Consider the following 70848-nt stretch of genomic DNA (forward strand, 5'->3'; position numbering starts at 1 on the left):
AGCACATACACAATGAAGCCGCCAACCTTGCCAAGTCGTGGATGTGAATCGTGGGAACGATGTTCTCGCCATCTCCAAAGACGGGCCCATCTTCTCCCAGCCATGATTTCTATAAAGTCACATCACTGCAGTTACTCACATTTGTTGAGTCGTTTCCATCTAATTAGAGCTGAATATTCTTTTTCCTATTTTTCCACGAGTTACAGAGACAAACCGGTCAGTCAACTTCGTGTCATGTGATACAACATGTCTCCCCTTTATTGCACGAGAGCGTAGCCATCGATAACAAAGCCAGCCGTTTCATTCCAGTCCGACACAGCCTGCTGCAGCATCTGTTCAGTCCTCTGATCACCACATTGTGTTCATGTTCTAAGAGAAATCATTTCCACGGTTTCACAGAGTCATCTACACCAGCGGTGCCCAACCCCCGGGCCTCGGACCGGTACCGGTCCGTGAGTCGTTTGGTACCGGGCCGTGAGAGTTGAGGCTCAGGTGTGAAATGTCTGGTTTTCAGGGTTTTTATCGGTTTTCAGCGTTATTTTGTTATCGTTTGTATCGTTTACTCGGTTTTCCTGGGTCTTTTCACGTGTGTTATGAATAAATCTTCTTTTTTTCGGTACCAGTACTAGTTTTATTTTGTTGTATTTATCCGCGACGCCTTAAAAGCCGGTCCATGAAAATATTGTCGGGCATAAACCGGCCTGTAGTGCAAAAAAGGTTGGAGACCGCTGCTCTACACAAAGCATTTTGGAGACAGTAGCATTCACGGGAGTTTCATGGGGTGTTCATGAAACAGACTTTAATTCTCAAGCTGCGTTTTTTTGTGTTGCCCTGATATTCTGTCGTACTGTAGAGTGAGAAGATAAAAACATTTTACCACGTCATTTAGTCACTTTTGATCAAACCAAAAGTTTCCTACCAAAGCATGCTCAGGACTTCTACCATGCACCTCTGCAGGAAACACCCTGCCAGCGTACAGGCCTCACACTGTGCACCTGGCACACACAGCCAGTGCTCATTTAGAAAGCACTCCACAAGCGTTACCATTAACAGGTGGACACACACACAAACGTGCTGTTTAGTTTGCGTGTTTTCCACTGAGCCATTGGTTGGCACTAGTTAGCCAGCATAATCTCATCCATCGTATTCTCTGCTCGGACAACATGCTGATGCACGAACTGTACGAACTTAAAACATTTATTTTTAAACGTAGCTTCACAGACAGGCTTCAGTCCGTGACAGCTCTGAGCTCTAATGTATAATTCAGACCAGTGTTTTCCAACCACTGTGCTGCAGCACATAGGTGTGCTGTGAGAAATGATCAGCTGTGCCGCAACAGGCAGAACAATTACATCCTCTTCCACTAGAGGGCAGTACAACTGCCTGCTCTAATGAAAAAGGGTTTCCAAGTGCCAGTAAAACAGAAGAAGACGAATCACATTCATAAGACTTGACCTCTGACCTCTGAGGTCACTGATAATCAAACCTGTCTGAGAGTCTTAGTAGATAAACCTATGGTATTAATTTGCAGCCCCTGCATTGCAGTTTTCCAGTTGTGGCATTTACAGATTAAGGTGTCAACATCAGCAGCAAATTAATCTGCAGTGTTAACCTACGTTTGTAACCTGCCTTTGACTTTCCACGGCTGTCTATCCCTCATCCTAATTGTAGGTGTAGCCTTCAATTCTTACCTTGAAAAAGTAGTGGAAGATCTGTTCTCCCATCCCATACTGAAGTCCTGCTGCCACCACGTACGTGGAGAAGAGCTGTCTGTCCTGAAAGTAACACGTAACACTCAGACACGTCTCCATCGAGCGTCTGTTATTAAAAAACTGTTACAAACTTACAGTTTTGCCCATTTTCACTACTCTCTTCTCCAAATCAATGTGCCGTTCAAAATTGGGATGTGCTCTCCTGCTCCAGAAAATGGCATCAGTGAAAGGAAGCTCCAGATCATCCTGTCACGAGCATCATGGCAGGAGATTACCAGCAACTTCATGACAGATTTACGTGGACATGCTTGGTACTCCACGTCACAGGGTACAGAAATATAAAGAATGAATAATAAAACCCTGAGATGGTTTTTTGCTTTTGACACAACATTATGAGAACATCTATAATGTTTTACTACGTGTTTTTATCCCAGAGAGCACTGTAGTCAGGCATAAAGGCTTCACTTTAACGAGTTTCTTACAAGTTTAGGTAGATATTACAGATGCACAATGACCGGCATGTCAGATTTCTGTTACACTCACAGGATCAGCTGGCTTGCTGCAGGCCCAGGTCATGATCGTGGAGATGAGGATGAACATCTTTGGCCCAGAAAAATGCTCGACTTCACTGTGAAGCGCTACGAGTGAACAAAAAATCTTTTGTGATGGCTTAAAGAGCCTTTCAATGTCAATCAGGTTCATTGATATAGTTCTGGTTCACAACAACAGTCCCCTCACAGAGCTTTACATAATCAAGTAAAGACCCTGCAATATTAGAGAGAGAGCCCCAGCAGTCTGATGATGCCCTGGGACCGCCAGCTGGTGACAACGGGAAGGAAGAACTCCCTTTCAACAGGAAGAGAACTTGGCAGAAGCTCAGGTAGAGGTGACATATACCTCAACTGGCTGGAGGGTGAAGAAAAGAGCATGAAGAGACCTGGAGAAAACTATCAAAGACACTACATTCAATGACATGATCCAGTGGCATGTAAATGCATCAGGACTGTGAAGATGCTACTGGTGAACTGGGTAAGTGTATCGGTAGGGATGGCATTCCAACAACTTCACACGGACTTAACAATATTTAAATTCTAGTTAAATCTAAAACTGAAGTTGCACATGGAAGCCTGACCTTCTGACCAGATGGTCAGACTGTGACGTGTGAAGGCAGCAAACACAACAGCTGTGATTTACCTGACCATCACCTGGCTATCCTCGCTCCTCAACTCTACTGCCTCACAGCAAAGACCAGGTAACACTCAGTGCCAATGTCTGAACCTGGCTTCAGCTTGATTTGTATGAATGATGGCTGTTGTTACATTCTGGACTGAGTGCACTGAGTGCATTACCAACGTGAACAAGAGCACCACAATGAAAAACAACCATCGTTACCTCCGTAACGTTTGGCCAGCACAACCACTAAATATGGAGTCAGTAAGTCCTACGTGCCATAGTATTCACTAACATGGCCGGTGTCATCAACGCTAGCACAGATGCAGTTCTGCACATCAGCTGAAGGACTGAGGAAGTCACCTGGATGAGGGACGAAACGTCTCTCCCACAGAAAACGTCCAGATCAACAGAATCAACCTTTCTGGCTTCATCATACGGGTTTGCAAAAATATCAATTTGTAAAGCAGCTAAAGCTAAAGTCAGGAAAAACAAAGCACAAATAAATAAATAATAAACATAAACACAAACAACAATGTGTACTTATAAGCAAATATTGAGCACAGAGCCTCAGGGATAGCTAACAGACTTACCCGAGGCAGCCCAGAGAGCCTCTTCCACCTGATCAGCATGCTGGGTGACGTTGTAGATAACAACATCACAGCCCATCAGTTTGGACAGGAGCTCATCTCGGTCCAGACGCTTGAAAAAAAGCAACAAATAATTGGTCTTGAATGTAAAGTTTGAATAAAAGGCTAAGGCTTTCACAGCGTAAACAACTTTAAAGTCCTTACAGTGTACTGTTCGACCACATGAGGCCTTTCCACAGCAGATGGATGTGAAACAGTTCCCACCACCTGGAAGGTCCTCTTATGGTTTGACACCAGCTCTGCCTCCACATCAGAGCTGGTATTAACAGCAGCTCCAGCCACACTTCCACTCAGGACCTAATCCAAAAACAACATTCAAACCAACTTGAAAAGCCTTTCTTGTTCCACACGCCTGAACTCTCTTAAGTTTTCCTGTAATTTCTTTAAGTCGTCTTCATGTGTGGCTCTCTGGGCTTCTTACTGTGTGTGTGTTTCTGTGTTTGTAGGTCTGCTCTGATGGCCCTGTGGTGGCGTTTCTCCTTGCTTTTGTAGATCACGTGACCCTACTGTGGCGCTGAGGACACCTAGCCAACTCCCTGTTTCAGTTGCTCTCACAGGCTCAGTGCTCACTCATCCAAGAACACACCACAGAACTGATTCACAAACTTTCCTTTTGTAAATAACCCAGATCATGCTTGAGAAACTTGTGTGAGCTCTCCTTTGTTGTAAGCTAGAGTCACTTGTAACACATTTCTTCTTTTGCCCCCACTTGTCCAGTTTCCTCAGGTTTGTAGGACACACTGCACACCTGATGGCTCTTCAGCATCATCTCGTGAGTGTAAAAATACTATTTTATGACTGTGGAACTGTTTACCTGGCTATTTATTACAGATTCAAATAAAGACCAGGGAACAGCTCGTGTGGGGTTTTTTGCTACAGGCTGCTAGGAACAAGGTGCCTAGCACATAATTCAAATTGGTCCCCTGCAAAGTCCTCATGTCACTGGTTAATAAGCTTGAATAGGTCACACACACAGATTCCTCTGAACATCTCTCTGTGTGGGCTTTTATTTTGAAAATAAATAAATGGTTTTCTTTGTAAAGCTACAGTAAGTCCAGCTCACATCAGCTTAAAGTCATCGCCGTTTCATGACTTTCTGAAAATGTAAGCATCACCATCAGTCTGTGAAAACACCTCAAACGTAATCCACCCATCAGAATGATGTCATCTAAATGCGTGGAAGCTCGCCAACCGACCGTTGTACCTGAAACAGGTGGTTAAGGAGTGGGCGGAGATAGGGCAGCGGGGCCAACAATAATAGAGAAAGTATCCTTGTTTTAGTAACCGATGATGTGAAAGTGATTAATGCTGAAAACACGAATCAGCGAATCGAAGATGACATTGATTTAACATCATTTCCGGTGTTGTTTGCTCGCTCTGCTCCAAACCAAAGCTAATGAGTCACGTTAGGTGTTGCTGTGAGGCGGCATCAGAGCAGCTGCTTTCACTGAGTCCGTGCAGGCTTCAAATGTTACCTGCGCGATGTGTCTGGATGCGTACGAGTCCACGTTGTTAAGAAACACCCGTGTCGTCTCTGGCTGTGCCATGCTAGCTCCCGACCGCTCTGTTAGCGTGTTACTGTTAGCGTCGCGTAGTCAAGGAGACGGCCACTCCCACAGCTGTGACGTTAAAGCGAGGCTGACCAACTGTAAAGCCTATATGACATTTTTTATTTCACTATTCATTAACCACAGAGAGAAGGCATCGTTTAAATATGTCAAAGTTTTCTTTAAGCAAACAGTTTTATTAAAGTTCTTCCTGACTGGGCCAAGTGTCTTATTTTTGGAAATCAAAATATAAAGCTCCAGTGTGGACTTTCATAACATGTAGAAACATTAAAGCATTAAACCAACCAGGCCCTGTGCATGCACACTGATGCACAGCGACCATAAGATAAGATAAGATAAGATAAGATAAGATAAGATAAGATAAGATAAGATAAGATAAGATAACTCTTTATTGCCATTACACAGTCATACCTAGTACAATAGTACAACAAAATTGTAAACTGACCCCCACACTGCACTACACAACCAGGGGCGGTCCTGGCCTGTTTGGTGCCCTAAGCGAATACTCACTCTATCCAATCATATTGAAGGCAGTCAGCAAAGAGCAGCTTGGCGTAACGCCCTGTTGTTCCAGGTGAGAGATGGTGGTGTGGAGCGTTGTAACAATGGCGTCGTCAGCTGATCTGTTAGCTCTGTATGCGAACTGGAGCGGGTCGAGTGTTGGTGTCAGGCAGGACATGATGTGACGTCGAACCAGTTTCTCGAAACGCTTCATTATAACGGGTGCTAGAGCAGCTGGTCATTGAGGCTGCTAATGTTTGTCCGCTTTGGCAGTGGGACGATTGTGGCCGGCTTTAGGCACGGCGGGATGCAGGACTGGGACAGTGAAGCATCTTAGTGAAGACCCCAGCTGGCACATTCTTTTAAGGCCCTCCCAGTCACTGTAACATGGTAGACTAACGTGCCTGTGTTAATTCAGCTCCATATTATTGTGTGAAGTTGCACTGGGTTGGGAGTGGTTTTGTGTGTGTCACATTTTTGGTGAGCCAATGGCTGGAATGGGGTTGGACTAATTAGAGGCAGGTGTACTTTATTGCACTGATACACTGGTCTACTTATAGCCCACACTACAAACACTGCTGTGTCGTTTTGTCTCTCTGTGCAGGTATGTAATGTGATGAAATTAGATATGTTTGGGATGGATGGCTTTTGCGCTATGAATTTTATACTGAAGGTGTCGTTTTGTCTCTCTGTGCAGGCCAGGGCCTATTATATGCCACAGCCTAAAGGCAGCAGAGTTGCAGAGGCTGGAGTGACCACTGGCTATTTGCTTGCAGGGTGGTGGGTCTCCAAGGACAACTTCTAACCCTGTTAAAGGCAACACGTGGAGTGCAACTGGCCGTGTGGCATAGCTGGCTCTGGCCTTGGGACTGTTTTTATACGATTCATAAATGGGACACTGGACTGTTTTATCTTTTATCTTTTAATATTTTTTTGTCAATAAATTATCTTTTAGAATTTTATTGACTGTCATCTTTTTGCCCACGACTGAGACGGTTGGTCAGACCTAGAGTCTTTCTTTGGGTGTGTTACATCACCCCATCTGGACCAGTGGCCTTCCTGGGGTTCACTGCCCTCAGTGTGCACCTCACCTCATATTCCTGCACCATGAAGCTTGGGCTGCTGCTGCCGTCAAATGTTTGAGCTGCGGCTGCCTCTCGTCACATCACCTCAAAGCGTGCAAAGAAGTGGTTCAGTTCCTCCGTTGCCCTCAGTCAACATGGGCTGTAGTTGGTTACGTGCTGAACTCCCTGCCATACCTGTCGTGAGTTGTTATTGCTGAAGTGGTTTTCAATCTTCCTCTTGTGCACTGGCTTGGCCTCTCTGATACCTCTCTTCAGCGCAGATCTGTCTGCACTGTACTGCATACCATCACCGGATCTGAAAGCGGCGTCGCGTTGCTTCAGCAGGACCTGCAACTCTTTAGTCATCCACGGTTTCATACATGTTTGTACGCTCGTATCTGCACCATGTCAGGGCGACCATAGCTCAGGGGGTTGGGAAGCGGATCTGTAACCGGAAGGTCGCCAGTTCGATCCCCGGGCTCTCTGTCCTGGTCGTTGTGTCCTTGGGCAAGACATTTTACCCTACTGGTGTTGGCCAGAGGGGCCGATGGCGCGATATGGCAACCTCGCTTCTGTCAGTCTGCCCCAGGGCAGCTGTGGCTACAACTGTAGCTGCCTCCACCAGTGTGTGAATGTGAGAGTGAATGAATAGTGGCATTGTAAAGCGCTTTGGGTGCCTTGAAAAGCACTATATAAATCCAATCCATTATTATTATGTGCATTGAGACTGACACACAGCGCTCAGACATATGTGCATATGTGTACGCACATCCTGTGCATGTACCCATACGCACAGTGTTTTGGTTACTGGCTTTATCTGGCCATTAAAGAAAAGTGAGTGTGGCGATGTGGATGCTTGCAGCGACTGCTGTATAGAGGCCATCCTGCTACACATGAAACACATCAGAGTCATAATTGTTATTTTAGTCACGTTGTTTATTATCCTTATTGTTTTATCTGGGACTGTTTGCAGACATCTCAGAGAGAGGAGACACCAGCATCTGAACAGAGACTCAAACCAGCAACCTGCAGCTCCCTGCTTGGCTGCTCCAGTTTTCTCCTCACTCATGTTGCCCACCAGTGATTTCTAGCTGCCCACCCACACAGCAGGCTAGAATATGCGCTGAGCCTCAGCACCCAATACTTGGACATGTTTTCTTTATTAAATAATGAACCAGACCCCAAAAAGTACACAGCTGTTATTGCTAGGCAACGGGAGCAGCATTTGGTCATGCAGCACCTGACATTCCTGACCATGTGGGCGGAGCATGCATGAAATGGAATGTTCAGTAGAACTGTGCAACACAAGCACTTAGTTCCAGCATGTTTCATTGTATCCAGACACAGCTAGAGACACATCTACAGCAGCATCTCTGTGCAGGACAAACGACAGTTGACGAAGAAACATCGAAAACTTCACTTCACTCCTCTACAAAACGTTGGCTCCTTTGTTTAAAAGGCCAAAATGAATCGAGGGAGAACGAGAAGAGGATCGGCGAGTGCTTCACCTCACAATTCAGTACAGCTGATTAACCTGCAAGAAGAACTTCAAATGATACAGGCTGAAAATATCAAATTAAAAGAAGAGGCAGAAAAATCAAGAGGAGAAGCTAAAAATTCACAGTTTGAAACTGAAGTAGTATTGCAGGAATTACTGCATGTGGGTCTCAGACTTAAAGGAGAGAAAATGGGAAAACAACAGGCAGAAAACCAGAATGAAAACATGAAGAAAGAACTGTTGGAAGCTCAAAAAGCATTGGAGGAAGAGAAAAGCACAGCACAAGAAGCCAAAAATAAATATCAAACTGCAAAGATACAAACACTCAACAGCGTACACTATGTTACTCTGTTTGTGTCAGGGGACCCGATCCTTGGGGTGGACCGGTGTTTGGTGCAGCGTGTTTTGGGGTTTAAAAGCCACAGAGACCAGGTGTTTAGAAAAAATGCGTCTCAGCTGCTCCGATACTCCTGACACGTACGGGATCACTACAGGTTTTCTCTCATGGGCAGCGGTTGTCTGTCTCTCCTGGATCATCTGCAGCTTTCTTTAGGAGCCTTCCCAGCTTTGACAAAAGTCCAGCTGGGATAACCACATTTACTCAGGGCCTTCTTGATGTTCTTCTGCCTCCCTGGCTGCTGTGTCAGTGGGGATGGTGTTCGCTCTGTGTGGTAGCGTCCTGATGACACCCAGTTTGTGCTCCAGTGGATGATGAGAGTCAAACCTTAAATACTGACCTGTATGTGTAGGTTTACTGTATACGTCAGTTTTAGATGCCCGCCATCATTACACATGGAAAACTCACAGTCTAAGAAGGCTAACCTGCCACTTTTCATATCCTCCCTGGATCAAATTCACCAGGGATAGCACTATACTGCTCAGACAATACTGTGGGTTTCCAGCTTAATGATATACAATGCCTGGGGTACTGCAGAATCATGCCGCCCCATCAAGAAAAGATTTGGTGTGATGGGATCTGGGTCAGCTATGTCAGCTGATGCATAGCCGAGCGGTTTAGACTTCAAAATGCCCTCAACCTCTATGAGGGCTGTGAGTAGGATTTCTTCGGCCACAACTTGGTCTTTAAGGACCACTTCAGAAGCTAACATCACTGCCGACTTCACTGCTCCCAGGCTCCCCCGAAATGAGGAGAGTGTGGGAAGTTGAAGTGGAAGTTGATAGCCTGCTTGGCTAGTTGCTGCTTGAGTTCAGGCTCCATGTTTTCAAATGCAGTTCGGAGTTCTCTGTGACCACCTTTGAAATTAGTCCCTTGATCAGACCACATCTCGTATGGCTTTCCCCAGCGTGCGATAAATCTGCGTAATGACATAAGGAAGGAATCTGTGTCAAGACTAGGGAGGAGATCAAGGTGCACGCATCTGGTTGTAAGACACCTGTAGATAATTCCCCAGCGTTTCTCTCTTCTACGGCCAACTTTATCATGTATGGCCCAAAACAGTCTACGCCCATTGACCAGAACGGGGGCTTATAGAGTCTCAGCTGTGATGAAGGTAAGTCAGCCATTTTGGGTGTAGAAGGTGAGGCGCGCCATCTCCTACAGTCCACTCACTAATGCTGATGCTTCTTAATGTCTTGACATCCTCTGAAAATCCAATTGGTGCGCCGTATTTCCACAAACAGCCTCTCTGCACCTGGGCGAAGGAGCTGGTCATCATAAGTTTTTATGATGAGCTTGGTCAGGGGATGTTCAGCCGCTAGTACGATGGGATGAATACTGTCTGGATCCAAGTCTGCAGCTCGACGGAGGCAACGTCCGACTCTGATGAGACTAGTAAGACTCTCATATTCAGGGGACAGCACGCTAAGACAGCTGTCTGAGCACACTGAGGTTAATTATGGAGTTCCACAGGGTTCAGTGCTAGGACCAATTCTGTTTACATTATACATGCTTCCCTTAGGCAGCATCATTAGAAGACATAGCATACATTTACACTGCTATGCAGATGACACCCAGCTCTATCTGTCCATGAAGCCAGATAACACACACCAATGAGTTAAACTGCAGGAATGTCTTAAAGACATAAAGACCTGGATGGCCGCTAACTTTCTGCTTCTTCATTCAGATCAAACTGAGGTTATTGTACTCGGCCCTGAAAAGCTTAGAAATATGGTATCTAACCAGATTCTTACTCTGGATGGCATTACCTTGGCCTCCAGTAACGCTGTGAGAAACCTTGGAGTCATTTTTGACCAGGACATGTCCTTCAATGCACATATTAAACAAATATGTAAGACTGCGTTCTTCCATTTGCGCAACATCTCTAAAATTAGAAATATCCTGTCTCAGAGTGACGCTGAAAAACTAGTTCATGCATTTATTACTTCCAGGCTGGGCGACTGTAATTCATTATTATCAGGAAGTCCTAAAAACTCACTGAAAAGCCTTCAGCTGATCCAAAATGCTGCAGCAAGAGTCCTGACAGGGACTAGAAAGAGAGAGCAGATTTCTCCTGTTTTGGCTTCCTGTTAAATCCAGAATTCAAAATCCTGCTCCTCACATACAAGGTCTTAAATAATCAGGCCCCATCTTATCTTAATGACCTTGTAGTACCATATCACCCTATTAGAGCACTTCGTTCTCGCTCTGCAGGCCTACTTGTTGTTCCTAGAGTATTTAAAAGTAGAATGGGAGGCAGAGCCTTCAGTTTTCAGGCCCCTCTTCTGTGGAACCAGCTTCCAGTTTGGATTCAGGAGACAGACACTATCTCTACTTTCAAGATTAGGCTTCAAACTTTCCTTTTTGCTAAAGCATATAGTTAGGGCTGGACCAGGTGACCCTGAATCCTCCCTTAGTTATGCTGCAATAGACGTAGGCTGCCGGGGGATTCCCATGATGCATTGAGTTTTTCCTTTCCAGTCACCTTTCTCACTCACTATGTGTTAACAGACCTCTCTGCATTGAATCATATCTGTTATTAGCCTCTGTCTCTCTTCCACAGCATGTCTTTATCCTGTCTTCCTTCTCTCACCCCAACCAATCACAGCAGATGGCCCCGCCCCTCCCTGAGCCTGGTTCTGCCAGAAGTTTCTTCCTGTTAAAAGGGAGTTTTTCCTTCCCACTGTCGCCAAAGTGCTTGCTCATAGGGGTCATATGATTGTTGGGTTTTTCTCTGTGCGCTATATAAATAAAATTGAATTGAATTGAACTGGGTGACCAATCCAGAAGGCTCTGGCCTCCTCTGTCAGTCTGAGCCGAGCGAAGCAGCATGGTCTTGGTTTCTAGGTGCTCCGCTGCTGTAATAGGAGTGTCGGCCACCCCGTGTAAGGTCTGGTATGTAGCAGCGATCAGCTCATCTAGCGTGGCATACTGTGATGCATCCGGTAAGGTCGGAGAAGCATGCCCACAGAATGCAGTCTTCCTGAGCTCCTCCATGCTGCATGCTGGGGACTCTGTTGGCAAGTTATGCCTATTGTCAGCTGTTTGTGACAGGAAGGGTGGACCATGTGACCAACGATTGGGGACAGTTAGGTCGGCGAGATGTTTCCCTCTGGTGATGTCATCAGCGGGATTAAGGTCAGAGCCCTCATACTGCCACTCTTCAGGTGATGCTCCTGTATTTCACAGATTCTAGTCCCCACAAATACCTTATAGCGACAGGAACTAGACTGGATCCACTGCAGCACCGTTGTAGAGTCTTTCCACAGGTAGATCGAGCGCAGGAGTATGGTGAGCTCTGTCTGGAGTAGTTTGGCCAAGTAGCCTGGCCTGTACAATCAGCTTTGCCCTTGTAGTGTACGGACAAATATAACCTAGTTGGTTATCCTGGGTAGCTAGTACCTTGTACACATTGTGCAGTGTGACTGTGGAATAGGTTATAGGGCAGTGCTTATATCCCAGAACGTCTGTCGGGCAGTGCCAGCTGAGTCCCAAAGGATGGGACGGACAGGGGTGATGAGATGAGCGTTATCTGAGCAAATCAGCACTAAAGGATGGACCTGGTTAAATCCCTCAACCTGGACTTTCTGTAGGTGAATATACTTCTTCTTTAACTGTTCAGCTGCACATGACTGAGTAGCTAGGCTCAACTGTTGGGCTGTGAAGGCATGTGCTACTTTGTACCTCGCTTTGGGCTTAGCCCTCGGTGACACCTGGAATGAGACAAAGCCTCCCTTCATCTGGATTACATCTCGACGGATAGTTCTCAGTGAGAGTGTTGCTTCCTCCTGTTCCAAACTTAGAGAGTTAACTGCTGCAGTCTTCTCTGAGCCGTCATCGAGTACGGCAAATGTGTCCAGAGATTTGCCGCCATGATGTAGTTGGATGAGTACTACCTTAAGCATAACACATCCTGAATGACTTGAATAGTCTAGTTCAGGTGTCGGCAACCTTTCTGATGATGAGTGCATCTAAACTTTCCTCAGAAGTCAGTGTGCCATATGATTGCATTAGCAATAAATTTAATAACGCTCTATATTAACAGTTACACACTATATAGAACCACTTTATAGGATTATATTTGTTCACAGATGTTGGCAGCTATCAGCGAATAGTTATCAGCTATTTGGAAACAAAAAATACTTTTTATCCATAACAGCAAATGAACTGAACAAGAGATAATGCAAATGCTATTTATGGTCTCCTCACAACAATCAAAATCAAAATTCAAAATCAAAATTTATTTATATAGCACATATTAAAACAACAGTGTTGACCATAGTGCTTCACAGTCAGTAAAAGCATGAGACAGTTAAAACAAACAATAAAAGAGGACAACAAACAATAGGTAACAACACAACAAGCTAGAACAGCCAACTAGTTAGAATCAAAAGCCAAAGTAAAAAAATAAGTTTTAAGACGTGATTTAAAAGACTGGATCGACTCGGCAGTACGAATATGAACAGGGAGGTTATTCCAGAGTCTGGGTGCCACGGATGCAAAGGCCCGGTCACCTCTCAACTTCATTTGAGTCCTAGGTTGTGCTAGGAGCCTGTGATTGGACGATCTAAGTGCTCTGTTGGGATTGTATGAATGGAGTAGTTCAGAAAGATAGCTGGGCGCTCAATTATTCAGAATATTAAAAGTGAACAACAGAATATTAAAATCTATACGATATTTAACAGGGAGCCAATGTAGTTTGGCTAAAATTGGAGTTATGCGTTCATGGATTCTCGTACCTGTTAAAAGACGCGCAGCTGCATTTTGAATTAACTGAAGCCGGTAAAGAGAGATGAACAATGAAAAATACTGTCAATAAGGCCTCTGCAATGTTCTGAAGACAGTTAAACTGTCAGGTAGTGACGTCCAGCAGGTGAACATGCAGCTCCATGAACACGCACAGCTGTGGATTCCAGCTGACCCTCTGGTTTTTGATGAGAACATTGCCGAGAATTGGCGTGTTTTTGAAAGGGAGTATGATATTTTCATCGCCGCTGCTCACTCTGACAAGCCGGTGAAGACAAGGGCTTACATTCTCCTGAATATTGCTGGACCAGACGCCATTGAACGAGAACGCTCGTTCGTTTATGCTCCTGCCATTCGCGCAGCTGGTGCAGATGGAGAGATACTCACTGCTGCTGAGTCCAGAGAGGATCCAGAGTGTTTGAAGGCAACATTTCGAGAAATCTGCAATCCTCAACACAACAGGACGATGGAAAGATATAGATTCCACACCAGAAATCAGAAGCCAGGTGAGACACTTGAATCATTCATCAGTGATTTAAAGATCAAGGCTAAATGCTGTCACTTTGGGGACCTCACTGACGAGATGCTCAGTGATCGTATCGTCTGTGGTGTCATTAGCGACACGTTGAGAAAGGCTCTGCTAAGAGACAGCGAGCTAACACTTGCTAAAGCTATCTCGGTGTGTCGAATACACGAAATGACTGAAAAAAACAGCAAGACACTAGCAACACAAGCTACCAGTGTCGACGCAGTAAAGCCCATTCTGAACAGCAAGCACAAGCCTAAGCCCCTTTCATTCCCACAGACTGTCACCAATTGCTCCAATTGTGGAGGCAGCCACGCGGCCAAGCGAGACAAGTGTCCAGCATTTGGACAACAGTGTCACAACTGTAAAAAACTGAATCACTACAAAAGTTGCTGCAAGTCTAAACCACGCAGCCATCACAGAGCCCCTAACAGACAGACTGCAAGGCGGCTTGTGAACGAATTAACAGTGAGTGAGCCACCACTTCAAGATGAAACGTTTTACGTGGATGGTGTAGAGCTTGACAGACAGATTGACTGCATCCACGCTAAAGCTAATAAAAAAGATGAGGGATTTGTCACAATACACATAAATGGCGTGCCCACAGAGATGAAAGTAGATACGGGAGCGAAATGCAACGTCATGTCACTCAAGACTTTCGAAACAGTGAATGGCGGAAGACAGACTGTTAAACAAGAGAATCCTGTGAGCCTTGTTGCCTATGGAGGCACGAGAATTCAGACCACTGGAACTGTTACACTCCCTTGTTGCTTAAAGAAGCAGTGTCACACGTTGCCTTTCTTTTTGGTGGATAGAGAAGTGCAACCGCTGCTAGGATTTCGAGCATGCATGGAAATGGGCATTGTGAAAATGAGCCCTGAGGTCCACCAGATCAGCACAGAAAGCTGCACAGATTTCAGCTCCCACATATTCACACAATACCATGACCTGTTCAGTGATGAACTGGGGGAACTTCCAGTCACATACTCAATGATACTAGACCCTGATGTACAGCCTGTGGTCCATCCAGCCCACCGCATCCCCGTCGCGATGCAAGAAAGAGTCAAAGCTGAACTTGAACGCATGCAACGCATCGGCGTTGTAACACCAGTCACCGAGCCTACTGACTGGGTGTCCTCAATGGTGGCAGCACACAAGAAAGACAAGCATGAGATCAAACTGTGCATAAATCCAAAAGACCTCAACACAGCACTGAAAAGACCCCATCACCCAATGCGCAGCGTTGAGGAAGTGGCAGCACAGATGTCAGGAGCGACAGTGTTCTCAGTGCTAGATGCAAAAAACTCCTTCTGGCAAATACGGCTCGACGAGAAATCCTCAATGCTGACCACATTCAGCACCCCATTTGGGCGATACAGGTTTCTGCGGATGCCCTTTGGTATCAACTCAGCCAGTGAGGTGTTCCAGCGCTCCATGGAACAGCTGTTTGCCGGTTACCCGTGCTCGGTCATTGTGGATGACATCATCATCGGAGGACACGGAGTGGCCGAGCATGATGCCAACCTGAAAAAAGTGCTGACACGTGCTCGAGAGATCAAACTCAGGCTAAACCCTGACAAGTGCAAATTTCGCCTAGATCAAGTGTCATATGTGGGCCACATCTTCACAAGGGACGGTCTAAAAGCAGACCCCTCCAAAACCACAGCAGTAGGAGCAATGCCAGTGCCCACGGATGTCACGTCGCTACAGCGCTTCCTCGGTATGGTTAATTACCTTGGGAAATACATACCGAACCTTAGTGAGATTGCCGCACCCCTAAGGAAACTAACCCACAAGGAGACTGCGTGGTGCTGGTTCCCACAGCACCAAGAGGCTTTCGACCACCTCAAATCATGCCTCTCCAGCCCGCCAGTATTGGCGTATTACAACGTCAAGGAGCCAGTCACACTGACATGTGATGCATCATGCTATGGGCTGGGTGCCGCGTGTTTGCAAAATGGCAGACCGGTGGCCTTCGCCTCGCGTGCTCTCACTGACACAGAGACGCGATATGCTCAAATAGAGAAGGAGCTCCTCGCCGTGGTGTTTGCCTGCACGAAGTTCAAAGATTATGTCTATGGCAAAGCAACAATCATTGAAACCGACCACCAGCCCCTGGTGACCATAATGAAAAAGCCAATCCATGCCGCCCCTGCCCGGCTCCAGAGGATGTTACTGCGACTACAGAGTTACGACATCAGTCTGGTCTACAAAAAGGGGAAATACATGTATATAGCCGACACCCTTTCAAGAGCCCCGCTCGCCCCGCTGTCACGCTGCCCGGTCGAACACACTGATTATGAAGTGATGACAGTGAGCTACATCTCCACTGCTCGCCTGGAGGAGCTAAGACAGCACACAGCACAAGATGATGTGCTACAAGCGCTCAGCACAGTCATTCAGCGAGGGTGGCCCAGCAGAGAGAGCCAAGTACAGCCCGCTCTGGCTCTGTTTTTTCCATATAGAGATGAGCTCAGCATGGAGGATGGGATCATCATGAAAAGCCACAAAACTGTCATTCCCCAGTCCCTGCACAAAGAGTACATCAACATCGTACACAAAGGCCATCCAGGTACCGAAGCAACCAAGCGCAGAGCTAGGAGTGTCATTTTTTGGCCAGCAATGTCAAAAGACATCGCAGAAGAGCTGCTCTCTTGCACTGTGTGTAACAGCACTAAGACACATCAGCAGAGAGAACCGCTACAACTGCACCCTGTTCCAGACCTCCCATGGTCAACGGTGGCTGCTGACATTTTTACCTGGCATGGAAAACAATACCAGGTCCTTGTAGATTCCTATTCAGGATGGATTGAGATTGACCTTCTCCGTGACTTGACCACAGCAGCGGTCATCTCCAAGCTAAAGAGACACTTTTCAGTTCATGGCACACCGCACACGCTCCTCACTGACAATGGCAGACAATACACTAGTCAACAGTTTGTTGATTTCACAAAACAGTGGGACTTCACCCATTCAACCAGCAGCCCAGAGTTTCCACAGTCAAACGGTCTTGCTGAGAGAGCGGTGCGCAGTGCAAAACAGCTCATGGAAAAATCTCACCGAGATGGAACCGATGTGTTTCTTGACCTCCTAAACCTTAGAAACATTCCCCGTGACACACAACTAGGCTCCCCTGCTGAACGCCTCATGTCTCGTCAGACACGCGCGGGCATTCCTGTGTGCAGCAAGCTGTTGGCACCCATTGCAAAAGACACAGGACAGATCCGTGACCGACTTCGCGACAAAAGACTCGGACTGAAGCGTCACTATGATAAGTCCAGTCGCACGCTACAGCCGTTGCAAGAAGGACAAGTGGTCCGCGTGCAGACAGAGAAAGGCTACGACAAGCTGGGAATTGTGGAAAGGAAGAGCAAGGAGCCACGATCCTACATCATTCAGGTCGATGGAAGAACCTACAGGAGGAATCGCCGCCACATCCTCCCAGTGGCAGAACCGCCTCCGCCACCACTCCATGACTATGACCCTGAGTGCCAGGACACTAACCATTCTACAATGGACAGTTCCACACTCACACCGCAATCACACACACGCTCAAACGAGGATTCACAAAACACATCCTCTCCTCAGCCCCAACCTGCTGTGCAGGTGTCCGGCCAGAACATTGTGAACCAGACACCATACACTACACGTGCAGGTCGCATCTGCAGACCCAACCCAAGATACACGTAAATGGAAAACACTAGGATGCCTTAGGTGTAATCAGTTTGTTGTCAGTATGTTGAAATATGATGCTTGCTATTTGCATTTTTCATAATTGCTGTTATGTTAAGGTGTGGGGTTACTCCGAGCAAAAAAACATTGTTACCGGTAAGTTAAAGTTGTGTTAAGAAGCACTGTTTAGAGACTTGTGAGTGAATTAGTTTTGTTAGGTGCTACCAGCTAAATGGGGAGGATGTAGATCATTGGTTAAATGATCACCAAGCAATATTTGTTTGTGCGGACCTGCCATAACTGTGGGGGACTAGTCCAACCGGAATAGTATGGTGGGGGGAGTTTTGTTCTTCCGGTGCGGTCTGTGTGTTTTGTCATGTGCTGGAGTACGCATTAAAAGTTTTACAGCGGACTAACATCGAGAGTGATTATTAGCTCGTCGCATCACACGAGAGTGCTACAGTAACTATTCGTTATAGTGATAAAATAGCGTGATATGTGATGCTAACTAGCGGCTTGCTAATTAGCGCAGCTTACCGCGTTATGTGCTGTGATGTCATGCTGTATGTTTAGCTCTGTGATTTTCAGTCAAAGCATGCTAATGCTAAATCGTTATGTGATAGCATTTGGTATTGTAGCTCAAGTGTTTTAATATGTTTAGAAGCCGAGGGACGCTCTGAAAGGAGAGAGAGGTTTCTGCCCGGATGGACCCTGCTATTTTCTCACCCCTGACTGTTTTCTCGCCCCTGACTGTCTTCACTACTGGTGAACTAACTGCTAACTGCCCGTTTCTGATTGCCCCACTAACAAACTCATTGGACTCGTGAGTACTAACTGGAACTAAAGTGCACGTATTTTGTTTATGGCTCAGTTTGAGTGAAGCGGCCATCAGTTTTAGGCCTCACCGCACCCGAACTTCGAATCAGGCCTGCAACAAGCACCGTGCTACAGGTGTAGTGTGGACAGGTTAAAGTGTGTGTGTGTGTGTGTGTGTGTGTGCCCACTGTTACAAATTTAGTTTAATTTGAGTAAGTGTGTAGTTTTAATCAAAGTTATAATCACAGGTTTAAATTCATCCATTTTAAAGGTGTGAGCTGTCGTAACTGAAATAACAGTTGGCACCTAAGAAAGAGGTATTCTGTGTGGATAATCTTTTATTTATAATTCATGTAGTCACATTTACAGCATTTTTGTTTATTTCAATCCAATTCATTTTATAAAAGTAACTGTTTATTCATTTCTTTTTTGTCTAAATAAATACCCAGTGAGGGATAAATTTGTATAAAATACAGTTGTGGTGGTCCTTATTAGTTAAATTAGAGGGTATCAGGTATCATTATTAGTAGCACTACGAACCCAGGCCCAGTCTCATTGTACTATATACTCTAGCTTTACCATAGCTACGTGGGACCTGGGTTACATATAATTTGAGGGTGAGTTGCGACTAAACCTAACCCTTCCCCTAACCATAACCTTAAGAAGTATTCCGGATGGGTGAGAGAAAAAGAAGTTAATTCAGCGTTGGTTTTGTGTGCATGCGCCGCGTCTGCGCAGAAACATTTTGTAGGATGTTTTTCCAGGTAGGATGGATTCCCAGAACAACGGCGGCCGCCTCGGGTCTCTCCTCCTTCTGCCTCCCCTTCCCTCATCCACCCGCTGGCCTCTGTGGAAGCTCCGGCATAGCCTCCACCAAACAACTGAGTTATTTTTACACATCTGCCAGCATCTGGCCAATCCACCACCTTTGACTGTTTATACCGTTACAAAAAAAAGAAAACGTTGGGTGAGTGTTGAGTAAGTGCATATGAGAGCATGAGGGTGGGAATGGATGTCTGTGTCTATATGTCAGGTTGGGTGTCAGGCACCACCTCTTTACCATTTGGTAAAGTAAATCCGTTGGGCATCTTTCTTCACCTTTAGACAATAATTCTGATGCAAAACAGCCAAACGGGACAGAAAAAAAAAAAAAGAGAAAGAAAAAAAAATTCTCGGCCCATAAAAACGAAAAATCACCATCGACCCACCGGGATGGCCAGTCCAGCTATGGCCGTGCCATCAGTAGTGATGTGCGGATCGATCCTGAAATATCGATTCCTCTGATACCAGCCATTTATGTTCTAGAATAGATTCTCACATTAAAATATCGATATGTTAGTAATTTAGGGTAAATTTGTAGTTTATCATTAACAGGAACACAGTGGAAAGAAACTATAACATTCGGATTGTCTACTTCCTCCACCTTTCATAGTCATGTGTGAAACACGGCTGTATAACTGTGTGGCAGCCTCTGGCGTGCGCACTCACAACAATGGCTGAGTGTAAACAGTCATGTGTGGATGCATTTTACATCCACAAACAGCCAACACGTGGTTTGCGATACATGTGGCAAGACAGTGAGGTGTTGTGGCAACACCACTAACCTGGTCAAACACCTCAGAGTAAATCATATCACAGAATATGACGAGCTTATGTTGAGACGAACTGAAGAGGAGGAGAGGGACAGGTGCTGCCAGGGCGAGACAGACGTCTCTCACAGAGTCCTTTAGTGCAGACAGGCAACGTGTTCAAATAGTGCACAACTTATTTTATTTCTATATGATGAACCCTGCATTATTAAGTGATAAGATCAAGTACAGTAATCTGATGTCCTGTAATCATTATGACGCTTTAATTTGAGATACAATAAATAAAATAAGTTTCTGTAAAAAGTATCGGATCAGTATCGTCGACCCTGAATTTTACCTGGTATCAGATCGGAAAGGAAGTCAGTGGTATCGCACATCACTAGCCATCACCCCCAATCTAGAGACTTAAAATAGGGGCATGCGCCACACCTGCTTTATTTAATATCTGAAGGTTTTTTAAATTCGATATCATTTGTATATAAAGAAATGCCAGAGGAACGTGTGTTGCAGCAGGGACACATGAAGAAGTGTCAGGACACTGGAGTTTGACTCCTTGCAGTGCATTTCTACATTCTGACTTCAACCCACCACTTGCACCATCAGTTTTCTGATGGTCGCACTTTCCATACATTGTTGTTTCTGAAAGACTCCAACCTCTGCAGGGATGTTTGGCCTCCTCCTTTGAATGCCACATTTAGAAATGACAAACCTTCTCATTTAAAGATTGGTGTGAACAGGCACATCCAAGAAAACATTACACATGACCAGACCTGACCTTTGTGATCATGTTACTCGTGGTATGTTCACACTGATTATTCTGTATCTCTGACCTGAGCAGGATACACTAACATTACACGATGCCCCACCTTACGACCAGTCAGACAGTTTTTCTGAAGCATCGTGTCGGCCTTGGTGTGTGGAAAGTTGTATTTATTGAGTTTTCTGCTGGGATAGTCAGGTAGTCTCATTGTGACTCAATATGAGGATTTACTAGAGAAAGCCTCATTTTGACACTTTCATCATGTTGCCACGCTCATCTGTCCATGTTTGTGATTGGTTACTTGTTGCCTTTATAGTAAAGGACACGTTTAGTCAACGCTGAATTAACTGACATATAATATTAACATTAATATTAACAGTATTTTGCAAGTGCAACTCAATTAACGAGACAAAGCCTGAGTTTCTTTGATATGCAGACCAGGGAAGGAAGAGTCCAGCTCTAACCAACCCAGATAATTTCAACCCCTCCTAACCAGTTTAAACCAGATCATGGGTTTCATTAACTGGGTTTGGATTTAACGAGCTCACTTCTGACCAGTTCAGAGTATCAATTAGCCAAGACGATTTCAACTGAGATCAGGGACAAACGGGTCCAGTCCAGATCAGATGACCCTGTACAGGTGGATCTGTCTGAGAGCGTCGGGGTCTGTGTCTCTGCCCAGGTAGACGTCGTAGTTGATAGGAAGCTCCTCCACCCAGTCAGGCTGCAACACCTCCTGTTTGACACAGACACAAACACATTGAAGAACAGACCAAGAACGGCTTGGCTCATGATGTTAGCAGTCACTTTATCCATGAGAGGAACAAACTTCATCTGTCACAACATGAGAAACACTTTTTACTGTCCACATGTAAGAACTGCTAACATCCGCCGAGCATCACCTGCAGGGGATTCAGACTCTCGTGCAGGCTGGGAACAGTGACCAGCAGAGATCCCTTCTTCCGGAAATTCTGCACGATGAACTTCCATGCCCTGAAAACAGAAAGTCATCATAGCTGTGTGCATCTGACAGAGCGTACAGAAGGGAAGCCAAAACCAAGGTTTTCTACATCAGGACATAATGAAACACATACGGTCTTTGACAGGTCTCCATGTAGCTGAAGTGTCTTAAGGTCCCACCTGAGTTTTCAGTCACCTTTGACTGGCACATGGATTCTTTTCATGAATTCTCAGTAGATTGAGAACAAGCTGGACTGTCAGACCAGGGAGCTCACATCCGACTCTAGAACAGAGGTCCCAGGTCTGCTCTGGCTGCACGACGAACCCAAATCATCACGTGTTCGTGCCAGTGTGCTGTGTTTAACTAATTGTACTGCTGTGGATTACAGACACACATCTCCACTTTGGTCTCACCTGTCCAGAGCACATTGTTCAAATGAAGTTTGCAAACCTAAGCCATGTCACCATGTTTTCTTAAAGAGAACACGCTTGCCTACCCTGCACATTCAGTCTTTTTCCACCTGCACATGAACTTTTCAGCATGCTTAATGGAGTCCTCTGGTGTCTGAGATAATCCTCAGATACTCCCTGTTAGTCTGGGAAGGGTTAACTATTGTTTCTCTACTGCTGACAGCTTTCATCCTTGGCAGCGAGTTAACACACACCTGAAAGTCACAGTCATGCAAACTGCCCGACCCGCTTGTATAGAGGCGCTCACACCTGCTCATCACCTGATACGGTGCGTTCACTAGCAGCACCGAGCTGCTTTCGCACTCTTGGTTCCTCTGGAAGCAGAAAGTTAGGTTGTATTCTGTTCATTATAAGACCTGCTAATGAGCTGAGGCTTCTTATTATGTGCTGATGAAACTGTACTTTCCTATTACCATCACTGTATCACTGTTTCTGTTGCTGCTTTATCTTGTATATACTTTGAGTGTATTTCTGTGTGCATTGTAGTGTAGTTATGTACATTTCTGTGTGTTTATGTACGCATCCTTGCACATTTTGTACATGTATTTCTATCAGGGTTCATACGCCTTTTTCAGGGTCAAATTCAAGCACTTTTTAAACACTTTCAAGGTCCCTTAAAACAAATCATCCTAGGTGAACTTCAACACCTTTGTTCCCCTTTTATTAAGACCACACAAAAATACTGCAAAAGGAAACGGTCGCATTCTATGCATAAACTCAAAATGCACATTTCACTCAAAAATTAAGATGTGAAAATGTGAACAAATCAACTTCTCCTGTTGAAAAACAAAGTCTTCTCATCAGATACTGATGCTTCTTTCCTGTACGACACAAAAATAGGAGACAGATGTTTGTTTGTGTTTAAGTTAATTCCCAATAAAACTAACTGTGAGATGTTTAACGACACTACATTATTGCTGAAGTCCTACATGATCACCTTTAAAGTGCTAATAACATCATGTCAGACAGGCCTGGAGAACAGCACTGACTGGGAGGCTTTGAACACATCACATATGTAGTTCAATTCAACATAGAAGACTTGAAGAATGCACAAGCATCTATTTAAAATCTATTTATTTATCATCTGTGATATTATTATGTACAAGTCCAATGTATTTTGTTCATCTGTCTTAAATAAATAGGCAGCCTTCCTGGGTTTTAATTGCACCTTAGAACACACATGCATCAACACTACAATGAGCGGGTGGAGGGAGGTTTGGAGTCTTCTCTCACCCCCGTTCTCTGCGGCCTGCTGGAGCGGGAGGGCTAGGAGGAGTTGGCCGTCCGACTGCGGTCTGGAGTGTGGGGCCTCCCTGCTGCTGCGGAGTCGGGGCGGTCTGCCTCTCCCCACCGCAGGGAAAAGGGTAACACCACCTGGGTCTGGGTGCAGTTCCCCCCTCCAGGGGCAAGGGTACCTAGACCCGGTTTGTAGAGTATGCTTGGGGAGTGTGATCGTGTGTACAGCGTCTCTTTATGTCTGTCTCCACGTTGGTTGAGTGTGGAGTAAGTGCATATGAGAGCATGAGGGTGGGAATGGATGTTTGTATCTGTGTGTGCCTGTATGTCTGTGTCTATATGTCAGGTTGGGTGTCAGGCGCCACCTCTCTGGGGACATCTCAGGGCCTCTAAGGTTTGGAGGCCTATCTCCCCCTACCACCACTTCCCCTGCCAGTGGCAGACGCCCTCAGACATCGGTGCGTTGGTGGTTCTTTGTGTCTGGGGGTGGGCGTCCAGGTACACACCGGCTCACTCCTTGGCGGCCGCTTATCGGGGCCTGGAGCCTGGGGCTCGCTCGGGCCACTTCGGAGGTGGGGTGCCCCCGGCCTCTGGGCCTGGGGCTCGGTCACTCAGGCACAGCTGGCTACCGGCGGAGCTCACGGGCGCGTCACTGCAACTCCCCCTGGCTTCTGCTCCGCGGCTGCTGAGTGAGCCCTCATCTGGGACTCTCCTCAGCTCTTTCTGGGACAGTGGCGTGGCTGCCCCTCTGTTGGTCTTCCTTGGTCTCTTGTGTTCTGGGGGCCTCTGGATGTCTGGAGTTTTGATCTCCTCCATACCTGCTTCATGCCCTGGAGGACGGGGCTGTGGCCCCCCCACACTCCCTAGCAGATCGTTACATGGAGAAACCTTTGGAATACAAGCATGCTGATCCACACAGGTATGCACACAGGTGTACACACGGGTGTTCACAGACGCAGACTACAGCTTTCTTGGCTGCTGCCTCAAAGCACATTGTGCGCTGTCTATCTTGCGTGCTGCACAATATCGTTTAATATTTAGTATCTACTGATATCTACTGCTAGCTAGTTTATTGTGACGGTGCTGTTTTTTTATTATGTTGCTCTTTGTTGTTTGCTGTCTCTTCTGTTTTTTTTTCTCCATACAGGTGACCCAGGTGTTTTGTTTGTTTTTCTTTCTTCCCCCCCTTCTCACCGTCTCTTCTCCCCTTTGGTTTTCTTTCTCTCCCTCTCTTTCTTTCATTCTTTCTCCCTGTCCTATCCCCCAGTCATGTCTGTCCCGTTTGTAGCAAAATAAAATAAATACATAATTATAATCAAGGTCAATCAAATGGACCAATATGGCAAGGCCATGATGATCCACTTGGTAAAATAAATCTGCTTGGCATCTTTCTTGGCCTTAAGACAACAATTCTGATGCTAAAGATCCAAACGGGACACAAAAAAAATAAATAAATAAATAAATAGGCAGCCTTAAAGTATGAAATATTCATGTACAAACACACATAAATGTGTGTACTGTCTGAGCGGCTGATTGTGCCCCACAGGCCTCAGTGTGAGCTTGAAGACATTTATAATGTGTAAGTAGTTTGATGTGTCGGTGCTGACCAGAAACACAGTTTGAATGAAACTTTGGTAGCACAGAAACAAGTGACTATTCTCTGTGACCATATGGATCAGTCATATTATCATATTACCATTATTTCACCCAAAGGCACCAAGTCAATACTCAAAGAAGCTGCAGCTGTACACACAAATATAAACAGTACTTGGTGACACCTTTGCTTTTAGCCTCTAACCCTCTGGGGTCCAGGGTGTAACTGGCTGTTTCTGACTACTGGATTTGTTCTCTATATTTCACCTTTGAAACTGTTTAACTTGCCAATCTGTTATTTTCTCATTTTGACAAACTGTATCAGCACCATTGATCTAAATTCAGACAAAATATAAAATACGAGTAGAAAGTGATCATTTTGACTGTAAAAACCATGTTTAACGAATCGTTGTCATAACTTGAAATGCAAATAGAAATTGTACATTGTTAAAAAATATGCACAAGTTTTGCAAACAACAAAGTTATTTGGTTCTATTTACCTAAAAATGCAGCCAAGGCTCAGACGTTTTTTATATAACCATTTAAATCTATTTACAGAACAATCAGCTGTTCTGCATCAAAGAAGAAGACACACAAATTATTTATGCAACTGCAAAAAATAATTTGTGTCACTCTGACACAGATGAGAACAGCACAGGGATAAACCTGCAGGTCTGACAGCAGCTGTGTCAGCGTTTACACTGCAGTCTGCCTTTGGTGGCTTTTTTGCAGCTGTGACGTTCACTGACACACAAAACAAAACAACGACTACACACTGACTGCACAAGACAACACACTAACTTGAGACTCCAAACACAGTAAACGTCACAAATCTCTCACCTATCAAAACTCGCTCTCTCTCGCTGGCGTCACTCCTAAAACTTCCCCCTCTTCCTAAACAACCAGATGCCACATGTTGCCGTATCGTTTTTTGATTCTCACAGTTTTTACGGTTTCTTAAACACCACTGTTTTATTCAGAAAAAATAAACAGCGTATAGAGATGTGGGCACGAGTGGCACCAAAATCTAAACATCAAGCGCCAGCATTTCCAGCACCTGTAATCATTAACTCTGCGGTTTTAATCCCTACTTGCATTTTATTTGCCCCAAAAACAGTCATGTACAAAACGACGGAGAACTCGGCAGGTCTGCACGAAGACAGACGTGACGAAGAGGCAAAAAAAGCACGAGACAGACCCACACGAGCATACAGAGTGGAGTAAGGACGTTAGCGTGCTGCCAAACTGTCATCACGCACATATTTATTATTTTATGGTCCTAAGTGAGAGCGCACACACTCACAACACGTTTAGTAACTTCAGATCCTGCAACAAGCCCAGCTCCAGTTTACTTTGGTGATTTGGACGATTCCATCTCACAGCTGTTGTTACAGGCCGACGCATCTATGTGTCGTTTCAGGTTGTAGTGTTACACAACATTTTCAGATCTAATAGAAATAAAAAGAGTGTTTCGTAATTCATTCAATTCATTGTCTTTATTTATTAATCCAGGCCATCCGTGGCTCTTTGTTACTTCGGAAACATGGCTCGAACAATTTCTCTTCAACGACGTAATCCGATAACAACGATCTCTTTACCCGTCGGCTTCCCGTGGCTGTCATGCGACCGGCTATTGCAGTTAATACAACAGCTTCTTGCCATTTTTTGGGTTTCTTTTTATTGCTGTGTGACTGTTTTCTTGTGAAAGCCTGCGTGCGCTAGTACCACTTGCCACGAGTTCCCAGAATCCTTTGCGGTTTTACCCCAGAAATGATGTCATATTTTCAATCTCTATATAATTTGAAGTCCGCACTTTCGACCCAGGTTGAAACTGAGACTTCTCTGGGTCAGAGGGTTCATCAGAAAGCCTTAAGTTAGCTAGTTATGTAACGGGCTAATGTTTAACGCTTTCACTTGACTAAAGTAACTCATATGACTGCTACTGCTAAGTAATGTTAGCTAAGTTCATATTCCATGCCATAACTACTGCGATATAGCGCTGCCGTACTGCATTTCTCCAGCGAGTTTGACAGCAAAATAATAATCAGGCAGCCCAGGAGGAGAAATCTTGCTTTTAAATTTTGCGACTCATTTTATTTCTCTCTGATAAGAAAACTATTCAATCAGATAGTTATTTGTGGTGAAGGAAACACACTTTCAAGCACTTCCTCTGAAATTCAAGCACTTTTCAAACCGTGAAAAGACAATATTAAAATTCAAGCATTTTCAAGGATTTCAAGCACCCTTACGAACCCTGTCTATAAAAGATAGTTATAGCTCCCGGTCGGCAACCCTGGGCATGTGCGCCACAGCTGGCACGCGAAAGGTTAACTGACTGCATGACCATGGCTGGACTGGCCATCGACCCACCGGGCATCGGTCCTAAGTGTGAGTTTTTCGTTTTTATAGGCCGATGATTTTTTTTTTTGTGTGTGTAACGGTATAAACAGTCAAAGGTGGTGGATTGGCCAGATGTGTAAAAATAACTCAGTTGTTTGGTGGTGGCTACGGCGGAGCTCCCGGAGGAGGAGAGCCCCGAGGTGGCCGCCGGTCCGAGTGTCAGGTGAACTGAACTTCAGGTAAGAAGTTATGACCTGCAGTCCATCTGGGTCAGATATAAAGTTTAGGTGGAGTTTATTTTCATTATGCTGACTTTTTCGTACTGCTACTAGCTAGCATGACAGAGTTTCTATACAGCTGGGTGGTGCTATGTTACTGATGTTGAACTTTATTTTGTTCATAAGGTTAGTTAGTAGAGCTTCCAACCGTCCTGTAAAAACAGAATCATCTCGTATTCAGAGAAAATATTACGCGTTTCTTATTGAGGTGAAAAGGAACAGTTTGTCCCGGACTTCAGCTACAATGAAAAAGACACAAAGCTGGAGTTATTCTGTGTCTTTGCTGCACAGCTGCCTCTTCTCCTCTCATTCTCTCCCCCTCCCTCTCCTGTTTCTACTTCAATCATGAAACTGATCAATGATCAGCTGATCGGCTTTTCTCTCTTGTTTGTTTATCGCTCACTTTGTGCCAGAAAGAGGAAACCAGCAGATGTCGCGCTAAACAACAGCAGCACGTTTAAGCTGATCAGCTGTTGTTAGAATTTATTTAATATTAATTTCTAGTATCAGCTGATGTTTGCTGGAGCCACAGCTGTAAAGCTGCTGGTCATGATGGTTTGGATATGTGGTGAGAGGGAAACATGAAGATGAAACCAGGAGATGTCCTTACTGAACCATCAGAGCTGTGATGGAGAAACAGGTTTACCTTTTAGGTGACATGAATGAGTTGAAGTTATGAACTGTTTCTGAGAGACAAATAACACCAGGATCCTTTTCTAAGTAGCTGACAGCTGGTAACTGTGCAGGGGCGGGTCTAGCAAAGTGTTGCCAGGGGGGCAGGTAGGGCATTAACAGGGAGAGGGGGGCACAAAGAAATACTTTTCTTTCTTATTCTCATTTAAAATGCTTTTAATAAATAATTATCTGACTCTTACAACCAAAGTTTTTATCTGATGTAACATGTATAGAAATCATACATATACCAACAAGCTTTTTAAATTTATTTATTTACAGAATTTCCCAGAGGAATCCACCCAAGGGATTAATAAAGTTTCATCTAATCTAATCTAAGACAGTGTACATCACTGTCACAACAGGGTTGTTTTCATTCAAAGGCTTTATGGCTTTAATACCTGGGGGGCCGGTCTCCAGTCAAAAGGCCGTTCTTTTTGTCCCAGTCCAGCCCTGGGCACGACACGCAGTGAGTTAATCTGAGAAGGTGCATTCAAAAATAAATGACCAGCGGTGCACATCGCAAATCAGCTCGCATAGACACATTAGTTGTGCTGCTTCTTAATGACGGTATCTTAGCTAACAACCCAACTACCAGATTCAGCTTGTAACTGGCTAAAAGTAACTTAGCCTACCAGTGAAAGGGACGTTGTTAGCTTTCCACATTCTGACACTTCAAAAGCTTCAGCAGCTGTCGGCTCAGCGGAAATACACAGATACATACATAGACTGGAGACAGAATTCACAATGCTGTTTCAGGACTTTCAGGTGTTTGGACCAGTGTTTTCTTTTCTGATCAAACCAGAAATCTTTAATGAGCAGCTGGATTTGTCTCACATTAACCTGCTGGACACAGAGGACATCGAAATGCAGCTGATTGAACTGAAAAGCTCGACTCTGTGGGGTCAAAGTTTGCAGAACTACGAAGCAGCTGGAATCCACAGCTGTGTGAGTTCATGGAGCTGCATGTTCACCTGCTGGACGTCACTACCTGACAGTTTAACTGTCTTCAGAACATTGCAGAGGCCTTATTGACAGTATTTATCATTGTTGTGAGGAGACCATAAATAGCATTTGCATTATCTCTTGTACAGTTCATTTGCTGTTATGGATAAAAAGTCTTTTGTTTCCAAATAGCTGAAAACTATTCGCTGACAGCTGCCAACATCTGCGAACAAATATAATCCTATAAAGTGGTTCTATATAGTGGGTAACTTTTAATATAGAGCGTTATTACATTTATTGCTAATGCAGTCATATGGCACACTGACCTCTGAGGAAATGTTAGATGCACTCGTCATCAGAAAGGTTGCCAACCCTGCTCTACACAAACATAAATAACTGAGTACTGATTGCTCCGATCAGACGTTACTATAGAAACAGATGATACAGATGTATAAAGAATAGAAACAGGATGACAGAGCAATGCAGCAAAAATCACTCAACTGAGAGGTGAAAGAAAAACTCCAGCTAATGCACTGATCCTGTTCATTTCTAATGTGCGGGCTGCAGAGGCTCTTTAACCTCCTGGGACCTGTGTCCACATATGTGGACGTCACATTTTGGGTTATTTAGACCAAAATACTCAATTTTGCTCTACAAGGGCCTGATGTCCACTTACGAGGGCATTATAGTGCGCCTGTTCTATCAACATTTTAAATAAATATCCTCATATGTGGCTCTGATTTTTCTTAAAAACAAAAATAAGGTAAAAACAAATCTGGTCATTCTTTGTTTTTACATTCATCAGGTCCCAATCAGCCCAAATATCAAAGAGAAATTCAAAATGCTGCTGTGGAAGAGCTCAGGAGGTTAAAGTGCATCCATTCAAACACTAAAGGTTACTTTAGGACTTGTAGTGTTTCACCTGATCACAATTACATTCATTGCTCTGAGTCAATCAGTATGCTTGGTGACAAACAGCCTGCAAGCACACCTGATGTTTGTTGTAACTTGTGCAATTCACTGTATTACTTTTGTAATACAGTGAATTGCAGTGACAGGTTTGTGCTGCTGTAACTGTAAGAGCTGGGCTGTGGTGTAAAGCTCCTTCATGACACTGAACACTGAGTTGAACAAACCTCTTTAACTAAATTATGGCACTTCTTCGTACAACGTGAAGCCAGGAATGTCTTAAACCTGCATTCTTTCTAATGGCCAGCAGGGGGAGACGACTGGCTGCAGAGACGCTGTGAGAAAAGGATCACTACTTTCATGTTTGAACACAAAATGCTGATCATTCGTTTCATTACAGGAGCAAACCAGTGGGACGAGTCTGAAATAGTCCATATGGAGGCTGTCCAGCCTGCGCCTTCACGTGAACAGTCACAGTAGGAGATATATGCCAGCGCTGTCCTGCTGTGCACATACGTCACAGGACTAAACCCTTATTTTAGGGCAAAGTCAGCACATTTTTTGCTGGATTCGACCGATGATTCTGTGCATACAGCTTTCTGTGCCTTCAGAGACGCCTTCCCTGATTCAACGAGTTCAGTCAGACCTGAGTGCATGTCAGCATGTCCTCTCAACCAAAACCCAGATCAAACTTTCACACAGACAACCAAACACAACAAAACTGCCCTGCAGGGCTTATATCTGTGTAACCTTACCTGACCTGTTGCTCGGGCTCCATGAAGTACTCAAAGACGTTATTCATGACAACAACATCTGCGTTTTGCAGCAGAACATCCTGCGTGCAGACGTCAGCCTGGAGGACCTGTAGAGAGAAGAAACCATCTGTGGCTGAGCGTCTTCTAGGCGACCATCACGACCCGAACACACAAACCTGAACTCTGTCAGTCAGCTTGTATTTGTGCAGCATGGAGTCCTGCAGCCTGACGAAACCCTCGCTGATCTCCAGGCCGAGCAGCTGGGACGCTGAGCTGTACACGTACCCCTGAATACACACACACACACAGGTGAAAAAGAAAGACTTCCAAGCAACAACATTTGTTAAATTAAACTGAATGATTTACTTTTTTAAAAGTTTGTCACAAAAGTGCATTCAGACCAAACGCCTGAGCGTCTGCTCGTGTTCCTGGAAAATCCTCCTGCAAGTCTGTACAGCTCCACTTATTAGGAAGAAGGACAGTCGTTCTAATGTCCTCTACAGTGACAAAAACACGACAGCAAGTGTGTGTGTGTGTGTGTGTGTGTGTGTGTGTGTGTGTGTGTGTGTGTGTGTGTGTGTGTGTGTGTGTGTGTGTGTGTGTGTTGACCTCTGACCCCATACAGCACGGCCCCCAGTCTGGATCCTACATCCACCAATGTCCGGCCACTCAGATCTGGAAGAACGTGCTGGAACAGGAACCGAAGCTCGGTCACGGAGAACGAGTGAGAGATGAAGTCTGCCAAAGGAGACGATGACAGCAAACGGTTTCATTCAGCTGCCTGCACCATCACCTCGTGCATCCACTGACGTGCTGACAGTGGAGCAGCTTACTGGCTTAAGCCCGGGTCATCTTTGCAGAAGCCCGGGGTCTTTTGGAGTGTCATTTGTTTCATAGTTAGATGCCTGACTGACAACTGTATAAAACAAAAACTACACACAATATTTGAAGCACATAGCGCGCAGTCGTAAATTCCCCCTAATTTTGGTACGATCCGAGCTCAGGCACTCGGCGACTGAGCGCAGCATGTGAGCGAGGGGGGAGGAGCTGCTGCCTGCGAGTTTGCTGTAGGAGAAGCGCAGCCAGGCAGACAGAGGAGAGCTTAAGTTTGAGCAGGTACCAAAGCAAATCATTCGTACTGTACAAATAATGTAAATATGACGGTGAATCACGAAAGATTGATGTCAAACTGATCTCTTGACCCATTATTACGTTACTTGCTCTTGGAGTGAATCAACAAATGATGAAATGAGAGTCTCAGCTCACATGTGTGTTTATTTCATATTTTCAGTTGTTTCCCTCCACGGCTAAACAAACTCTCTAAACCGGTTTCAGTTGTGTACTGATGAACACAACAATGCTATAAAGCTGTCCAGAGATAGGGCAACCTTCTCTAATCCCTCTCCGAACCGGCACAGGACAACTCAACCCTCCCACCTTCACAACACAGCAAGCATCGCTATACAACAGCTTCACCCAAGTCAGAAACCCCCGCCCTACACCAAAGGTCTTCAAGGTGGAAAAAAGAAAATCATGGTCCACACGGTCGAAAGCCTTCTCCTGATCAAGAGAAACGATGCCGACTTTAGCATTGTACACTTTACAAATATCAAACACATCTCTCATCAAAAACAAGTTATCAATCACAGACTGATCCGGAATACAGTAAGATTGATCCACACCAATCAGCAGGTCAATGACCATTTTCAGTCTGTTCGATAAAACCTTGGAGAGAATCTTGTAGTCTGCACATAAAAGGGCCACTGGTCTCCAGTTTTTAAGAAGGGTTAAATCTCCCTTCTTTGGTATGAGAGAGATAACTGCACGCCTGCAGGAAGCTGGAAGTATCCCTCCTACAAAACACTCCTTAAACACGTCCAGCAGGTCCCAACCCAGAAGACTCCAGAAGTGCTTAAAAATATCTGATGGTAAACCATCTATTCCTGGAGCTTTGCCTGAAGCCTTCTGAGACACCGCCGCAGACAGCTCATCCAAGGTCATATCCCTGTTCAAAACATCCCGATCCCCTGGGCTCAGCTGAGGAAGCCCCTGCAGAAGGTCCGAAGCAGAGTCCACATCACAGCCATCCGCACTAAACAAGTCCGTGTAAAAGGCCACTGCATGCCGTCTCATCTCAGCCGGATCCGTGGTCACTCTTCCATCCGAAAGCTGAAGACACACCATCTGCTTCCTGTGAACCACAGACTTCCCCAAATTAAAGAAAAACATGGTTGGAGCGTCCATGTCCTGGAGCCTGGTGAAACGTGCTCGAACCAAAGCTCCTTTAGCCCTCATGTAAAAAATGGTTAAGCTCTTGCCTTTTAGAATGAAGACAGGCATTATCCTGCTGACCTAACTGTGAACCAGAGACAGTCTCCACACGTGTTATCTCCTTTTCAAGGTCCTGCACAGTTCTCATGATATTGGCCGTCAAAAGAAAACTATATTGCTGACAGAACACACGAATTTGGGCCTTTCATACACAGAATATCCGATCATGTAATAATTTTATATTAAACCACCAAAAAGATTTGGATTTGCTGGTGGGAGATAGAAACAGCTCCAGTAAAACCAAGTGATGATCAGTAAAAACAACAGGAAAACACTGACAGTTAATAATTCGAGCAGTAAATGAAACAGACACATTAAACCTGTCTACTCTCGCTGCACTAACCCTGCCATCAGTCACTTTCACCCAGGTATACTGCCTGGATGAGGGATGCTTCACCCGCCACGCATCAACCAAGTTAATTGTCCGTAGGACATCTGTTAAAGCAGAAGATGACTGAAGATGCGGCTCCGCCCCTGTCCTATCCAAAGTAAAGTCAAGACAACAGTTCCAGTCCCCACCCAACACAACACAGTCCCCTTGAGCAGCACCACTTAATTTTTCTTCCAATGTTTTAAACAAAATCCCACGCTCCGCCCCTGAGGTTGGTGCATAGACATTAACAAAAGTAAAAATAAAACCTCCAATGTCAGCCGTCACCAAAAGGACTCTGCCCGCCACCATCTCTATGCTGAAAATAACATTCGCATTTAGAGAAGGAGAAAACAAAATAGCAACTCCTGCGCTAAAACTTGTCCCATGGCTAAGAAACCTCCGCCCTCCCCACCACAGATCCCAGTCTATCTCATTCAAACTGTCAGTATGTGTTTCTTGGAGAAAGACTATATCTAATCTCTTCTGTTTGATCACCTCAGCTAATAAGGCTCTTTTATCGGCATCCCTGCACCCATTCACATTCAAGGAGGCCACCCTCAATCCCGGCACATAAGAGGAAGCCATCAAGAAAGCAAACAGAAATTTATCAGTTAACTTAGACCTAAACTTCTGGTCTCAGATTTGCTTAAAAACCTTTCATCTAATTAGAAATCCCAGTCTTCAATTAATTCAATACAAAATATTACATAGAGTGCACTATACAGGTCATCGGATGTTCAAGATGGGCTTTTCGTCTACCAACAACTGCTCACACTATCAAACCAATTCACCGGACAATTATATCCACGCTCTTTGGTTCTGTCCACCAGTTCAGAAGTTTTGGCGCGAGATATGTGAAGACTTATCGAAGTGTCTGAAATGTAACATTCCAACTTCCCCCTTAGTGTGTTTGTTGGGCAGCTTAGATAATGTCACTTCAGAAAAGAATATCGCCCATATGGTTTTCACTGCCCTATGCATAGCCAAGAAAACTGTCCTCATGAACTGGAAAAATAAAAACAATCTTAATTCTAACCAATATAGAAATTATCTATTAGATTACATTAGTCTTGATACAGCCTCTGCCACCACATCAGATCAATTGCTCTGGGCTCCTTTGATCAGCTCCATCACCTAGTGGGGGTGGGGGGTCATAGTTTGGTCCCGCCTTCACTGTTGTGATTGGTGTGGGGGTAGGGACAGGCTTAGGGCGTCGGGGGGTTCCCCGGAGGCATCTTCCTTGGGGGGCTCAACCCGGGGTAGCGGTCATGTCCGGTTAGGGGCTCTGTTGGCTCTCAGGTGACTGTTTCCTCGTGGCTGCGTGCAGCGGGGCTAGGGGAGGGTCTGTGCTGACGGACGTGGGTTACTGACCTGGTAGCCTGGCTGCCCCTGGGTGGGTCCGGGATGGGCGTGAGGTTCTGGGGGCGCTCCGTCTCTGGGCTGGGACCCGGACCGGGCCTCGGGGGCTTGGGTCCTGGTTGGTGTGTTGCCGGGGTTGTGGGCGGGTGGGTGCATGGGGGCCCGGCCCTGGAGCAGGGTGCCGCCGGTGCGTCGAGCCACCTGGGGGGCTCTTCAACTGGTGGGGGAGATTGTCACATCTTGCAGGAGCTTTCCTCTCCTCAGGAGCTCCCTCTGCAGGAGGGGGAGATACAGGAGAGGTGGAGGAAGATCTCAGCCTGGGTGTTTATTGTCTTATGTAGTCTGGAAGATGAGTGGATGGTGGGGTGGGTGCAGTTTTCTCTGTGGTGGGGTTGGGTGGACTGTCCCGGACTCTGTGGGGCCGGGCGGCGCTGCTGCACTGGGCCCGGTCTGGATGGGCCTGGGCCCCCTTTCCCTGGCGGGTCGCGGAGTATGGGGGTGCCTACTGGGGTCAGCGGGGGAGCTGGCCCCAGGGAGGGGTCACTTGCCCCTCCCTTCCTTCCCTCCCCATCTCCAGCTGCCTCCCTCTTCCCGCTCCACCACAACCACCCACACATGCAGGGCCTTGGAGTAGGGGTATGTCACCAGGGTGCAGAGGAGGCTACCCCCCCTCCCCCCCTCTGTCCCCTTCTGGCTGCCTCTGCCTCAATTTTATCCCACAACTTAGACATTCACATTACTCACACTCTCATTACACATACATATAGGATCTTGGGGGTGGGCACAATACACGGAGTCCAAAGTACCATCAGGGTGTACACCCCACCCCTGGCATCGTTGCCCACCTCTCAATTTTAAATACACGTAGACATTGAGGGCTAGCAGGAGGGACCATGCGCTTACCTGCTGCTCTCTGGCAGGTAGCTCCATGCCCTCCTGGGTTTTAAATGCACCTTAGAACACACATGCATCAACATTACAATGAGCGGGTGGAGGGAGGTTTGGAGTCTTCTCTCACCCCCATTCTCTGCGGCCTGCTGGAGCAGGGGGGCTAGGACTAGGAGGAGGAGTTGGCCGTCCGACTGCGGTCTGGAGTGTGGAGCCTTCCTGCTGCTGCGGAGTCGGGGCGGTCTGCCTCCCCCCACCGCAGGGAAAAGGGAAACACCACCTGGGTCTGGGTGCAGTTCCCCCCTCCAGGGGCGGGGGCACCTAGACCCGGTTTGTAGAGTACGCTTGGGGAGTGTGATCATGTGTACAACGTCTCTTTATGTCTGTCTCCACGTTGGTTGAGTGTGGAGTAAGTGCATATGAGAGCATGAGGGTGGGAATGGATGTTTGTGTCTGTGTGTGCCTGTATGTCTGTGTCTATATGTCAGGTTGGGTGTCAGGCGCCACCTCTCTGGGGACATCTCAGGCCCTCCAAGGTTTGGAGGCCTATCTCCCCCTACCACCACTTCCCCTGCCAGTGGCGGACCCCCTCAGACATCGGTGCGTTGGTGGTTCTTTGTGTCCGGGGATGGGCATCCAGGTACACACCGGCTCACTCCTTGGTGGCCGCTTATCGGGGCCTGGAGCCTGGGGCTCGCTCGGGCCACTTCGGAGGTGGGGTGCCCCCGGCCTCTCGGCCTGGGGCTCGGTCACTCAGGCGCAGCTGGCTGCCGGCGGAGCTCACGGGCGCGTCACTGCAACTCCCCCTGGCTTCTGCTCCGCGGCTGCTGAGTGAGCCCTCATCTGGGACTCTCCTCAGCTCTTTCCGGGACAGTGGCGCGGCTGCCCCTCTGTTGGTCTTCCTTGGTCTCTTGTGTTCTGGGGGCCTCTGGATGTCTGGAGTTTTGATCTCCTCCATACCTGCTTCATGCCGTGGAGGACGGGGCTGTGGCCCCCCCACACCCTCTAGCAGATTATTACATGAAGGAACCTTTTAAAAAAACAAAAAACAAGCGCGTCCATGCTCACAGGTGTACACACGGGTGATCACACCCACAAACTACACCCTTTTTGGCTCCTACCTCAAAGCACACTGTGTTCTGTTGATCTTATGTGCTGCACAATAATGTTTAACATTTAGTATTTACTGTCATATTCTCATATATCATTGTGATGTTGTTTATTCTATTACTCTTGTTCTCTTCTGCTTGCTTTCTTTTTTCTTTCTCAGCAGGTGATCCAGGTGATTGATATATGCATTTTTTTTTCTCTGCCCGTTCTGTTGGTTTTTGTCTTTTGCCCTTCTCCCCCGTCCCTCTTCTCAGCTGTTTCTCTTTCCCTCTTTCTTTCTCCCCTTCTTTCCTCCAGTCAAGTCTGTCCCGTATTCAGTAAGTGAAAATAAAATAAACAATAAAAGGTGAATCAAATGGACCATTACGGCAAGGCTGGGATGGTCAGTTTGGTAAAGTAAATCCGTTGGGCATCTTTCTTTGCCTTTAGACAACAATTCTGATGCAAAAGAGCCAAACGGGACAGGCAAAAAAAAAAAAAAAAGCAAACAGAAAAACCCAGCAGAGATGAAATGATCATAACGTTTCAGCGTAAAAAACTCCAGTGTCTCTACCGATTCAGACGCTTCAACTGTTCCCTCAGACCAGTAACATGTTTCTCCAGATGATAACGCTCTTTACCATCCAGTAAGTCCAATCCTCGCCTGGCCCAGCCTCCGTGTCTTCAGCCTCGCCTGGCTCAGCCTCCGCCTGTGCTTCGCCTGGTCCAGCTTCAGCCTGTGCTTCGCCTGGTCCGGATCGCCATCGCCTGAGTCGCCGCTGTTGCCGTCCGCACGGTCGGCCCTCGGAACTGCTCCGTCGTCTCCCTCGTCGCCGCCGCTGCCTTCCGCGCGGCCGGCCTCCGGACCCTCTTCGCCTGAGTGGCCGCCGTTGCCTTCCGCACGGCCGGCCCCCGGATCACCGTCGCCTGAGTGGCCGCCGTTGCCTTCCGCACGGCCGGCCTCCCGAACTGTGTCCACGTCGCCGCTGTTGCCATCCGCACGGTCGGCCCCCTGAACTCTTCTGTTTTGGACTCTGTTTTTTCCTGTGTTCTGGTGTGCTTCGTTTCTTTTGGTTTTGGATTCGTTTTTTGTTTTTGTCTTTTGGCCTTCTGGTGAAATCTAGGCGATCGTGGCTCAAGAGTTGGGAGTTCGCCTTGTAATCGGAAGGTTGCCGGTTCGAGCCCCGGCTTGGACAGTCTCGGTCGTTGTGTCCTTGGGCAAGACACTTCACCCGTTGCCTACTGGTGGTGGTCAGAGGGCCCGGTGGCGCCAGTGTCCGGCAGCTTCGCCTCTGTCAGTGCGCCCCAGGGTGGCTGTGGCTACAATGTAGCTGCCATCACCAATGTGTGCGTGAATGGGTGAATGACTGGTTGTGTAAAGCGCTTTGGGGTCCTTAGGGACTAGAAAAGCGCTATATAAATACAGACCATTTACCTACAACCTTCTGAAGAGTCATAGCTGACCGAACGAATTTCTCAACATCAGGGAAATATTCCCTAACATTCACCTTCCTACCAAAGGTGTCGTCCAGAAAAGCAACGATTACCTCCAAAGAATACAAATCTGCATTTTGAGAGACACTGTCTGCCACAGAAACATTATCAGAGTCAGAATCACACTCCATGTCATTCGTGTCGTAACCATAACCACCAGCAGGCGTCCTGCGCTGCTGCTCCTCCACCTCTCCGTCCCCTGAGGCAACAACACACTCTACACCCAACTCAGAGCTCCCCATTTCATCCCCAGTCTGCGCCGTACTGACCGCAGGTCCAGCCTCCACCCTCTCTGTCGGCTTGGTTGTAGTCATGCAATCACTCACCTCACTCCACACCAATGCCGTAGCGTCCGCGGGAGAAACGCCGACCTCACCTCACACCGAGGGCGCAGCGTCCTCTTTAGATAGGGCAGTTTCACCACGCGCCGGAGGCACAGCCTCAGCCAGGGCAACGACTGCTTCGCCCCGCACCATAGACACAGCCTCAGCCAGGGCAACGACTGCTTCGCCCCGCACCATAGACAAAGCCTCAGCCAGGGCAACGACTGCTTCGCCCCGCACCATAGACACAGCCTCAGCCAGGGCAACGACAGCCTCGCCCCGCACCGGAGGGGCAGCCACGTTTAGCGCCTGCTGCCCGCTAACCCCCTCCCCACTATCATCCACAGCAGGTCCCGCTGCAAGCTGTCTGTGAGGACACATTATTTTCTTATGACCCACATCTCCACACTCAAAACATTTCATGTTCCCAGAACTAGCATACACCGTGTAGAGCCCTTCTTCACGGGGTGGCTGTAGCTCAGGTGGCAGAGCGGATCAGCCACTAACCAGAAGGTCGGTAGTTTGATCCCAGGCTGCTCCAGTCTGCATGCCAAATATCCTTGGGCAAGATACTAACCCATGTTGCTCTCCGATGCATCCATCGGAGTGTGAATGTTAGATACTTAGCACTTAAGCTTAGAAGTGCTTGTGTGAATGGGTGTGATTGGGAATGAATTAGCTATATAAAGCACTTTGAGTGCTCGGACAGAGTAGAAAAGCTCTATATAAGAACCAGTCCATTTACCATTCATGTTTGACACGGAAGGAGACATCCAGTGTCTGTGTCTAAAAACATGAACACTTGCCTCCGAAGGGACTGAACATGCTTTAATCTGTCCCACTTATAATCTCAGTCTCTAGCCTCTTGAGCTCTCGTTCTAAGTCCTCAAAGCAGTCTTTAACAGTGGCCGTTGCATGTGATGTGTACTGGTGACAAAAAAGCTTAATCTGTGTTTCCCCACCTCCCACCATTGAGCCAAATTGCAAAAGTCCATCTTCCTTAGTTTCCAGTGGCACCAGAAGTCAGAAAAAGCTCGACAGAACTCTTTGTCATGAATCAGCAGCACGTTAAAGCGCCAGTGCGAACCGATGTTAGAATGCATCAATAAGGAAATGTCTGCAGTCACTAAGTGATGATCAGAAAAACCAACAGGTGAGATCTCTGCTTTAACCAGTCTATTATCATACATCTGGTTGACATATAATCTATCAAGCCCAGCTGCCTTCACATTGCTCTCAGAAACCTTTACATATGTATACTGTCTGGTTTTAGGATGGAGCTTTCTCCACACATCAGTCAAATCATTCTGAAGAACGATTGTAGACAAAAGTGAGCCCGAAGGTGGGTGAGGCTCTCCTGTGTTGCTGTCAACCGAAGGGTGGGTTGTGCAATTCCAGTTTTTGGCCATATCGCCCTGCTCTACTAGATACAATTTGTTACTTTTCATATTCTATATTTATTAAGTTTTGCAGGATTGTTTGCACAACAAGGCTAAATAATTATATAAACGTTTCTCAATCTAAATAGTCTACTATCATCTAGTTCTGATTCTGGTTCTGTCTTGGTTAAATCCTCAGTAGTCCTGATTTTGAACTGTTGCAATCCTGTTTTAATTCCGGATCAGTTCTGGGTCTGGTTGAATTGGGGTTTAGTCCCTGTGTCTTGATACAGCCCTGACTAGGGATGGGTATCGTTTAGGTTTTATCTGATACCAGTACCAAACCGGTACTTTTGAAACGGTGCCGGTGCTTAAACGGTGCTTAAATAATGGAGAACACAAACTTTGTCCAAAAACCTCTCATATTCAGCTGTTTTTTTGTAAAAAGATAACAATGTTAGCCTTTTCTGCAGCTATGTGGCATATATGGCATCACTCTTGGCTGGAAGCAGTGCTTAAACAATGGAAAAAACACAAACTTTGTCCAAAAACCTCTCATGTTTAGCTATTTCCGTCTTTTTCTTTGGTCATTTTAGCCATCATACCAGTACCCATCCCTAGCCCTGACTTTGTTCTGACTTGCTGCTTAATTAAAAAACTAGTTTAAGGTGTCCTGCATATGTGATATATATTTTTTCCTACATGAAGTCATTCTTTTTTGAACAAAACTTATAACTCAGCCTAATAAATCTTTCAGTCACCCTCCCCCTGCATACTACCCTTTGGGGCTAAGCCCCGGGTGTATAAAATGTCTGGCTCTGCCTCTGGAGTCAACAGTATCCATGACACACAACGTAGCGTTCGATAATGTGTCATTTCAAAAGCGTCAGCTCTAAGAGCCGTGCTTACAGAGCGCTTTGTAGTGAATCAGAAGAGTCGACTCCCACTGAGCGAGAGCCGGCTACATTTCCTTTGGCTGCTCAGCTCTCACACAGGGGCTCAGCTACGCTCCAATCCCTCCATATTGTGGCCAATCACATGCGAGGATATAGGATAATATCATTATGTGAAACACAGAGAGGGGGATGGACGCGACAGTCAAGTGGAGCGTGCGTCGGTCCTCTCAGTGGGTGAGACAGTGGACAGCGGTGAGGAGGGCTGTGCGTCGCAGAAACACATAAATATGCCTGACACCCGTAAACAAAGCAGCATCTGGCTGCAGTTTAAAGACTTCTCGGTCTCGATACACTCTGGTCTCGGTCTGGGTTTAGGTGCTCTTGACTACAAGTCTAGTGCGTTCTAACAAACATCGTCTCTACTGCACGAGGCTGTAACATAACCCTGCATCTGCCTGTCAGGGTTAGCAGCTTTCTGCTGCATGTGTTCACACTCTTACACTGAGCACCGCACTGTGTTTGTGAGCTAAAAGACAAACCGTTTGCTTTCTTGTTATTCAAGCCGATCCTGAAGTAAGACTTGACTATGTCAGAGGGAACAGCGACTGTGCCGGTTTGTCTTTAAACAGCTGTCATCTTTTTCCTTAATGTAACACTTCTTCACACACATGCGAGTCTGCCAGCTAGCTACAGCTGCTAAACATGTAGACCTGAACAAAGGTGAGCAGTGGTGATGTGCTCCCACCCAGAGGTGCAGTCCTGTGGGATCCACAGCTGAGGCAGTAGTTGCGGCTCATCAGCCCCCGTTCACACAGGGAGTCCACCTGCTCGTCGTCGTACAGGAAGCCATCCACGTGAACCGTCGGCCGTGACCGCCGCTGCATCTGGAACACGTACCAAAGCTTCCTCGTCATCCTCATCATCACCACACCTCTCTCCATTAACATCATGAAGCTCAGACCTGTCTCCACTAACACTGCCTCGTTCTACCAACACAGTGTCCTCCTTATGTGAGTGTCCGAGTGCCGTTATGATCAGACGTACGCAGCAGGCGCACAAACACGAAATCAAAAACTGAAATATAATGGCTCAATATTTTTAAACTTCAGAAAGGTTTGAAAATGTTTGTAAGCCCCAAAAAATATGCCGTTATTTCTGTGCCACTATTCTGAGCGCACGTAAAAAAGTCTGCAGGTGCAAGTGTTGTATGAAGAGAAATTTAATTTGAGCGAAGAAAAGCTGAATTTGAGTGAACAAACTTCATTCCTGCGTGCAAAAAATGTATTTCAGTGTTTGCTATTATCCACACACACACACACACACACACACACACACACACACACACACACACACACACACACAACAGCAGCCCCTCTCGCTCAGTTTTTGCGCTCGCTCTCAATGTGTTGCTCGCGCTCTCAACATTTCTGCCCGTGCGCGCTCAACTCTTTCTCTGCACCGTTATATTTGTGCCACAAAACCAGCCAATCACAGACTTGGATGCAAAAAAATATGATTGGCTGTTCTGGTCTCCAATCAGCTTAAAGTGACGAAATGCAATATCCCAGAAACCATTTCGTCCAAAACGAGGCAGTGGTGGAGGAACACAGAGGGGCGGAGTTTGAAATATTACTCTGTCTGAGTCACAAAATAAACTTTAAAGATATTTTCATGCGAGAATGTTTCTGTGTAAACTTCAAACACCTGCTCGATTCATCAGGACATCACATATTTGCATAAGTGCTCTGACGTTTTCGGAGATGCCTGTTACCAGCTGACCATTGGGCATACCGGACATTTGCTCAGTGGGCTGATGGTGATTTTTCATTTTTATGTTTGTTTGTTTGTTTTTGTAACGGTATAAACAATGAAAGGTGGTGGATTAGCCAATCATGATCAACTCTGGGCTGGACCAATTACAAGACATCCGTATTGAAGGGAAAAGGAACAGTTTGTCCTGGACTTCAGCTACAATGAAAAAGACACAAAGCTGGATTTATTCTGTCTTTAGCTGCACAGCTGCCTCTTCTTCTCTCATTCTCCCCCCTCCCTCTCCTGTTGCTACTTCAATCATGAAACTGATCAATGATCAGCTGATCGGCTCTCTTGTTTATCGCCCACTTTGGGCCAGAAAGAGGAAACCAGCGGATGTCGCGCTAAACAACAGCAGCACGTTTAAGCTGATCAGCTGTTGTTAGAATTTATTTAATATTAATTTCTAGTATCAGCTGATGTTTGCTGGAGCCACAGCTGTAAAGCTGCTGGTCATGATGTCTGTTTGGAAACATGAAGGTGATACAAATCATACATATATACCAACAACAGTGTGCATCACTGTCACAACAGCGTTTTAGTTCAAAGGCTTTATGGTTTTTCCTGTAACACCTGGTGGTGGTTTTGTCAGTTCAGCCTTATATATTATGTTTAACCCGAGTGACCCGGTCAGCTGGTAACAGGCATCTCCGAAAACGTCAGAGCACTTATGCAAATATGTGATGTCCTGATGAATCGAGCAGGTATTTGAAGTTTACACAGAAACATTCTCGCATGAAAATATCTTTAAAGTTTATTTTGTGACTCAGACAGAGTAATATTTCAAACTCCGCCCCTCTGTGTTCCTCTGCCACTGCCTCGTTTGAGTTTTGGACGAAATGGTTTCTGGGATATTGCATTTCGTCACTTCGAGCTGATTGGAGACCAGAACAGCCAATCAGGTTTTTTTGCATCCAAGTCTGTTGAGAGCGCGAGAAACACATTGCGAGCGATTGAAAATGCAAAAACTGAGCGAGAGGGGCTGCTGGTGTGTGTGTGTGTGTGTGTGTGTGTGTGTGTGTGTGTGTGTGTGGATAATAGCAAACACTGAAATACTTTTTTTGCACGCAGCAATGAGTTTTGTTCACTCAAATTCAGCTTTTCTTTGCTCAAAATAAATTTCTCCTCGAAATACAACACTTGTACCTGCAAACTTTTTTTACGTGCGCTCAGAATAGTGGCACAAAAATAACGGCATAAAAAAACTGTATAAAAATATAATATGACTAAATATCTAATAGTGTTTTTATTTTAAGTCAAATAAATATTGAGGAAAAGCTTGAAGTAAAATGAAAGCTGCATATTAAACACAATGTGGGCGTGGCTCTGTAGTACAGTCATGTAAACATTGATGGAAGTTGTGTCACATTAAAAACACTTATTTGCCTCCAAAACTGAATTTTAAAAGGCCAAACAGAGCTGTGATTATTAGAAACAACAACAACAATAATAATAATAATAATAATAATAATAATAATAATAATAATAATAATAATGGAGTGCATTTATATAGCGCTTTACAATGCCACTGTTCATTCACTCTCACACACTGGTGGAGGCAGCTACAGGTGTAGCCACAGTCTGTCCCAGGGCAGCTGTGGCTACACCTGTAGCTGCCTCCAATCACTGTAAAGTAAATAAAGTAGTAACACCACTTTAATTATTAACTTATGAAGGTCATAATGAGCTTCTGATCACAAAGTGATGCAGGTGCACTGATCAGCAGTGTGCTCTGTAGTACCTGCTCAGTTCAGACACAGTACCTTACTGTAGGCAGCGGTCTCACAGGGCAGCATAGCATCGGGGGCCACATTTGCCCGCAGGTCCTCTGCAATACTCTGCAGCAGCACCCGCCCGTTATCTCCCAGCAGCTCGTCCTCAAGCTCATCTGCAAGAAGACACACACACACACACACACACACACACACACTCACTCCTGAGTAAAGGGGAAATGACGGCTCGGCGGTGACAGCATGCTGTCAGTCTGTGGGCTGCTCTGTCAGCATCAACGGAAGATGTAACAAACTCGTAAAACCCCGAAGCGTCCCACTCTGTATTACTCCTGAAGTGTGCGTGACCGTGGAAACAGCGCGACATGGTGACGACACAGTGAGGAGTCCCCCGCTGAAGCCGTGACCCACGAAACCCACGCCACACGTGCAGCGTGTTTACCTGAGTTCTTCATCCAGCCCAGCAGCTGCGTGAGTTCAGCCGGCCTCAGCCTGCTCAGCAGCCGCTTCAGCTCTGATTTCGCTTCAGCCACGTTCATGTTCACGCTGGAAAACACGCAGGAAGCTGTCACAGGCGCTGCACGCCTCCGAGAAACGCCAAGCTTCTTCTTCTCTGGGTTTAATGGCGGTCTGCACGCGTTCACGCTGCACTACCGCCGCCTATCACGCTATGCAGTCATTGTCTGAAAGGCGTAAAACTGGCTTAAATAAAACTTAAATAAAGCCGTAAAACCCGTCAGTGCGTATGAACGAGCTTCTAGTCCCGCTGGGCACTGCTGGAGGTCTGTGCTGGAGGTCTGTGCTGGAGGTCCGTGTTTCCCTGACCGGACAGGTCCCGAGCAGCAGCCTGAGGACATGTCAGCCCAGCAGTGCCTGCCAGCACTCCTGCTGCAGCATTTGGCATAAACACAAGGTGATGATGATGAATGACAGTAGTCCAGGAGAAATGAACTGGTTTTTCAGCGACAGCATGTTTCTAATTCTAGAGATATTCTGCAAACACAAGAAATCATCCCAACATATTTGTTTAGTGGACACTTTGGGGGACATATCCAGGCAAACACACTGGCATCCTGTACTTGAGTAGACGTATAGACACCATTGTTTAAAAATACTCTGCTGAAAGCTAAAGTACTGATTCAACTTCTTTACTTAAAGGTGGAGACGGATGTGTTCCTGATGCTTTTTCTCAGCAGCTGATCAGAGTCTCCTCCTCTGGTGTTCGTCCCCCTCCTTTCTTTCTTTCCTGTCCCCTGGTCCTGTCGGGTTCTGATTGCAATACCTCAAAATGAATAAATTCGTACATTTACAATAATAATAATAAAATATGACAGTCAAGTGGAAGCTGTATTAGTCTGCTTGGGAAAATAAATCTGTTCTGGTCTTTTTTCGGCCTTCGGACAATAATTCTGATTGTTACAGTGACAGGGGGAATAAAAGAGTAGCAGTAGTAATCCAAAAAATAAAGACATTTAATAAAACAAAAGAGGAGCGCGAAGTGATGCAGTCAGTCCTTCCAGCTGTCACCATCAGGCCACAGTCTCCCGCTGACAGACAGACGGAGAGATGCTTTCAAGCAACACAGCACTGCAAGCTGCAACTTCACGCAGCTCTCCTATTTATTTATTTATTTATTCATTCATTTATTTATTTATTCAACAATTTCTACAACTGACGTATGTAAAACTGGCCCAATCCTATTTGATGTCACATTCAGGTGCGCTCGGAAATCTCTGTTCAAGCATTGGTAGGAGAAACCAGACTACAGAAATCATTTTCTGGAAACGAAAACAAGAAAATGATCCTAAAAACCAAACCTGATGTTTATATTTTTGTTTGCTTTGTATTTTGAACATATTTTGTTCGTGCTGTAGTTTCAGAGTGGCTGTCATCAGAGCAGGTCGTCTGCTGATTGGCAGGTGGTTTCACCTCCAGTCTGAATGCTAAAGCTTTTGGGCATCACATTATCATTAGACAGAAAGCACCTACGCAGAGAATAAAAGGGCTTCATGGACGAGTCGTGTTACAGCGCTTTGAGTGGCTACAATAGAAATGCGCTACATTATAGCCGCTCCATTCACCATATTCACCTTTCTGTGAGCTGGCCCAGTTGGCTTACAGAGGGTCACTTTAAATAGACCATTTAAAGTGTGTGCTGGCACAGCTGAACGCCAATGAAACACGTATTGGTTCAAATACTCTACTGACTCCTTTAAAAAGCAGCTGAAGACATTTTTATACAAACGGGCTTTTAACTAATTTAATTAATTTTAACTTGTATGTCTGATCTTACTGTAAAGCACTTTGTGATTTTTATCTGTGAAATGTGCTATATAAATAAATTTTACTTACATGTTCGTCTGTCCCACTGTCTGTGAACGTCGCACAGACTGAAGCGTGTCTGCAGCTCTTCCATCAGTAACCGGACTAGGCCGACATGAACACGGAGGAGACCAACGTAGAGATGAAGGATGCTGAGCACAAGGACGAGGCGGGTCCCGCTCAGGTGGATGCTGATGCCACGGAGGCCGATGTGAGCGAGGCAGATCTGGACCAGGAGGAGCAGGAGAAGCAGCCGATGACGGGAGGAGACCAGGCCGCCGACACACCCTCTGCCAGCGGGCAGGAGGCACCGACGACGGCGGAGAAGAATGGCTTGGTAAAGCTGAAGATCCCCGACGAGGAGGAGGAGGTGAAATTCACTGGGCTGAACAAGGAGGAGCTGATGAGGGTGGCGGGCACCCCGGGGTGAGGAGGACACACTGTGCACACCCCTGCAGGGCGAGGCTCTGTCGTTCCTTTTATTTATTTATTTCTGCATGACACCAGCAAAACACAATACTTACAAATAGCTGCACATCTCAAAAATGGACCATTCCCATCTCCAGAAACATCTGGGAACTAAGGAGGCCGACTGCTGGACTGCTTCTTTTTCATATTTTTAATCAGCTGGTGTATGAGATGTTTGAATTAGTCTGGTCTGCAGGCTTTTCTGCTGTAATAGATGCAGTTGAGCAGTGTCTCTTGGAAATAAGCCTGAATAAGATGCCATCTTCAGTAGAGCGTATGTTACTCTCCAAACCTAGTTAGATTATTTTTGCTTTGCACACAGAAACTAAAACGATTAGCTCCCCTGATGCTAACAGTCAGCTGAATATCTTGCTGTCATTTGCACATGTCGCCTGAGCAGTCACAGACCGTTGCCCACCCTTCCTTGGTTAATCTCTCAACTCCTCCATATTTGATGATCTTCTAGCATCGACTTTAGCCAAGGCAAGTTTATTTGTATAGCACAATTCAACAACAAGGTGATTCAAAGTGCTTTACAGAGACATTAGAAACAAAAACAAATAAAAAGCATGATTTAAAATTGATTAAAACAAGCAAACTAACTAATTAACAAACAAACAGATAAAATCAGTAGTTAAAATGTTAGTTTTGAAATCTAAGCTGAAAAGTGTGGATTTGGTGCTTTATTCAAGTGCAGCTGAGAACAGGTGAGTCTTCAACCTGGATTTAAATAAACTGAGTGTTTCAGCTGATCTGAGGCTTAAACACTTTTGTCAGAGCGGTTTCAGTGCTGTGGTTCTGTCTAAAACCTGACTGGAAGGCATCGTAGCAGTTATTCTGTTTTAAGAAGTAACTGAGCTGTTGAGAAACTGCTTTTTCAATGATCTTACTTAAAAACGGGAGATTTGAGATCGGCCTGTAGTTGTTCATTTGTGTCTTGTCAAGATTGTCCTTTTTCAGTATAGGTTTGATTACAGCAGTTTTTAGTGGTTCTGGAAACACACCTGATAATAAAGAAAAGTTGACGATCTGTAACAGGTCTGACTCTAAAGTCTTTGAGACCTTTTTGAAAAAACTTGTTGGCAGGACATCTAAACAGCAGGAGGAGGAGTTCAGTTGACCTAAGATGTCCTCCAGGTCTTTGCTGTTAATAGGTTGAAACTGTTTCATGGTGTTTAAACAGTTTTTCGGTGGACACAGTACATATCCTGGATCTGCTGTTGATGTACCAACTGCTTGTCTAATTTTTTGGATTTTTTCAGTGAAGAATTTGGCAAAGTCATTGCAGGCCATGGTCGAATGAAGTTCAGCTGCCACTGACACAGGAGGGTTTGTTAGCCTGTCAACTGTAGAAAATAAGACCCGAGCATTATGGCTGTTTTTAGTGATGATGTCAGAGAAGTAGGACCTCCTTGCATCCCTCAGTTGTAAATTATAATTGTGAAGTTTCTCTTTATAAATGTCATAATGAACCTGGAGGTTTGTTTTTCTCCATCTGCGCTCAGCTTTCCTACACTCTCTTTTTTCATTTTTCACCAGTGTGGAGTTTCTCCATGGAGACTTCTTCCTTCCAGAGATAACCTTCACCTTAATGGGAGCAATAGTGTCCATTACATTTAACATGTTAGCATTGAAGCTATTGACGAGCTCATTGACTGAACCTTTGGACAGGTCAGGTGTTAATGGGAAGACCTGGTTAAAGATCTCACTACTGTCGTCAGTTATACACCGTTTTGTGATCACTGCTGTTGATATATTTGTGTGGGCTGAGATTTTACTTTCAAAGAAAAGACTTTAGTCATTTTCAGTGGGGTTCAAGTCAGAGCTTTGTACATGCTAGGGTTGGCATGATACTAAACCAGAAACAGAGTAAAAACTGTACCTCCGTGCAGCAGCCCCCTATGAACAAGCACTTTGGCGACAGTGGGAAGGAAAAACTCCCTTTGAACAGGAAGAAACTTCCAGCAGAACCAGGCTCAGGGAGGGGCGGGGCCATCTGCTGTGATTGGTTGGGGTGAGAGAAGGATAAAGACATGCTGTGGAAGAGAGACAGATTAATAACAGGTATGATTCAGAGCAGAGAGGTAGCTGCCGGCATCTGTAGGCCATCACTGCCATTGACCCTGCGACCGCAGCAATATGGTAGCAAACACAGCCAGCTGGAGACTACACATTTTTCCTGAGGGTTAAAATCAGTCCCTGTCTTGTCTTACAGTTTTAATAAGAGGAGGGAGGGACGCAGGTTCAAATCTACCAAGGACAGCAACAAAAGCAAAGATGTTTAATTGTTGCATTCTGTTAAACCACAAAAAAGACTCGGAGATGGACTGAAGGGAGTTAATTGTACTAAAAAGGACGCGAGATTTGTGGAAATATCAGAGAAATGCTTCGTTTTTTCACCTTTCACAGTTCTTTAGTTCTTCTGTGTTAATTAGTATGCTCCGATGCTGTTGTACATGATGATACCTCTATACATTTTTATGCAATATAAAAATGTTGTATCACAATGTCATTGCCATAGCAACACCATTATTATAATCCTGGTTTAATATCTCAGTTCAGTGCACAACATTTTAGTTTTTCTGTAACAACAATGTGCAGGCTCTCAAACCGTGACAAGCAAAGTAAACTGCAGAGATTTTTCTGTCTGACTCGTGCTGTGTCACTCTATGCTCCTCTGTTTTCTGATTCATATAGTGTCAGGGATGACAGCAGTGAGACCAGCTGTCAGATGATATTTGGAGACAGTGGCGTTGACCAAAAGACAGGATGCAGTACCGGAGTGTAAAGAACGTAAAGATTTCTGTCTTCGGCTGACAGCAGAGGGAAAGCTCAGGTTTGGAGAAAAGTTAAGAGAAATCAAGAAGAGGTGTAAGAATGTGAAAATATGAAACATGTAACACAGTAGTTAATACAGTACTTTATTTTAAATGTAGTATTCTTGACATTTGATCAAATCTTAGGAAGAAGTTAAAAGGGTTAAATGTTAAAAGTTCAGAAAAATGAGTTCGAGGCATTTGTTGGGCTAAACTGGTTCTTATATAGCGCTTTCCTACTGTCTGAGCACTCAAAGAGCTCTACACAACTAATTCATTCACACCCGTTTACACAAGCACTTCTTCTAAGTTTAAGTATCTAACATTCACACACATTCACACTCCGATGGATGCATCGGAGAGCAACATGGGGTTAGTATCTTGCTCAAGGATATTTGGCATGCAGACACGAGCACCGGGATCGAACCACCGCCCTTCTGGTTGGTGGCTGATCTGCTCTGCCACCTGAGCTACAGCCACCCCCATCCCTGAGATGAAACAGTGCCCACAGCTGTCTGATAATTTTGCATGGCAACAATATCAACTGACGTGGGCTTTAGCAGATTTGTTTCACATATTTGAACACTTTGACCTTTACATGTTCTGGGTCTTTTGGCCAAGACGTGAAAATCGTCGAAGGCGTCACAAAGGAAACACAAACATTTCAGCATTCATAGCCGTGGTGCGTTTCCAGATTCACTTCAGTCGTCCAGAGAGTCACGTTTGGGTACCTGCAGGACGCAGAGCCTCGGCTCATTGATAATCCAGCCTTTTCCTGTTTCTCAGCTGGGTGAGGACCCGCTGGGCGCTGCTGGTGGTGTTCTGGCTCGGCTGGTTGGGGATGCTGGTGGGGGCCGTCCTCATCATCCTGCAGGCCCCTCGCTGCAAAGATCTGCCCAACACCAACTGGTGGAACGATGGGCCTCTGTACCAGATTGGAAACATCCAGGCTTTCACCGACACCCACAACCTGAAAGGTGAGTCCAAACGTAGATAGAGATCACACATAAATATCATCTTTGCATCATTCTCCACTAAATGTGTAACATGCAACATGCTCTGTCTGCAACTCCCTGCTCAGTTATCTGACCGTTTGCTGTGTTTTCTACAGTCAGATGTAAAATCAGGCAAACACAACGTCAGCAGCTGCTGAAGTATAAAAGAGTCACCACAAAGAACCATCACAACAGTAAACTACTGCTCCTCCTCACTGTGTGTGTTTCCACCTCAGGCCTGGAACAAAAGGTCAACAGTTTGGCTCAGCTGAAAGTCAAAGGGCTGGTGGTCGGGCCGATCCACGTGGCGCCTCCGGATGAAGCTGTGAACCTGAGCTTTGAGGAGATTTCCCCCGAGGCTGGAAACCTGGACCAGTTTAAGGGTTTCGTCCAGGCTGCTCATAAAAAGGGTCAGGGAGACAGCCTTCTACAGAAGCAGCAGTCTCATGATGTTTCACGTTTTATGTCCCATATCAGTGGGAGTCATGCTGACTACAGACCAGAATGAATGTTTCACTAAAATGCTCTGAAAAAGTCAAAGAGATCGACTCAAGTATATGAAGAACGACACCAAAGTACACATGTACTTACTGTAGTACATTTGCTCACCTGTGCAGGTGTTTTTGTGGTTCTGGATTTGACTCCAAACTACCTGGGCTCGTCCGGGCCCTGGTTCTCCAACAGCAGTGTGACGATCGTAGCAGAGAGACTGAAGGTGAGTGCTGATGTCACACACATGCTGCTGACTGCTGTTCAGCTAAATGTGCCAGAAATCTCAGTGCGCGGCAGTAAAGTCATTGTTGCTTCCAATATTAACATTAAAATCATTTGAATCCAGTTAAGTTATTATTCATTAAAAGCAGTCATCAGGTGGGTAACAGAAGTGACGAGTGTGTCCGTGTGCCTCAGTCTGCTCTGGTGTTCTGGCTGGACGAAGGCGTGGATGGCATCCAGCTGTCAGGGGTGGAGCGCGTGGCCACAGTGGTGCCGTCTCTTTGGAACGACATCCGAGCCATCGTGCAGAACAGGACGGACAAGCATCCCAACAGCAGGTGAGGAAAACAGTGCGCCTGGATGTCACCGAGTACTAGCAGAGATTTCATGAAGCAGGAGATGGCAGCAGCAGCAGGAAACCTCCAGCTTTACCCACGTCTGTGTGTCTGTGTCTTGTCACTTAGATTACATTTGAAGTTTGTAAAAGTGTTTACTATGCAAGTGTCCCTTTACTTTACGAAGCCGCTGGGTTGTTATTCCAACATAGCAGATGCAACAGCCCAACACTTCATGTGGCAAACACCTGCACATGAAAGTTCCCCACGGTCCAGAAAAGTTCTCTTTTGTTTTGGTTAATACGCTCGAGGACTTTCTCACTCAAATATTGCAGAACATTTACATACAGTAGAGTTTTTCTGTGGCTGACAGGCTGTGTATTCTGCCCTGCTGTTACTGCCTGGGACTGTCACCTTGTCCCACCAGGGTGGACCTTGCTTTCTCCTTCACAGGGGTTTTCTGAATCACTCTTCCTCTGGGAGACCCTACTGAGGCCATGTGTCCAGAACTACATAGCTCTGCTTTAGGACCAGATCATTTTTAGTCTGTGTTTATTAGATCTACCTGAGAAAGTCCCGCATTAACATCAGTTAATCTCTGGATTACGTAAACCTTCTGCGCATGTGATTTTCAGAGTCTTGATTGGCGTCACGGACCGCTCCTCTGCTGAAGATGTGTCCACCCTCCTCTCTTCCACGGGTGTTGACCTCCTGATCTCCCGGGTCCTTCATTCACGTGACACGGATGTCACGGAGCTCGCTCGCTCTATCCAGCACTTGTATTCGTCCCAGAGTCAGATGAATCTCGCCTGGAATCTGGGGGGGCGGCTCGAGGGTCACATGGCTTCACTGGTGGGCCCAGCTCTAGTTAAACTGCATCAGTTGCTGCTGCTGACATTGCCCGGGACGCCCATCTTCAGCTACGGAGATGAGATAGGTCTGATGGACGAGGTGAGGACATCTGTACAGTAAACTCTCAGGACTTCAGTATTTTAATAAGCTCGTGTTCTTTGCTTTAGCCTCATTGTAGTTACAGAGAAGCACAAAGCATGAATACATATGAATACATATTGTACTATTACTTGTATTTGTTGTGATATTAAGATTTTATTATTTCCACGAAAGAGCACCAAGTTTCCCAAGATGCTTTGGGACTCCAATGAGGAGCTGAATGGGACTCTGCAGGTAAGATTAGATTAGATGAAACCTCATTAATCCCTCGGGTGGGAAAGTCAGTTTCCAGTAGCACAGCATCGACAGAAGTTGTTACAGAGTTGAAATACTAAATAAAGGGGAATGAGAGTAAGGACATGAGCATAAATATACCATGCATACACATATATAAATACAGGTTATATACAGTGGGGCAAAAAAGTATTTAGTCAGCCACCGATTGTGCAAGTTCCCCCACTTAAAATGATGACAGAGGTCAGTAATTTGCACCAGAGGTACACTTCAACTGTGAGAGACAGAATGTGAAAAAAAAATCCATGAATCCACATGGTAGGATTTGTAAAGAATTTATTGGTAAATCAGGGTGGAAAATAAGTATTTGGTCACCTCAAACAAGGGAAATCTCTGGCTCTCACAGACCTGTAACGTCTTCTGTAAGAAGCTTTTCTGTCCCCCACTCGTTACCTGTATGAATGGCACCTGTTTGAACTCATCATCTGTATAAAAGACACCTGTCCACAGCCTCAAACAGTCAGACTCCAAACTCCGCCATGGCCAAGACCAAAGAGCTTTCGAAGGACACCAGGAAAAGTATTGTAGACCTGCACCAGACTGGGAAGAGTGAATCTACAATAGGCAAGCAGCTTGGTGTGAAAAAATCAACTGTGGGAGCAATCATCAGAAAATGGAAGACATACAAGACCACTGGTAATCTCCCTCGATCTGGGGCTCCACGCAAGATCTCATCCCGTGGGGTCAAAATGATCATGAGAACGGTGAGCAAAGATCCCAGAACCACACGGGGGGACCTGGTGAATGACCTGCAGAGAGCTGGGACCAAAGTAACAAAGGTCACCATCAGTAACACACTACAACGGCAGGGAATCAAATCCCGCAGTGCCAGACGTGTTCCGCTGCTGAAGCCAGTGCATGTCCAGGCCCGTCTGAAGTTTGCCAGAGAGCACATGGATGATACAGCAGAGGATTGGGAGAATGTCATGTGGTCAGATGAAACCAAAGTAGAACTTTTTGGTATAAACTCAACTCGTCGTGTTTGGAGGAAGAAGAATACTGAGTTGCATCCCAAGAACACCATACCTACTGTGAAGCATGGGGGTGGAAACATCATGCTATGGGGCTGTTTTTCTGCCAAGGGGACAGGACGACTGATCCGTGTTAAGGACAGAATGAATGGGGCCATGTATCGTGAGATTTTGAGCCAAAACCTCCTTCCATCAGTGAGAACTTTGAAGATGAAACGAGGCTGGGTCTTCCAACATGACAATGATCCAAAACACACCGCCCGGGCAACAAAGGAGTGGCTCCGTAGGAAGCATTTGAAAGTCCTGGAGTGGCCTAGCCAGTCTCCAGACCTCAACCCCATAGAAAATCTGTGGCGGGAGTTGAAAGTCCGTGGTGCTCGGCGACAGCCCCAAAACATCACTGCTCTCGAGAAGATCTGCATGGAGGAATGGGCCAAAATACCAGCTACTGTGTGTGCAAACCTGGTAAAGACCTATAGTAAACGTTTGACCTCTGTTATTGCCAACAAAGGTTATGTTACAAAGTATTGAGTTGTATTTTTCTTATTGACCAAATACTTATTTTCCACCCTGATTTACGAATAAATTCTTTACAAATCCTACCATGTGGATTCATGGATTTTTTTTTCACATTCTGTCTCTCACAGTTGAAGTGTACCTCTGGTGCAAATTACTGACCTCTGTCATCATTTTAGGTGGGGGAACTTGCACAATCGCTGGCTGACTAAATACTTTTTTGCCCCACTGTAATAGGGATAAAACAAACTCTCAGTACCAGACTGCAGAGGTGTGTTATTTGAGTTGATTGTGTGGGTGGAGCGTGCTTTGAATAATAGTATAGTATTACATGCTGGTAATACAGTCGACCTGGTGTGGTAGTGACAGTATCAGTATAACCTACTAAAGCTTGGTCCCTGTTTGAATGTGCATTCAGCCTGCATAAACAAACAGTTTATTAACATTTATCACTGGGGGTAAGTTTGATTTAGTTACTGTATAAGTAGTCATTCAAAGAGGAGGCTTCGCTTCAGACAGAAGTAAAACTGGACAAACGATGCTCAGCTCTCTCGCCTGTGATCTCAGAAACCACTTCGCTGGTGTCTTTAGACTTTAGTGTCACGTCTTATTGAATCCAGGGAATCCATCCATCCTAGAAGGGAAATTCTGGTTTCATGCTATCTTGTCATTGAGTCTTGGCATTGAGATGGCGCCAGTGTGTTCGGCAGGCCGTCTCCACTGCTCTCTGCTGCTTCTTACCTTTCTGCTAATATGCTATTCAGGTGGCTCTGCATTGCTAACTTATGACCGGCTTACTCTTCTAAGTCTCTGGCCACCAAAAATTTCAGTCGGGGTTTAAACTGCATTACTGAGAGTCTTTAATGATCTTCTCTCAATCGTTGACTCGGGGCGCCCTGTGGTGTTCATTTTGCTTGATTTGTCCTCTGCTTTTGATTTGGTGGACCATAATGTCCTTTTAATGAGGCTTGAGCATCTGGTGGGCATCACGGGCAGTGCCCTTAGCTGGTTTAAATCTCTCAGAAAGGCCCTTTTCTGTCACCATGGATACCTACGCCTCCTCCATTGCCCCTGTTACCTCTGGTGTCCCCCAGGGGTCTGTGCTGGGTCCCATGCTGTTCTCTTTATACTTGTTACCCTTGGGCCAAATCTTTGATAAATACAATATTTCTTTCCACTTCTATGTGGATGACATTCAAATCTATTTTGAACTAGCTGAGGATCGTCGTTGCAACACTTCTTTGATTGTATGAATGAAGTTAAAATCTGGCTACTGAGCAATTCTCTCATTTTAAATGATAAGAAGACTGAAATTGTAGTCTTTGATACTCCCTCCTCTCGGGGTGAACTAACTGGTATTTTTGGGCCCTTTGCTGACTCCCTTTCTGACACTGTGAGGACCCTGGGACAGTTCCTTCAAGTTGGACAAACATGTGTCCTCCGTAGTTAAATCGAGTTCAATCAACTACGTCTAATCTCTAAGGCCAAGCCCTACATACCACGTAAGGACCTGGAGAAACTTATCCATGCCTTTGTTACATTAAGGTTAGATTACTGTAATTCCCTTTACACTGGTCTCCATTCTGCCCTCGTTCACAAACTGCAGCTCGTTCAATATGCGGCTGCGCGTTTCTTAACTGGAACTGGCAGGTTTGAGTCTATTACTCCAGCTCTTTCTGACCTGCACTGGCTCCCTGTTAAATTTCGTATTGATTTTAAAATCTTATTGCTCACTTTTAAAATCATAAATAGCACCGCGCCCAGCTATCTTACGGATCTCCTCAGCTGTTATACCCCTGGGAGAGCGCTTAGATCAGGCCAAATACTGCTGGTGCGACCTAGATCTCGGCTCAAGACCAGAGGTGACCGCGCATTCGCCGCTGTCGCATCCTACCTCTGGAATAACCTCCCTCAAGGTGTCTGATTCAATTCAATCTTTTAAATCTCGATTAAAAACTTATTTGTTTAGCCTTGCTTCCCCCGCATTTCTGGTGTACTGTAAGTTATCTTTCTAGCTTTATTAATATTTATAATGTTTTAACCTTCAGCCTTTCGGGTTGTGCCTACTACACCTGGTGTATTATTGGTTAGTTATGTCACCCACCTGTTAGTATATTTTATTTGTATTTTGTGTTTGTATTTATTATTGCTCTAACTCGTTCTGTGAAGCACTTTGGCATACCTGTGGTTTTTTAAATGTGCTATATGTATTGTATCTGTGTGCATGTGTGCATCAGATGATAACTTAGCACTACATCATGTAGGCTAAATATCATAACCTGTGACTCAAACAACCCAACAACATGGCATCCAAATGACTGTGGCTTCACAAGTCATAGCCCAAACCAATGGCAGATGGTAGTCATGGTGACCACAGATGTGATTATGAACACCTTCTCTGCAGGTTTGCTGTTATTGGCTGTAGTTGTTCGAGCAGGAGTATTGTAACCTAGCATCCTACCGATAACAGTTAATATCACATAGTGATTGTGTGCTCTCTCTGTGCAGGAGGAGCGGGCTGAGCGCCTGACCTGTCGCAGGTTTTTCAGCACTGTGAGTGAGCTGCGGGGTAAAGAGCGTTCCCTGCTGTTTGGAGACTTCATCCTCCTTTTTAACTCCTCCTCCTCCCTGGCTTACCTGCGGGTGTGGGATCAGAACGAGCGTTACCTCGCCGCCTTCAACTGGGCTGCAGAGGAGTCAGCGGTGCTGCAGCTGAGCCACACAGTGCTGCCCCCGACGGCTGTGGTTGTTCTCAGCACCAACAGCAGCACAATGCCTGCCGACAGCAGCGTGGATCTTACAAACCTGCGGCTTGGCCCCGGGGAAGCTGCGCTACTCAAGTTTCCCTACACGGGATAGAAAAGATACTAGCAGAGATTAGATGTTGATGAAAGTCTGATTCAGAGAGACTGACATCATGGTGAGGTGAGGGGAAATATTGTTGTCTAATTACATACGACACATCATTTCAGATTCAGTGACTTAGTGATAACGACTAATGATATAATTTCATGTGAAAATAATATAAATGCTCTCAGAAGCTGAACAAAAAGGCTTTGTAAAATGTCCTGGTAGTTGCCTGTTTTTAACATGTCTTGCTAACAAATACGCTAATATTGAAGCATGCTTATATATTTGACACTTCCCAGAATCTGGTGTCTTACATTCATCCAGAATAAACATGCAGAAATATACTTCAGTGATCTGTGCTCATCACCTGTGATACTGCAAACGGATTCAGAACTGTGTTACTTAACCAGCAACAGTTAGAATAAATGTGGCCAATTATGGGCAAAGATGTGGTATTGTGTTCAGTTTAGTGACCTCCCTAAATCATGTCTCAACAAGGTCAAGCTTACTGGTTAGTAGCAAATGCTTCAGAGTGCTCTGCAGTATGATGTCATTTCTTCTTCTTGGATGTATTGGGTTATGTCTTATATGACACGTCACTTTTTCTTTCTGTATTGTGAATTCTAAGAAAACATGAAAAATAAAAATGAAAGAAAAGCACAGCATCCATGAGAGTCTGTCAGTTTTTGTAGTTTTAAGTTCCTCGTCTCCAGTTAAACCATTAAAGTCACATGCAGGCTTATATAGAGTGATGCTTGGTCTATTTAAAGGTCTTAAGCTTGGCGCGATGTCCAGGGGATCCATGGTGTAAGTGACCGAGAGCAACAGAAGGTTTAAGCATGCACGCTTATAAACATACATGATAGTATTCATTCTAGGCCAAAGGCCTGGGACACATTTAGCTTCTAATTGCATTTGAGTTTGCCTAGTAACAGGTGACAGAAGAAGAGTGAAGAAAAGTGTCAATCCTCAGGGACCCTCTGGAGGGTGAAACAGATTGGCATATATGGAAGAATGTGATAGAAGGAGGAACTTCTGTCTGCTTTCTAAATGAATATTTACTGTAACTGACATATATCACAATTATTGTAAACGCATGAAGGGGCGTGGTTGGTTTCATTGCTCAACATTTTCGAATTCGGGACAAAGTCTAAACTGCTCATTCTGAAAACTGGATCTGTATTACACAGACCTTACTTTTCATTAATGGTTTTCATGGAAACAATATAGAGACTCCACATACCAGAAACAAGTAAAATAATAAGAAAAAAATAAATGTCAAGACTCAGTATGGGTTAAATGCCAAGGTGTTTAAAGTGTTGACTCCAATTTTAAAAATGTTTACAGAGTCCTTTCAAAAAGGCACCATACCGCAGTCCCTGAGAGGAGCATTAGTCGCTCTGCTCCCGAACCACACAATAAATGTGAAAACTGGAGACCCATCAGTCTGCTTAATGCGGATTTGAAAATACTTTGTAAAATCTTAGCCAAGAGAAACAAAGAAATACTACCTAAGATAATTGGGAGAGTTCAGAATGGATTCATTCAGGACAGACAAGGATTCCACAACGTCCGAAGGATTCTGAAGCTTCTTTATGACCAAAAGGGGCTCGGGACACTGCTTTACTGTCACGAGATGCTGAAAAAGCATTCGACAGAGTGGAATGGCCTTATTTCTTTGAGACTCTGGGGTGCTTTGGTCTGGGAGAGAATTTTTGTAATTGGATAAGATTACTTTATAAGGAATCATATGCACAAAACTTGACTAACAATAATATCTCAAAAAGCATAAAAATAAATTGATGATTTAGAAAAGGGGACGTTTTGTCCACACTGTTGTTCATTATGGCAATCGAGCCTTTGGCTATCACAGTGAGATCCCATGATAGTACTTCTGGTGTAACAATAGGACAGAACATCGCTTAGCCTTTCATGCAGATGATTTAATTATTTTTCTTAAAAATATTAACAAATCCATCCCGGCTCTGCTAGAATTGATTAAGGAGTTTGGTAAAATTTCTGGTTACAAGATCAATATGTCTAAAACATCAATTATGTTAATAAACCAATTAGATATGGAAAACCCAACCTCTGTTGTTACTCAATTTAAGGTTGTTAATAGCTTCACCTATTTCGGCATCCAAATTGTTCCTTTGCGTAATGATATCATAGAAATCAACTATAATTCAGTTATTCAAGATGTCTCAAACTCTCTGGATAGATGGACTGCTCTACCAATGTCATTAATGGGGAAAATAAATACTCTTAAAATAAATATACTCCCTAAACTGTTGTATTTATTTCAAAACTTGCCTCTGCCACCACCAAGCGATTTGTTTTCTCAACTGAGGACACTCTTCATCAAATTTTTATGGAAGAACAGATGCCCCATGCTGCGCCTATCTCTCTTCTATCTGCCTTACGACAGAGGAGGGCTTAAATACCCAAGCCCACTATGGTACTACTGGGCGGCGCAACTGAGAACACTAACATTTTACTATGTAGAAGAGAATGTGCCACTGTGCAGAGAGATGGAAGGGTATCCTGTGAAGTCCAACTTTAAAGATGTAGACTGTTGGTGAGGGCCTAGTTTGAAGATGCAGGCTGCTGGTGAGGGCCTAGTTTGAAGGAGGAGACTGTTGATGAGGTCCTAGTTTGAAGATGCAGGCTGCTGGTGAGGTCCTAGTTTGAAGATGCAGGCTGCTGGTGAGGTCCTAGTTTGAAGATGCAGGCTGTTGGTGAGGGCCTAGTTTGAAGATGCAGGCTGTTGGTGAGGTCCTAGTTTGAAGGAGGAGACTGTTGGTGAGGTCCGTGTTTGAAGATGCAGACTGTTGGTGAGGGCCTAGTTTGAAGATGCAGGCTGCTGGTGAGGTCCTAGTTTGAAGATGCAGGCTGTTGGTGAGGTCCTAGTTTGAAGATGCAGGCTGTTAGTGAGGGCCTAGTTTGAAGATGCAGGCTGTTAGTGAGGGCCTAGTTTGAAGATGCAGGCTGTTAGTGAGGGCCTAGTTTGAAGATGCAGGCTACTGGTGAGGTCCTAGTTTGAAGATGCAGGCTGCTGGTGAGGGCCTAGTTTGAAGATGCAGGCTGCTGGTGAGGGCCTAGTTTGAAGATGCAGGCTTTTGGTGAAGTCCCAGTTTGAAGATGCAGGCTTTTGGTGAGGTCCTATTTTGAAGGAGGAGACTGTTGGTGAGGTCGTAGCTCAAAGGAGGAGACTGTTGGTGAGGGCCTAGTTTGAAGATGCAGGCTGTTGGTGAGGTCCTATTTTGAAGGAGGAGACTGTTGGTGAGGTCGTAGCTCAAAGGAGGAGACTGTTGGTGAGGGCCTAGTTTGAAGATGCAGGCTGTTGGTGAGGGCCCAGTTTGAAGATGCAGGCTGTTGGTGAGGTCCTAGTTTGAAGATGCAGGCTGCTGGTGAGGTCCGTGTTTGAAGATGCAGACTCTTGGTGGGGTCCTAGTTTGAAGATGCAGGCTGTTGGTGAGGTCCTAGTTTGAAGGAGGAGACTGTTGGTGAGGTCCTAGTTTGAAGGAGGAGACTGTTGGTGGGGTCCTAGTTTGAAGGAGGAGACTGTTGGTGAGGGCCTAGTTTGAAGGAGGAGACTGTTGGTGAGGTCCTAGTTTGAAGATGCAGGCTGTTGGTGAGGTCCTAGTTTGAAGGAGGAGACTGTTGGTGAGGGCCTAGTTTGAAGGAGGAGACTGTTGGTGAGGGCCTAGTTTGAAGATGCAGACTCTTGGTGGGGTCCTAGTTTGAAGATGCAGGCTGTTGGTGAGGTCCTAAGTTGAAGGAGGAGACTGTTGGTGAGGGCCTAGTTTGAAGGAGGAGACTGTTGGTGAGGTCCTAGTTTGAAGGAGGAGACGGTTGGTGAGGGCCTAGTTTGAAGGAGGAGACTGTTGGTGAGGTCCTAGCTCAAAGGAGGAGACTGTTGGTGAGGGCCTAGTTTGAAGATGCAGGCTGCTGGTGAGGTCCTAGTTTGAAGATGCAGGCTGCTGGTGAGGTCCTAGTTTGAAAATGCAGGCTGCTGGTGAGGTCCTAGTTTGAAGATGCAGGCTGCTGGTGAGGTCCTAGTTTGAAGATGCAGGCTGCTTTTGAGGTCCTAGTTTGAAGATGCAGGCTGCTGGTGAGGGCCTAGTTTGAAGATGCAGGCTGTTGGTGAGGTCCTAGTTTGAAGATGCAGACTCTTGGTGGGGTCCTAGTTTGAAGATGCAGGCTGTTGGTGAGGTCCTAGTTTGAAGATGCAGACTCTTGGTGGGGTCCTAGTTTGAAGATGCAGGCTGTTGGTGAGGTCCTAGTTTGAAGGAGGAGACTGTTGGTGAGGTCGTAGCTCAAAGGAGGAGATTGTTGGTGAGGGCCTAGTTTGAAGATGCAGACTGTTGGCTAGGTCCTAGTTTGAAGATGCAGACTGTTGGTGGGGTCCTAGTTTGAAGATGCAGGCTTTTGGTGAGGTCCTATTTTGAAGGAGGAGACTGTTGGTGAGGGCCTAGTTTGAAGGAGGAGACTGTTGGTGGGGTCCTCGTTTGAAGATGCAGACTCTTGGTGAGGTCCTAGTTTGAAGATGCAGGCTGTTGGTGAGGTCCTAGTTTGAAGGAGGAGACTGTTGGTGAGGGCCTAGTTTGAAGGAGGAGACTGTTGGTGAGGTCCTAGTTTGAAGGAGGAGACGGTTGGTGAGGGCCTAGTTTGAAGGAGGAGACTGTTGGTGAGGTCCTAGTTTGAAGGAGGAGACGGTTGGTGAGGGCCTAGTTTGAAGGAGGAGACTGTTGGTGAGGTCCTAGCTCAAAGGAGGAGACTGTTGGTGAGGGCCTAGTTTGAAGATGCAGGCTGCTGGTGAGGTCCTAGTTTGAAGATGCAGGCTGCTGGTGAGGTCCTAGTTTGAAAATGCAGGCTGTTAGTGAGGGCCTAGTTTGAAGATGCAGGCTGTTGGTGAGGTCCTAGTTTGAAGATGCAGGCTGCTGGTGAGGTCCTAGTTTGAAGATGCAGGCTGCTGGTGAGGTCCTAGTTTGAAGATGCAGGCTGCTGGTGAGGTCCTAGTTTGAAGATGCAGGCTGCTGGTGAGGGCCTAGTTTGAAGATGCAGGCTTTTGGTGAGGTCCCAGTTTGAAGATGCAGGCTGTTGGTGAGGTCCTAGTTTGAAGATGCAGGCTTTTGGTGAGGTCCCAGTTTGAAGATGCAGGCTGTTGGTGGGGTCCTAGTTTGAAGATGCAGGCTGTTGGTGAGGTCCTAGTTTGAAGATGCAGGCTGCTGGTGAGGGCCTAGTTTGAAGATGCAGGCTTTTGGTGAGGTCCTAGTTTGAAGGAGGAGATTGTTGGTGAGGGCCTAGTTTGAAGATGCAGACTGTTGGTGAGGTCCTAGTTTGAAGATGCAGACTCTTGGTGAGGTCCTAGTTTGAAGATGCAGGCTGTTGGTGAGGGCCTAGTTTGAAGATGCAGGCTGTTGGTGAGGTCCTAGTTTGAAGGAGGAGACTGTTGGTGAGGGCCTAGTTTGAAGGAGGAGACTGTTGGTGAGGTCCTAGCTCAAAGGAGGAGACTGTTGGTGAGGGCCTAGTTTGAAGATGCAGGCTGCTGGTGAGGTCCTAGTTTGAAGATGCAGGCTGCTGGTGAGGTCCTAGTTTGAAAATGCAGGCTGTTAGTGAGGGCCTAGTTTGAAGATGCAGGCTGTTGGTGAGGTCCTAGTTTGAAGATGCAGGCTGCTGGTGAGGTCCTAGTTTGAAGATGCAGGCTGCTGGTGAGGTCCTAGTTTGAAGATGCAGGCTGCTGGTGAGGTCCTAGTTTGAAGATGCAGGCTGCTGGTGAGGGCCTAGTTTGAAGATGCAGGCTTTTGGTGAGGTCCCAGTTTGAAGATGCAGGCTGTTGGTGAGGTCCTAGTTTGAAGATGCAGGCTGCTGGTGAGGGCCTAGTTTGAAGATGCAGGCTTTTGGTGAGGTCCCAGTTTGAAGATGCAGGCTGTTGGTGGGGTCCTAGTTTGAAGATGCAGGCTGTTGGTGAGGTCCTAGTTTGAAGGAGGAGATTGTTGGTGAGGGCCTAGTTTGAAGATGCAGACTGTTGGTGAGGTCCTAGTTTGAAGATGCAGACTCTTGGTGAGGTCCTAGTTTGAAGATGCAGGCTGTTGGTGAGGGCCTAGTTTGAAGATGCAGACTCTTGGTGAGGTCCTAGTTTGAAGATGCAGACTCTTGGTGAGGTCCTAGTTTGAAGATGCAGGCTGTTGGTGAGGTCCTAGTTTGAAGATGCAGACTCTTGGTGAGGTCCTAGTTTGAAGATGCAGACTCTTGGTGAGGTCCTAGTTTGAAGATGCAGGCTGTTGGTGAGGTCCTAGTTTGAAGGAGGAGACTGTTGGTGAGGTCGTAGCTCAAAGGAGGAGATTGTTGGTGAGGGCCAAGTTTGAAGATGCAGACTGTTGGTGAGGTCCTAGTTTGAAGATGCAGACTCTTGGTGGGGTCCTAGTTTGAAGGAGGAGACTGTTGGTGAGGTCCCAGTTTGAAGATGCAGGCTGTTGGTGAGGTCCTAGTTTGAAGATGCAGACTGTTGGTGAGGTCCTAGTTTGAAGATGCAGGCTGTTGGTGAGGTCCTAGTTTGAAGGAGGAGACTGTTGGTGAGGTCCTAGTTTGAAGATGCAGGCTGTCTGGGCTGTCCTACACTGAAGGAGGAGACTGTTCCAAAGTTTAGGTGCAGCTGTACAAGAATGCCTGATCTCCTCTCTGCTTTATTCGGCTTCTTGGTGCAGACCGAAGCATCTGGTCATTTGACGTCAGTGTGCCGCAAACCCTATCAGTGATGTAAAAACCATCAAATCAATTCTAACAGACACTGGGAAGCCAAAATGTGAGACTGCTTGCGTGTGCCTCTCCAGAGTCAAGCTAAATACTTAGTACTTGCTCATCTATGTGCATGCTGCTAATTAAACGGTGCTTCTCACAACATTTGAAAGGTGATTTCTTTTCTACTATTTCCTTTCAACTGTCCTGTTTTCCTTGTTCACATACCCCAATTTCTCTGTTTGCTAGTAGAAGTGCCTCTGACCAAAAGAAACAAATGAAGGCCTGTCTATCTCGGGAATGTAAAGCACAACTATTCAAAATAATTATTACTACTGAGGTTTTTTTTGGTAGCTTTTCCAAAATCACCATAAACCACAAAATGCTTAGAATTACATTTTTAAATGCATGTAAAGAAAACAACCTACTACTAGGAAAGGTGTAGGCTTTAACCAGGGTTAACTATCTTATCTATGAATAAATGAGCTTATCTTTCATTAAAACATTACTCCTATCATAAGCAGGTATGCAGATCTCATCACATAAAGTCTAATTTCTTGGCCCACTGTCCCAGGGATGTTGGAGGGCTCCTTTGGTATTCTTTTTTTGCCTCTTACAACATTGCCATCATTCTCCCCAGTTCACTTCCAGGTAAAGCTTTTTCCTTACATGCCGTCAAATTTAAGATAAAAAGATGTTATGTTTAGGTCAGTTTTGCCACTGTAAACGTTTCTGCTGTCTCTCCAAACAGCAAAACCTTTTCAAAGGTGCACTCAAAACTAACCTAATAATGGCCTTTCTATTTTAAAGTGTGACAGTCATGATGTAAAATCTACAAAAGAATTATGATTAGCAGAGATGTGTCCTCACTAACCTTTTTAAAAGGAACAATTTGAATCTTAGGGTGAGCTGAGAGTTATGCATGAGGAGTTACAGCATTCTCATCTCTGCCTGGTGTGGTGCTGCAAACATATAAATGTGAATTTATTGTAGCACACACTTTCTCCTGCAGAGGGCAGAAGATGCTCATAAAAGAAAAGCACTTTAGCAGCAGACCCATGAACCTTTCTCAAAGTATTGAACAGACAGTGTTGGGAAGGTTACTTTTAAAATGTATTCCACTACAGATTACAGATTACATGCCCCAAAATGTATTTTGTAACGTATTCTGTTACATTACTCAATGAGAGTCACGTATTCTGGATACTTTGGATTACTTAATATATTATCATGCTTTTTACAACTACATGAATGTACTATTGCTGTGACTTATTACTGAAGTTTACTCTCCATACCAACACCAACTAGATGTTTAAATCTTAATATAAATGAGCAACAGTAGGTGGACATTGTGTGATTCTTACTCTGATCTGAATAAGTACGCGGGACCACTGTGTGCGGTAAGACCATCTCTTTACTCATTGTATTACCATCTCCCGGCATGCATTGCCAGTGCGTAACACGTAATTACACAATCAAACAATGAACACATACAGCCCATACAACAAATGTACCAGAGACAAATATGAATACACCACATCTCCCCTTTTAAACAAAAACAGAATATTACTTTTCTCAGGACAGAACTTTCTACCAGCCTACCTTTTGATTCTTTTTTTTCTCTTTTTCAAAGCCATACAAGAACATCTGGCAAACAATCTGCATTACATTTTTAACCTTTTGTTTTTGTTTTCTTGTTCTTTTCTTTTCTTAAAAACTCTTTTTAGATTTATTTTACTGTGCTCTACAAAACCATTATAACACAGTTATATAACAACAACCTTTTTTTTTCTCTCTTTTTTTTTGCCTGTCCCGTTTGGCTCTTTTGCATCAGAATTGTTGTCTAAAGGCAAAGAAAGATGCCCAACGGATTTACTTTACCAAACTGACCATCCCAGCCTTGCCGTAATGGTCCATTTGATTCACCTTTTATTGTTTATTTTATTTTCACTTACTGAACACGGGACAGACTTGACTGGGGGAAAGAAAGAGGAGAAAGAAAGAGGGAAAGAGAAACAGCTGAGAAGAGGGACGGGGGAGAAGGGCAAAAGACAAAAACCAACAGAACGGGCAGAGAGAAAAAATGCATATATCAATCACCTGGATCACCTGCTGAGAAAGAAAAAAGAAAGCAAGCAGAAGAGAACAAGAGTAATAGAATAAACAACATCACAATGATATATGGGAATATGACAGTAAATACTAAATGTTAAACATTATTGTGCAGCACATAAGATCAACAGAACACAGTGTGCTTTGAGGTAGGAGCCAAAAAGGGTGTAGTTTGTGGGTGTGATCACCCGTGTGTACACCTGTGAGCATGGACGCGCTTGTTTTTTTAAAAGGTTCCTTCATGTAATGATCTGCTAGAGGGTGTGGGGGGGCCACAGCCCCGTCCTCCAGGGCATGAAGCAGGTATGGAGGAGATCAAAACTCCAGACATCCAGAGGCCCCCAGAACACAAGAGACCAAGGAAGACCAACAGAGGGGCAGCTGCGCCACTGTCCCAGAAAGAGCTGAGGAGAGTCCCAGATGAGGGCTCACTCAGCAGCCGCGGAGCAGAAGCCAGGGGGCTCTCTCTTACAGATCTAACTTTTTAGGTTTAACTATTGGCCTCCCTGACTTGGTTCTGACATCAGTGTTAACAGGTGTAGCAGGGATCACACTGGGTGTTTGAGGCTTCTGCAACACAGGCACATTAGCAGGTTCATGCACTGGTGAACTTAAAGGAATCAAATGCACGCGATTACGCCTCACAGTCCCTTGTGGTAACTCCACTGTGCATGATCAGGGTGTAGAGTGATTTTGGATAACAGTGCCTGTAGTTTTGACATCAGTCACCCAAACTCGCTCTCCTGGGGACAGGCTGCATAAAGGTTTTGCGCGGTGGCGCCTGTTGAAGTTTGCCACGTCCATCATCCTCTTCTCCCTTTCCTTTTGAGCGAGCAGTGCGTTGTCCGGCAGTGTGGGCTCCAGCTGCGATGGAAGTATCGGCAGTGTGGTTCGCAGACGTCTGCCCATTAAAAGCTCTGCAGGGCTGTATCCGGACTGCAGTGGTGTAGCTCTATAGGCAAGAAGAGCTAGATAAGGATCAGCTGCTTTTTTCAGAAGATTTTTTACAGTCTGCACAGCACGTTCTGCTTCTCCATTACTTTGTGGAAACTTGGGGCTGCTTGTGATGTGTTTAAAGCCGTATGCTGCTGCAAAGTCTGTAAAGATTTGACCTGAATACTGTGGCCCATTATCAGACATGAGGACCTCTGGGATGCCGTGACGGGCAAAGAAAGATTTCAGGTGAGTAATGACATCGTTTGATTTTGTCCTGTTTAACAAAGCAATCTCAACAAATCTAGAGTGATAGTCAACAGCGAGAAGGTAAGTTTTCCCTCCCAGCTCGAAAAGATCTGTGCCCACTGTCAGCCATGGGCGGGCAGGGTATTCTGTTGGCATGAGTGGCTCACTGTTATTGTGTCTTTCTTGAATACACGTTTTGCACTTGAGCAGCATCTCAGAGATTTGTTGACTCAGCCCGGGCCCCACACTGTTTGGCGTGCATGAGCTTTACATTTTACAACACCTCGGTGTCCTTCGTGTAGTTTTTCCAGCACCTCGTTTCTCATCGCTGAAGGAATGAAGACGGCCTTTTAGCAAAAGGCCGTCTTCAACAGTGAGCGTGGCTCGGTCAGGCCAGTAATTTCGCAGTAAAGGCTCTTGTTTTGCATGTCCCGCTGCACTTTCCCTAGACCATTGCAAAGTTTAGGGTAAGTAGTCTTCAGAGTGTCCATTGAAACCGCGTCAACTCGCACCAGCAGGCCAAGAGCTGTAATGGCGGGCAGGCCTAGCAGTGGAGTGCTCAGGTTTCTTACAACATAGACCTTCTCTGTTGTCTGTTTTGCTCCGTAGTTGAGCTGTAGCTTTGTAAAACCTGCAACGTCCAGTGGTGTTTCTCCAGGGCCTAACAAAGGTTTTTCTGGCCTGTGTTCGTTGGCAAAAATCTTTGATAAGTCCGAGTCAGCTATTACAGTCACATCTGCTCCAGTATCCAGTTTGAAATAATTTCCCCCAGGGATCAATAAAGTATTCTGATTCTGATTCTGATTCTGATTCTGATTCTGATTTTTGCATCTTTCACTTGTATGATGGCTGTCCACGCCTGGCCGTCACTGGAAACTGAGCCTAGGAAGAAACCGTGCTCCTCTTCCTCCTCAATACTTTGTACTGTCTTGCTTTGTCTGCAGACGCGCTGGTAGCAGAGATGGGCAGTAACGCATTACTGTAATCCGATTACCTTTTTCAAGTAACGAGTAAAGTAAGGGATTACTATTGCAAAAACGGTAATTAGATTACCGCTACTTTCCCGTAGGAACACTGCGTTACTGCGTTACTAAAACCGTGATTTTTTGCGAGAATGTCTCATGACAGTGACGTAAGCGAGTGCGACGTTCGTGACAACAGCTGTGTGCAGATCAACAATGGATCACATATCGAGTGCAGAGAGAGTATGAGCGTGCAGCGTTTAAAGCGTGGAAGTACTGACCTTACTTTGAGTTTGATTCCATAAAAAGTGACAAAAACATTAGTGTCCGCTGTGCGTGGGAAGAAAACTTCTTTTTACAGCGAAAAAACCCCTAAACTTCCAAACAAGCACCGAGTAGCTACGACGTAATGGGAAACTCACAGAGAAACTCGCGGATTCTTCCACTGACCGCGGCACACCTGCACCAGGGTAAACCTCCGCCTACCCCACTCCTGCTTTACAGGTGAAAATAGAGCAACAGGACCGCTGAGTCTTTGACTTTATTTATTTTCTGCTGTGTTTTACTTGCATCTATTTGAAAGACTGAGTGTAAACACACAAAATATTTTATTTTATGTGCTGGAATGTGCAGAAAATAGGTTTAAATGTTAAACTAATTTCTTCCAGTCAGAGAAAGTTGCATATAATAAAATGTTTGCTTGATGCATAAAGTTAAAAGATTAAAACTAATAAAACAAGTTTTAAAAAGAGACTTTTCCATCTGATTACATTTTATATGATGGATTATGCAGAAAAAGTAGAATTGGGCTGAAAGATCTATCACTTTATCACCTCTTCAGGTTGTAAATCGTGTTTTTAAAAAGTAACTAAGTAACTAAGTAATTAATTACTTTTGAAAATAAGTAATCAGTAAAGTAACAGGATTACTTTTTGGGGGAAGTAATGAGTAATTAGTTACTGATTACTTTTTTCAAGTAACTTGACCAACACTGGCTGGTAGTGACCTTTTTTTCCACATAAATGACATTTTGCATCATTTGCTGGGCACTCGGGTTTCGGATGTGGAGAGCCTCCGCACTTGTAGCATTTGTTACTTTGTCTCTTGCTATATTGCTGTTGTGTTTTGACAGTTTTACTTTTGAACATGTTGAACTTTGTTTTGTCGTGCTTTTGTATCACTCTGTCAACTGTTTTCGCATTTACTTGCATTACATTTGTTTCACTTCTCAAAGCTGACTGTTGCTTTTTGATTTCTTCTGACTGCCTGGCCATATGTATAGCTTTATCCAAGTCCAAGTCTTTTTCCATCTGCATGCGCTCAGACAGCCTCGTGTCGGCCAAGCCCACTACTATTCTGTCTCTTATCAGCTCATCGTGGAGCGGCCCGTAGTTACAGTGCTCTGCTAATGCATGCAAGGCAGTCACGAATGCATCAACAGTCTCATTCGGCTCTTGTTTGCACATATTAAAACGTGCGCGCTCATAAACAACATTTCTCCTGACAATGAAAAAGTTGTGGAAGCTATCTCTCACTTTAGCATAGTCCCGTTGGTCTACATCACTTAACTTTAGTCCTCTCAGGACGTCATCCGCTTCGTCTCCCATACAATATATGAGAGTGTTCACTTGATTTTCCTCCGAGCTCGCAGACAGATTACTTGCCTGACGGAATCTCTCGAAGCGACGGACCCATCTTGTCCATTTGTGTGGTTTGGAAAAATCAAAGGGCTCCGGTGGTTGGATGCTAAACGTAGCGCTGGGGGTGCTAGCCGCGGTGCTAACTCCTGCCCTCGGACGATCGTCTACGTCGTCATTCGGCATTTCGTTTCCACCTTCCCCTTCTCCTCACACTCGGCAGATGTATGGAGTCTTACAAGTCACACAGCACTTCTGACACCATGTGAGATTCTTACTCTGATCTGAATAAGTACGCGGGACCACTGTGTGCGGTAAGACCAACTCTTTACTCACTGTATTACCATCTCCCGGCATGCATTGCCAGTGCGTAACACGTAATTACACAATCAAACAATGAACACATACTGCCCATACACCAAATGTACCAGAGACAATTATGAATACACCACAGACATTAGGTAAGGCTGCACTTTTTGC

At 45.5% G+C, this 70848-nt stretch overlaps 3 protein-coding genes across 8 annotated transcripts in view; 1 reads left to right on the plus strand and 2 right to left on the minus strand.

Annotated features, from left to right (window-relative positions):
• Window positions 1-5152, minus strand: part of LOC147306328 (adenylate kinase 7-like) — a 16851-nt gene extending 11699 nt beyond the window's left edge. For 3 of the 5 annotated variants that reach the window (XM_086274408.1, XM_086274406.1, XM_086274404.1), the window contains exons 1-7: window positions 5008-5152; window positions 3677-3829; window positions 3476-3584; window positions 2256-2350; window positions 1848-1958; window positions 1692-1775; window positions 27-109 (exon numbers count right to left, since the gene is read on the minus strand). In XM_086274408.1, the coding sequence (XP_086130534.1) occupies window positions 27-109; window positions 1692-1775; window positions 1848-1958; window positions 2256-2350; window positions 3476-3584; window positions 3677-3829; window positions 5008-5079 (707 nt within the window). In that variant the 5' untranslated portion in view covers window positions 5080-5152. The remainder of the gene's footprint in view (window positions 1-26; window positions 110-1691; window positions 1776-1847; window positions 1959-2255; window positions 2351-3475; window positions 3585-3676; window positions 3830-5007) is intronic. The other 2 variants (XM_086274405.1, XM_086274407.1) reach the window with 2 other exon arrangements.
• A 7356-nt stretch (window positions 5153-12508) lies between these two features.
• LOC147306329 (uncharacterized) lies at window positions 12509-45100 on the minus strand. The gene is made up of 8 exons (XM_086275978.1): window positions 44945-45100; window positions 44536-44660; window positions 41706-41844; window positions 31445-31566; window positions 31005-31115; window positions 30829-30935; window positions 21572-21662; window positions 12509-21405 (listed from the first exon to the last, which is right to left on the minus strand). Exons 1-8 carry the CDS (start codon window positions 45039-45041, stop codon window positions 21292-21294), a joined length of 906 nt encoding a protein of 301 aa, XP_086132104.1. The 5' UTR covers window positions 45042-45100; the 3' UTR covers window positions 12509-21291.
• A 129-nt stretch (window positions 45101-45229) lies between these two features.
• Window positions 45230-58392, plus strand: slc3a2b (solute carrier family 3 member 2b). Of its 2 annotated transcripts, XM_086275977.1 has the most exons (9): window positions 45230-45415; window positions 46892-47250; window positions 50895-51085; window positions 51340-51513; window positions 51721-51818; window positions 52013-52155; window positions 52788-53103; window positions 53278-53337; window positions 57393-58392. In XM_086275977.1, the coding sequence occupies exons 2-9, from the start codon at window positions 46940-46942 to the stop codon at window positions 57741-57743; spliced, it is 1644 nt and encodes a 547-aa protein (XP_086132103.1). In that variant the 5' UTR covers window positions 45230-45415; window positions 46892-46939; the 3' UTR covers window positions 57744-58392. The 2 variants fall into 2 exon arrangements, with proteins under 2 accessions (XP_086132103.1, XP_086132102.1); XM_086275976.1 differs by lacking the exon at window positions 45230-45415 and having other exon boundaries at window positions 46867-47250.
• Window positions 58393-70848: the final 12456 nt, after the last annotated feature.

This window comes from Aulonocara sp. 'chitande type north' Nkhata Bay, linkage group LG19 (assembly GCF_057382095.1).
Source record: "Aulonocara sp. 'chitande type north' Nkhata Bay isolate Kocher_YH1m ecotype deep benthic linkage group LG19, A_spYH_male_GT1.1, whole genome shotgun sequence".
Classification (NCBI taxonomy): Eukaryota; Metazoa; Chordata; class Actinopteri; order Cichliformes; family Cichlidae; genus Aulonocara; species Aulonocara sp. 'chitande type north' Nkhata Bay.

What these genes read in the sequence shown, in the direction of transcription:
- slc3a2b (XM_086275977.1), top strand. Translation starts at nt 46,940, where the DNA reads ATGAACACGGAGGAGACCAACGTAGAGATGAAGGATGCTGAGCACAAG. An exon ending in AGGGTGGCGGGCACCCCGGG is followed by an intron (nt 47,251 to 50,894) that starts GTGAGGAGGACA and finishes CCTGTTTCTCAG; the next exon opens with CTGGGTGAGGACCCGCTGGG. An exon ending in CGACACCCACAACCTGAAAG is followed by an intron (nt 51,086 to 51,339) that starts GTGAGTCCAAAC and finishes TTTCCACCTCAG; the next exon opens with GCCTGGAACAAAAGGTCAAC.
- LOC147306329 (XM_086275978.1), bottom strand. Translation starts at nt 45,041, where the DNA reads ATGAACGTGGCTGAAGCGAAATCAGAGCTGAAGCGGCTGCTGAGCAGG. An exon ending in AGCTGACTGACAGAGTTCAG is followed by an intron (nt 30,936 to 31,004) that starts GTTTGTGTGTTC and finishes TTCTCTCTACAG; the next exon opens with GTCCTCCAGGCTGACGTCTG. An exon ending in AGAGTCTGAATCCCCTGCAG is followed by an intron (nt 21,406 to 21,571) that starts GTGATGCTCGGC and finishes TGTGTCAAACAG; the next exon opens with GAGGTGTTGCAGCCTGACTG.